This window comes from Archocentrus centrarchus, chromosome 16, assembly GCF_007364275.1.
Source record: "Archocentrus centrarchus isolate MPI-CPG fArcCen1 chromosome 16, fArcCen1, whole genome shotgun sequence".
Classification (NCBI taxonomy): domain Eukaryota; kingdom Metazoa; phylum Chordata; class Actinopteri; order Cichliformes; family Cichlidae; genus Archocentrus; species Archocentrus centrarchus.
The window spans coordinates 671,439-742,739 of record NC_044361.1 but is presented as its reverse complement, the minus strand read 5'-3'; the positions used below and the strand labels follow the sequence as shown (position 1 = coordinate 742,739).

General features: G+C 44.5%; 4 protein-coding genes across 4 annotated transcripts; 2 read left to right on the top strand and 2 right to left on the bottom strand.

Moving 5' to 3' along the window:
* Positions 1–26,503: 26,503 nt before the first annotated feature.
* On the bottom strand, positions 26,504–30,559 carry LOC115794472 (CD209 antigen-like). The gene is made up of 7 exons (XM_030750002.1): positions 30,422–30,559; positions 30,159–30,239; positions 29,985–30,077; positions 29,717–29,911; positions 29,056–29,216; positions 27,147–27,268; positions 26,504–26,864 (listed from the first exon to the last, which is right to left on the bottom strand). The coding sequence occupies exons 1-7, from the start codon at positions 30,480–30,482 to the stop codon at positions 26,717–26,719; spliced, it is 861 nt and encodes a 286-aa protein (XP_030605862.1). The 5' UTR covers positions 30,483–30,559; the 3' UTR covers positions 26,504–26,716.
* Positions 30,560–31,556: 997 nt separating this feature from the next.
* tspan13a (tetraspanin 13a) lies at positions 31,557–36,303 on the top strand. Its single transcript, XM_030750003.1, has 6 exons — positions 31,557–31,759; positions 34,157–34,324; positions 34,425–34,505; positions 35,392–35,505; positions 35,589–35,702; positions 35,829–36,303. Exons 1-6 carry the CDS (start codon positions 31,697–31,699, stop codon positions 35,901–35,903), a joined length of 615 nt encoding a protein of 204 aa, XP_030605863.1. The 5' UTR covers positions 31,557–31,696; the 3' UTR covers positions 35,904–36,303.
* A 3,238-nt stretch (positions 36,304–39,541) lies between these two features.
* bag6 (BCL2 associated athanogene 6) lies at positions 39,542–64,223 on the bottom strand. Its single transcript, XM_030749415.1, has 25 exons — positions 64,075–64,223; positions 61,710–61,797; positions 61,490–61,607; positions 59,939–60,153; positions 58,629–58,700; positions 57,761–57,883; positions 57,477–57,676; positions 48,932–49,064; positions 47,763–47,963; positions 47,459–47,681; positions 47,175–47,225; positions 46,663–47,009; positions 46,516–46,588; positions 46,065–46,402; positions 45,149–45,413; positions 44,883–45,052; positions 44,674–44,727; positions 43,872–43,980; positions 43,622–43,746; positions 42,999–43,133; positions 42,191–42,247; positions 41,872–42,096; positions 41,195–41,302; positions 40,962–41,108; positions 39,542–40,008 (listed from the first exon to the last, which is right to left on the bottom strand). The coding sequence occupies exons 2-25, from the start codon at positions 61,788–61,790 to the stop codon at positions 39,913–39,915; spliced, it is 3,666 nt and encodes a 1,221-aa protein (XP_030605275.1). The 5' UTR covers positions 61,791–61,797; positions 64,075–64,223; the 3' UTR covers positions 39,542–39,912.
* LOC115794117 (glutaredoxin 3-like) lies at positions 64,033–65,812 on the top strand. The gene has a single exon (XM_030749416.1). It carries the CDS (start codon positions 64,256–64,258, stop codon positions 65,231–65,233), a length of 978 nt encoding a protein of 325 aa, XP_030605276.1. The 5' UTR covers positions 64,033–64,255; the 3' UTR covers positions 65,234–65,812.
* The last annotated feature ends 5,489 nt before the right edge of the window (positions 65,813–71,301 follow it).

The window sequence follows — 71,301 nt, the reverse complement described above, 5'->3', positions numbered from 1 at the left end:
ACGCCGGCCTGATGGGAGCAGGGAGAAGAGAGAGTGTCCGGGGTGGCTGGGCTGTTTTAGGATCTTCATGGCCCTCAGCCTGCACTGCTTGGTGTAAATGTCCTGCAGGTTGGGGAGGGTGGTTCTGATGGTCCGTTCAGCTGAACGAACCACCCTTTTAGGGCCATGAAGTCCTGCTTGGTGCAGTTTCCCATCCAGGTGGTGATGCTCCCACGCATGATGCTCTCGATGGTGCAGGTGTAAAAGTTCCTGAGCACCTTGAGTGGGAGCTTGAAGTCTCTCAGCCGCCTGAGGAGGTAGAGACGCTGTCTGGCCTTCTTCACAGTGATGTTTATGTGATGAGTCCAGGACAGGTCCTGTGAGATGGTCACTCCCAGGTATTTGAAAGTGTCCACTCTTTCCACCTCAGCACCACTGATGACAAGTGGATGGTAGTCCCTCTGCTGCTTCCTGCTGAAGTCCACGATCAGTTCCTTTGTTTTGCTGACGTTGAGCAGGAGGTGGTTCTCCTGGCACCAGTTCTCCAGGCGGGAGACCTCTCTCCTGTAGGCTGTCTCCTCATTGTGAGAGATTAGTCCCACAACAGCAGTGTCGTCAGCAAACTTGATGATGACGTTGGACTCTGACGTGGCCTCGCAGTCATGGGTGTACAGTGAGTACAGCAGAGGGATGAGCACACAGCCTTGGGGGGATCCAGTGTTGAGGGTGAGGGAGGATGAGGTGAGGTGACCCACTCGTACCACCTGTGGTCTGCTGGTCAGGAAGCTGTGAACCCACCTGCACAGGGATGGGCCCAGGCCCAGGTCCAGCAGCTTAGAGACCAGCCTGGAGGGAACTATGGTGTTGAATGCTGAGCTGTAATCTACAAACAGCACTCTCACATAGTTCCCCTTACCAGTGGCTATGTGTGAAAGGGTCTTGTGGAGGAGGAAGGATATGGCGTCATCTGTGGATCTGTCTGGCCGGTATGCAAACTGTAGTGGGTCGAGGGTGGTGGGCAGTGAGGAGGTGATGAATGTCTTGATGAGTCTCTCAAAACACTTCATCACCACAGAGGTGAGTGCTATGGGCCTGAAGTCATTGGGGCTGCTGGGGTGTGGTTTCTTTGGGACAGGGACTATGATGGACTTTTTAAAGCAGGTGGGAATCACACACAGTTTCAGTGAGAGGTTGAATATCAGTGTAAACACAGGTGCCAGCTGGTCAGCGCAGGTCTTAAGGACACATCCGCTAATACCGTCTGGTCCAGCCGCTTTCCTGGTGTTTACACGTCTAAACGCCCTCCTCACGTCGCGCTCCGTCACAGTGAGTGTCTCCGCCCCTCCGGCCGGGAGCGCAGCGGGCTGTCGGCTTCCCGACTCAAAGCGCGCAAAGAAGATGTTGAGTTCATCAGCCAGAGAAGCGTCGGCACTCACCGGGTGTGTGTGTGGTGCTTTGTAGTCCGTGATGGTGCGTAGTCCCTGCCACAGTCCCCTGGAGTCAGACTGTTGTAGTTGCTGTTCCAGTCTGCGGCCGTAGCGATGTTTTGCCTCTTTCACCGCTCTGCAGACGTTGTATGATGCACCCTTGTAGTCCTCCATGTTCCCAGAGGCGAGGCCGGAGTTGTAGGCAACGGTGCTGGACCTCAGGGCGTCGCGGACAGATTTATCCACCCACGGCTTCTGGTTGGGAAAAGTCCTGATGGTCCTCCTAAGTGAAGTGTCTTCAACAACTTTCCCAATAAATCCCACAACAGTTTCCGTAAACTCCTCGATGTCTCCGCCCGCGCTGCTGCGAAACATGTCCCAGTCGGTTGAATCCAACGCACACTGCAGAGCGGCCTCTGTTTGATCAGACCACCGTGTCACTTCTCTCACAGCAGGGGGTTCCTGCCTGAGCCGTTGTTTGTATTTCGGCATGAGAAGGACAGCGGTGTGGTCAGACTTCCCAAAAGGCGGAAGAGGCTTTGCTTTGTAGCCATCTTTGAATGGAGAATAGCAGTGGTCTAGGGTCCTCTCTCCTCTGGTGGGGCAGTCGATGTGTTGAATCAATTCCGGTATCACCTTTTTCAAGTTTGCACTGTTAAAGTCCCCGGCTACGATGAGAGCCGCATCACGCTGGTTAGCCTGATAGGTGGAAATCGCCTCATGTAGCTCGGATAGTGCAGTGTTTGTGTCCGCCTGAGGTGGAATATAGACGGCGCTGAAGATGACCGAAGTGAACTCGCGGGGCAGGTAGTGGGGACGGCATTTCAGGGTTAGGAGCTCCAGGTTAGGTGAACATGATTGTTTCAGGGGGACAACATTCCTACTGTCACACCAGTTGTTATTAATCATTAGGCACACACCTCCTCCTCTTGATTTTCCAGACTCACTCGTTCTGTCCGTGCGATGAACACTGAAGAACTCCGACGGCTGTACGGCGTGGTCCGGTATGAGGGGGGTCAGCCATGTCTCCGTGAGACAGATGATGTTGCAGTCCCTTATGTCCCTCTGAAACTGTATCCTGGCCCTGAGTTCGTCCAGCTTGTTATCCAGTGACTGGACATTAGCCAACAGGATGCTCGGCAGTGGCGTTTGGTGCGCTCTGCACCTCAGCCTCTCTCTTACGCCGGCTCTTTTCCCTCGGGGCCTTGTCCGTGACCTGGTCCGTCCTTTGTTTGAGCTGGCCCACTGGAAACGCAGTATCTCCCGAGGCCAAGTCGGGTCGGGAGAAAAAGGTGTCAGAATACAGCCAGAGTGCTGTATTCTGATATTAAAAAGAGTCTGTCTGTCATACGTGATATGACACAGAGCAGGCGGGATTATAAAGTCCAGAATTAGAGCTAAACCTAATATATACAAACAAAGCGTAGGAGCAGGTACGACGGCTGCTGACCTCACCGGCGCCATCTTGATAAGTCCATCTTGATAAGATGACAGAGTTCCATGTTTCTTTTTAGAGGGATTTTGTTAGTTTATGGTTCCTTAAAAAAGAAAAATAAATAACAAAGTGGGTTCTAAAGTAATGGATTTATAGAGAGATGTTTTTCTAAACCCCACATTCTGAGAGGTAACCAAGCATGAATGGTTTGGGTGTGTGAGGTGCTTGGCAGTGCTATGTGGAGGACGGATATTATTGTATGTATGTGTGTGATTTTATATGTTAATACCTGAACTAATCCTTGCCTTTCTTCTTTGCCCTGCATGAGAGACATTTTATATAGAACATCTGCTTGATTTCAATTCTCTGACAATTTGGCAGCAGATTGGACACATGTATGGGGTTTACACTTTGTTGATGTTAGTAATTGTGTGTCTTGTGGTGCATATTGAGCTCTATTCTGGTTTGGACATTATTGGTGTTATTAAATAGTGATTGATTGCTGGTTTGACAAATTTGGCGCGGAATTTGGATGAATTTGAGTGATTTCGTTATAGTGGGGTGAATAGTTTTTGCGTCAGCAGGTTTGTATCTCTTCTGGTGTTGGTAATTCAGCATTGATTGATTGATTGATTGATTGATTGATATTGGCCGAGTGACTAATAAATAATTGGTTTAAGATTGGGAGGAAAATATATATCAATTACTGCTAATGATAAACAAATAAACAGATAAATAAAATTGTCTGATTACAATAAAATTGATTAATAGAAAATAAAACAAGTTCATTGAAAATTAGTTCATTCATTGAAAAATAAATAAATAAATAAATAAAAAAGGGGAAATTTGAGAGGTTATTAAAATGTCTGACAAAGATACCAAAGTTTTGAAAGCAATTACCCCAGTAGAGGTAGTTCAACGGAGTAATTCATTAATTAAATCACTCATTGCAAAGACATCAGAAAAATGGCATAAACAATGGCCACATATTGATCAACCCTGGCCTAAAGATGGAACTTTAAATCCAGATGTAATTCAAACCATAAGGGTGCTTGTGTCTACATACAAAGCGGAACAAAAGAAGGGGAAGAAAGGAGAACGACGAAAACACAAAAGACAAATGGAACTTGATGTCCTTCAGCTCTTTGAAAAAGAAGGGCAGAAATTGGTGCAAGCAACTAAGGACAAGAAGAATAAAAGCCTGGAAGATATTGAGAAGAATATAAAATTAACGCAGAAACTGATGGCTGAAACTAGTGTGCCTTTTTCACATCTCAATTCAGTGGACAAGCCCCCCCCCTCTTACAAAAAGGAGTTCAAGTTTGAAAAAGTATACCCTCAGCTTCCAGTGGTTAACCAGGATGGCAACTACCACATTAAGGATGATAATGACAGAGTAATTGAAGTGGGACAAGCGGAGACAATTATAAAATTGACTCCTTCTTCTAAAAGCAAGAAGAAAACGTCAAGATTGAAAAGTAAAGGTGACAGAAGGAACAGAAGGTTGGAAGAAGAAGAAGAGGAGGATGAAGACGGAAGTGACTTGGAAAGAATTGTTGGAGGATGTGATCCCCAAATTAGGAGGATGTTGATGAAAGCAGAGAAGAAAGGAACAAGGATCAAGAAGGATGAAGATTTGGAAGATGACAGTTTGGATGAGAGCGAAAGTGGAGACAGCAGTGAAGAATTGGAAGCTAGAAGTTCTTTTTCAAGAAGGTTCCTCCCAACTGTATCCAGTACTAAAATACAGGAGGACAGACAAAGAACTTTAAGAGAGATTGAAAGAAGTATAGATGAATGTTTGTCAGATCTAGATAAAGCGACAACCTCAGTAGGTCAGCTTGCTTTGGAGAACCAACTAAAGGAACTGAAGGCACAGAAAAAAGAGCTCCAGAAGGAAGAATTGCAGAGATCAGCAATGACATTGCGTCTAAGGAAGAGGAAAACACCTGAGAAGATGTGTCCAGTAATTATAAGGGGACAGACAATGGAGTACAAGCCCTGGCAGAATACGGACATGTCAGATATACTTGAGAAGCTCCCTACCCTACAAGATGGTGCTCATCCATGGATTTCAAAGCTGGAAGAGATAATGGTGGGAACATAACCAGAAATGGGTGATGTTAAGAGACTGTTAGCAAGTCTTCTCTGAATTCCTGCTATGGAGGAGCTTTTGCAGAAAGCAGGACTTAATAGATATATGGGGACAGCTCTGAATGATCCAGAAATTTTTTTTTTTTTAAAGCCTGTCATGTCTGGTAGATCTTGCAAGCAGAACTGTGATCTGAATGCGTTGTTGTGCCAAACATATTTGCTATTTCAAGATGAGCTCTATAGGTTCTCAATAGGCTCTTCTTGTTGATGTTTTAACCCTTTATTTTATTTATCTGAGTTATTTTTCCACATACTATGTAACAGCCAGAGCTGACAGGCTGAAGAAGAGGAAAATAAAGAGAAGAAAAAGGGAGAGAGAAAGGAAGCAAAAAAAAAAAAGGGGAAAGAGCACAAGTCTATTAATCAGATACTTAATCACTTTAACATATAAAAAAATACTATCAATACTTGCAAAAATAAATTTGTGTGTGAAAAACAAAACTAACAAAGCATGTTACGTACACCAACAATTTTGTTGAGTTGTGATTGAGTGGGCGTTTGTGTCTGTGTCATGTTTGTGTCTGTGTCATGGAACGTACTTACCAATGAGGGCAAAACGCTGCAGCTCCACCCATCAGAAGCCAGAGGCAGGTACGGAAAGCCCCCGGAACCCCAGGCCACCAGCAGCCCACCAAGAGCCAGGAAGACCCCCGGCCACTCAGTCCAAAGACAACCGCACACCTACCCCAGCAGACGGGAGAGGGTGGTCTCAGACGGAGCCCCCCCAGTCGAGGAGCAAGGGCTCCAGGGAACCCAAGGTGATGAGAAGCCAGCCCCCCCCCAGCGGCCAGCCCCCTGCACTGGCCGGCGGCAGGGCCCCCGGGCCCACGGCACCCATGGACCGCCCGACCCTCCCCAGCCCCCCCCCCCCACGCCGAAGAAGCCAACGCAGCCCCGCACCGCACCCCCAAGGGGGGCAGGCCAGCACCCACGCCAGAACATCCAGCCCCACCCAGGAACCCCGAGGCACCCCCATCCCAGGGGGGTAGGGGGGAGGAGGCAACCAGCAAGGAGCGGCCAGGAGGCAAGGCACAAGGCCCAGACCCAGGTCCAGCCATACAAACAAACACACCCAGACACCCGTGTACACATTTATACACAGATACTCATACATGCCCATACATACTTACCCACACACAGATATGCCATACATACACATTCACTCACCCACCCATACTCACGGAGACGGTGACAAATACACAAAGACATACATTCATCCATAGCTACCCACCCTCTGAAGACGGGGCAAGTGGAAACCGCCCCAGGGCCAACAGCGACCCCAGGACGCCACCAGCCCGGTCCCCAAGGAACCACCCGACCCCTACCCCGGGCGAGACGCAAGAAATCGGGGTGTAAGATGACCCATCCACCCCTCCTCCTCCCCAACTTGTAGGTCTGTGTGTTAATGTTTGTGAGTGAATGAGGTGTATAGGGTGCAGTTAAAATTGAGGGGACAGTTATGCCACAAGCGCCAACTGTTGGTCGTCAGTGCTTGCCCACACTGCCCCCCCAAAACCCTCCATGTCTAAAGTGCAAATAAAATTTGGGGACAGACAGTGACGAGGATCCGAGTGGGGCCACCTCAGCGGCCCACCTCATCAACCTCTGAGTAACATGCCTGCCCCAAAGGTCCTATGTGTATCAGGTTGTAAGTGTGTATGTGTTGTGAGTTATAATGACTAAAGTGCAATTAAAACGGAGAGGCAAGTGGTGGTGCAGCTCTCCACGTGGCCTCTCCATCCTACATCTGTGAGTGATGTGTATTCTGTGTGTGTGTGTGTGTGTGTGTGTTTGTGTATGGGGAGGGGGAGGGGGAGTGGGGGGGCATATGACCAGGAAGAATCCTGGAAGAAGAGAGCCAGCTGTCCGCTGGCTCAATAGGCACCCCGACCTCCCACACCCCAGCACAGGGCAGGGGGAGGTGAGCCCGGGGCCGCGGTGACAGCATCCCGGAGCACTGCAGCACCCGAGGTTGGCGCCCTCGCCCCCACTGCAGAGGGCGGCCCGCTCCCCCTAGATGCCCATTCACTCAACAATAGACACAAACAGGCGACAGGACATACTGGCCTGGGCATGGAAATGCAGTGCCCAGTCCCCCCCAACCACCCCACCGCGGCCCCATCCCCCACCCCACCCCCCTGCAATGCAGGCACCCCAGGGCCCCAAAAGCGTAGACCGGACATCCCGACGTCAGGCCAACCCACCCCACCGGGGGGCGCGGCCGGGACAGCAGCGGCCCCCCCCGCCCCTGGGGGGGCCCACCGGGAGCCGGCGCGGCCCCAGTGCCGGGGCCCCAGACCCCAGCCCCCAAGCCATACAGGGAAGACCAGCCAACCGACCGAGGGCCGGCACCACCCCCCCAAGCACCCCGCCCACACCCCAGGACCGAAGGCAGCACCATCCAAGCCCCCACCACCATCAACCAGGACAGGCACACAGACATCACCAGAAGGTCGCCCCAGGACTCCAGTCTCAGGAGGCTACCAGCTACCTAGGCCTCCGGAGTCCTCACCCACCCCCCCACAAAGCACATCAGGAGCAGAGCCCGCAGCCCACCACCCCCACTAAGTAATGGAGCTGAGCAGTGGGAACCAAAGAGAGTCAAATTCCTCCAATTTGTTTTTAGAAGAAGCAGACATTCTCTCTAAACTAACATGATCTACTAATAAATTTCTGTACTGAGTAATACATAGTTTATTTTTTGTCTTCCAGTTCATGAGGATCATCTTCTTAGCGATGCACAAGGCAGTAAGAACTATGTGTGATATATTTAACTCCATAATTAATTCACTGACATCACCTAAGATGCATAGTCTGGGGGAAGTTGGGATATGACAGCTAAACCATGTGGATAGATCTTCACAAATCCTCTGCCAAAATCTCTGAACTGGTACACAAGACCACAGAGCGTGTAGATGATTATCCTCTGAATTGCTTGTACAGTGGGTGCATATGTTTGAGTGTGTAAGGCCCATTTGGAACATCCTTTGTCCAGTGTAGTATGTTCTATGGAGAATCTTATATTGTACAAGTTGTATTTGGGGTCTTTTAGTCATTTTGAAGATATTTAAACATATTTCTGTCCATAAATTTTGATCCAGGTTGACAGAAAGATCACGCTCCCATTTTGCAATTGGGAGGGAAACTGAATCATCAGTTTTTATTAATAATTTATATAATTTTGATAACAATTTTGGGGTACAGAGGTTAAGAAATTCTGTTACCCAAGTAGGCATTTCTAGATTCAATTGATTAAGGTTAAATCTTCCCTGTAGGACGGACTTAACTTGTTGATATTCCAGAAATCTACCGTTGCCAATTCTATATTTTGATATAAGTTCTTGGAACGTGATAAAATTTCCATCTTGGATAATATGTTCTAAGTTATTTATACCCTTATCACGCCATAACGGAAAATTCAGCATTTTCTTTTTCTGACAAATATCTGGATTGTTCCAAATGGGTGTTAGTTTACAGGGGATGAGTGAAGACTTAGTTATTTTTAAAAATTCCCACCAGGCTGTCAGAGAAGTATTTATACTAAGGCTTTTATAGCAGTTATGATGTTTAATACTGGAACTAATGAAAGGTAAATCTGAGATTTTTATTTTTCCACAAAACGCCTGTTCTAGATCCAGCCATGGGTTGTCTAATGAATTGGATTTGATCCACTTTGAAATATACTGCAATCTACTGCTTAAGAAATAGTAATAAAAGTTTGGTAATTCTAGACCTCCACTGTGTTTTGGCTTTTGTAAAGTTTTTAAGCTTATTCTTGACGGTTTGTTTTTCCATAAAAATTTTGAGATGTTTGAATCTAGTGACTTAAACCAAGGAAGAGTAGGTTTATTAGGGATCAATGAAAATAGATAATTAATTTTTGGTAAAACCATCATTTTAATGGCAGCAACTCTCCCCATGAGTGATATAGGTAAACTGTTCCAACGTTTGAGATCATCCTCTATTGTTTTTAATAAGGGGATATGATTTAATCGTACCAAGTCTGAGAGCCTGGCGGAAAAATTTATGCCTAAATATCTAATATTTCCTGACTTTAGTGGGGTCCTAGAGGTTCTCTGGAAATTACAATTCAGAGGCAAAACTGTTGATTTACTCCAATTGATAGAGTAATCAGATATAGATGAGAACTTATCTATCAGTGTGATAGTCTTCAAAAGAGAGCCTTGTGAATTCCCAAGGAAAAGTAATACATCATCAGCATAAAGGCTAAGTTTATGGTTCATATTTTCAGTTTGAATCCCTTTAATATTTACATTTTGACGGATTGCTGCTGCTAGCGGCTCAATGAAAATTACAAAAAGAGAGGGAGAGAGTGGGCAGCCCTGCCTAGTGCCCCTCTGCAGACTGAAACTTTGTGAAATGAGATCATTTGTCCTAACACGCGCATTCGGAGAGCTGTGTAGTGTTCTGATCCAGTTTATAAAGGATGAACCGAATCCAAATTTTTGCAGAACTGCTAGTAAGAATTTCCAATTTACCCGATCAAATGCCTTCTCTGCATCTAAAGACACGATTGTCGTCTCTAATTTGTTAATAGAACAATAGTCTATTATATTTATCAGTCGACGTGTATTATTGGCTGAGTGCCGACCCTTGATAAAGCCTGTTTGATCTGGATGTACAATAAATGGAGTAATACTTTCTAATCTTTTGGCAAGGGCTTTGCAAATTATTTTAAGATCTACATTAATGAGAGAGATTGGCCTGTAGCTGGATGGGAGTGTGGGGTCTTTGCCTGGTTTAAGAAGCAGGCTAATGTTAGCAGAGTTTAAGGTTGGAGATAAGATGTGGTCATTCTGAATCTGAGTTACCATTCTGAAAAAAATGGGAGCTAGCTCAGACCAAAATTCTTTATAAAACTCGGCTGGAAAACCATCTGGGCCTGGGGCTTTATTATTTGGGAGATGCTGTAGGGCTTCACTAAGTTCAGACAATGAAAGAGGTAAATCCAGAGCTGCAGCCTGGCTGTCATTTAGTTTTGGTAGATTTATATTATTAAGAAATTCTTCAATTTCAGTATCAGATGGGTTAATCTGTGGTGAATATAAGGCTTCATAGAAGTCTTTGAAAGAGTTATTTATTTGTTGTGGGTCATGAGTAATAATACCAGTCGAGTCTTTGATAGAAAAAATAGCTGTTTTTTCTTTATTCAGTTTTAATTGCTTGGCCAGGAATTTTCCAGATTTATTTCCATGCTCAAAGTTTTCCAAACGCAGCCTCTGCAACATAAATTGTGTCCTTTTATCAATTATTTCATTTAGCTCCAGTTTCAGTTTCCTCAGGCTGATAATTGTATGTTCTTGTGGTGAAGCGGCATAGGCAGTTTCTAAAGATTTAATTTTTTGTTCTAATTCTAACACAAGTGCTTTTTCTTTATTTTTCCTATGCGAGCAGTAAGATATTATTTTGCCCCGCATTACTGCCTTTCCTGCTTCCCAAAGAACACATGGTGATATTCCTGGAATATCATTATATTCTAAGTATGCTGACCATTCCTTTTTGAAATAATTAATAAAATCTTCTTCTTTAAGTAATGATGTATTAAATCTCCAGTTCCTGATTGGTGGTGTGACTCTTTTCTGTGTCAGAGACATAGACACCGGTGCATGATCACTGATAGTGATAGGGTGAATCTGAGTGTCTGTGATATCCATCATTATGGAGCTGCTAACTAAAAAGTAATCTAAGCGGGAATGAGATTTGTGTACTGGTGAGAAAAAACTATAATCTCTCAAAGTGGGGTGATGTGAACGCCAAGCATCGCAAAGACCAAAATCCTTCATGTACTGTTTAAGAATGTCTGCAGACTGCCAGTTCCTCTGACTCACTGCTGTACTGAGCCTGTCAATATCTGCATTAAGTACCAGGTTGAAGTCTCCTCCTATTACAAGTGTGGTGTCAGAGTGATCTGAGAGTGAAGTGAACAAAGCATGAAAGAAGGAGGGGTCATCAACATTTGGTCCATATATACTAGCAATACATAAATCTGTATTCTGTATAGATAAATTAAGTATTATAAATCTACCTTCAGGGTCTATTGTACTGTTGCTAATGTTAAAGTTTATCTTCTTGTTAATCAATATAGCTACACCTCTTTGTTTGGAGTTATAGCAGGCTGAGTACGTGTGAGGGAACTGTGGAGAGGAAAGAGTGAGCACAGATGTTTTGGACACATGTGTCTCCTGTAGAAAAACAACATCTGCTTTTAAGTCTTTTAACCGATTAAAAATTTTTAGTCTCTTTTCCCTCGAACCAGCCCCGTGCACATTCCATGAGACAAATCTGAGTGTGCTCATATTTAAACTAACTGATGGACTGTTGTGTGCTCACTAAGGATGTGTGTGTGTGTGTACATATGTTCTGTATGTTGGCGTGTGCCCTTTATATTGATGTGTGCGTGTGTATGTGCGCTGTATGTTGGTGTGTGTGCATCTGCGCTGTATGTTAGTGTAGTAAACTGTAGCATTGTAAGTGACGTAAACATATTGCTGAGTGCAGAAAGAAAAAAGACGTGTAAAAAGTGACCTAAGTGACATAAGAATGAAATTAGATGAGGGGAAAACAAAACAGAACAAACAAACAAACAAACGATCACGGTACTATGCTGACTCGTTGGCGTTAATGGTACTACTTAGACAGATTTAGACTACAAGCTCATCAGGAAAGCCAGCTCTGTCCTAGGATGTCCTCTCGACTCAGTGCAGGTGGTGGGAGACAGAAGGACTCTGACCAAAATAACATCACTGATGGACAAGGTCTCCCATCCCATGCATGAAACTGTTGCTGAGCTGGAGAGCTCCTTCAGTGACAGACTGCTGCATCCTAAATGCACAAAGGAGCGTTACCGCAGATCCTTCCTCCCAGCAGCTGTAAGACTTTATAACCATCACTGCTCCCAACAAAAACCACAATAACCTACACAATGTAGGATAATATATAATATACTGTAAATAGTCCGGCCTGTTAAGGTTCAACACACAGGCACATCATGTACATTGTATATAGTGTTATTATTAGTAGTATTAAGGTTAATATTGTTTGTTGATTTTATATATATTCTTTTCTTAATAGTGTGAATTATTATATCTTTATTTATATTTATAATAACTGCGGCTGCTGTTACACCCAAATTTCCCCTCTGTGGGACAATAAAGGCTGTTTCTTCTTCTTCTTCTTCTTATTTAATGGTACTGTTTAGATGGATGAAAAAAAAACTCAGAAAAGAACGTTAATATGGACACAGATCACCTGATCGATCAGCAGAGCCATGGCGTGGTGTTTTTGTCTCGGTAAAGCTGTCCGTTCACATACAGTTTGTCCACGGCGATGACAGCCCGGGAGCCTCCCTGCATGAGCTTCTTCCGGATGGGGAATAGGGCCTTGCGTCGCTCCAGAATCTCCTTTGGAAACTGGTCATTGACGCTGAAGTCCGTCCCTCTCAGCTCCCGGCCGCGGCTCTTCACCAGCTCTTTTTCTTTGAAGTGTTCGAATTTGGCCACGATCGGTCTGGGTCTGCGTGCTCCGGGTCGCTTCCCTCCCAGGCGGTGGACTCTATGGAAGGCGATGGTCTTCACGGCGTCCTCCGGGAGCTTCAGGTGAGTTTGGATAAATTCCTTCACTGTAGCCTCCGGGTCCTCCTCTGCCTTCTCCGGGATACCTGAAAACACAAGATTTTCTCTCATGCTGCGGGCCTGAAGCTCGATAATCGATTCTTTAATTTTCTTATTTTCTTCTGAGAGCCGGGTCGTTTCCTCGGTGAGGGAATTCACCGACTCTCTGAGGACAGCGTTTTCAGCAGCCAGTGTTTCCACCTGATGCTGGCTGAACTCGACTGACTCCCGCAGGGCCTGAAACTCCTTGTGGAGGATTTCAACCAGGGCCAAGCGGGCGTCAAAGCTGGACAATTTGTTATTAATGGACTCCAGAATGTCCACAATATTGGTGGTGGGTGGCGAAGTTGCCTCTGGGGAATCTTCTGGGCGGCTTCTTTTTGTGGACGGCGTTCCTTTGCTGGTGGAGGGAGTCGGCGTCTTGTCTGTTTTCCCCATGACGACTCGCTCAAAACACCCGTCGATGTACCGCAGCAAACTATCCAGGTCCTCTTCACCGTCCTCCAGATTGTTGAAAATAATTTAAGTTAGGCTAAGAAACTACCTATATTTTTAAGTTTTAAGCCTGTCTAGTTATAAATTGGCGAAAAAAAAAAAGGCTAATCACGCAAATGTTTGTTGATAGAGTCACGCCGCCATTAACGATACTGCCGAGATTCACAAAGTCTCGCGTGACAACAGCATAGTCTCCTGACTACTCCACCTCTCCTGACTCCAGAAATTTTTGCTGCAAGCAGAGGATGAATGTGGCGAGAATTGAGGGATACATTCCCAACTAATGTGCATCCTGACAATATTTTTATTGAGCCACTGGGACAGGATGAAAAGGATGAGAGCTTATGTGTCTAGAGCACTTCAGACCTGGAAAAATGTCACCAGAAATGATCTCGATTTAAATCAAATGGAACAATCAATTTTGCGAGCTAAAATACAGAAGGGACTACCTTTGCCAGTAAGAAGCAGATTGGCAGAGGTAGTTGGCCTTGGAAGCATGGAAAAGGGTGTGTATACAGACCACATTGCCCATCAGGTGGAGCTGTACCGGAAATGCAACCAGAATGCAACCAGAAAGAACAGGACCAGGAGATACTCAGAAAGCTCAACCAGATACAACTGGGAGAGAATAAGAAAAAAGAAAAGAAGCAAGCTGTGGTCATGCAGAGCCAGCCTCCATCAGATCAACCAGAATCACAGCTACAGCCAAAACAGGTTCAGCCAGAACTGTTTCAGCCAACACCGGTGGTTCCAGTGGCCTCTTACCCTCAGTCAGTGTATAATCCAGTGCAACCCTGGAGGGAAAGAGGACGAGGAAATTTTGGAAGAGGAAGAGGAGGTAGTTTTAATTTCAATTTGCAACAGTTTTTAGAGGGGTGTTATAACTGTGGACAATTTGGCCATTTTGCTCATGATTGCAACAGATTCAGAGGAGCTAGAGGTCAACCAAGCGAACCCAGAGGCCCGGCAAACCCTTTCAGGGGGCCGGAACTAGGATTTTAGGGATGCCCAGAGAATCAGAGCGGGAGGTGTCAGCTGGTAGCATCAGGACCAGAGAAAGATCCAACTGTAAAGGTGGAAGTGAATAACCACCCACTGGAGATGATGGCAGATAGCGGAGCAGCTTTACCTGTGTGAGACCTGAGGATGCTACACACCTCCCCATGTCTGGACAATATGTAAGGACAATCGGATTTGAGGGAGTAAAACAGCTGATTCCTCTAACTAAACCAATTGAGCTCTGCTATAAAAACCGAAAGACTACGCTACCTATATTGGTATCAGAGCACACACCCATTGCTCTTCTTGGTAGAGATGCTCTGTGTAAATTAAACTGCATAATAAAGTGTACACCGGACGGCTGTCTAGTGGAAATGTCAAAGGATACTGCACATCAATTTTGGATGACGACAGAAACTGAAGGATCAATAGTATTTTGGATTGGAAATTTGAGCGCAGGCTTCATGGAGCCAGTCAAGTCATGGGAAAAATTCATTGTGGCAAATATGCCAAAAGCAAAACTTCCTGAATTCCCCTGTTGCATTGCACACTTAAGTACTTTAAAGGTGCTACAGAATCAAACTTAGAAGAATGGTTGAGTTGTCAACCAGAACAGGTTCAACTCTCTTCAAACTGCATAATTTTGGGACCACAAGGAGCAGCTATGAAGGTAGAGGAAAGTGAATTTTTGCAGAAGGAATTCAACATTGAGAAAAGTGTGCCACATGTAACTCTGCTGGTGTCCGAGTATTATGAGCAGAAGGACCTAGGAGAAATGATGAAAGAAGCAGGAGGAGCTATTTTTGCTCCACTCAAAGAGAATCATGCCATCTGGTTGATTGAGGATCGACAATTTATCAAAATGATTTCTACTCAAGGATTTAAGCACAGCCCTCATATCTTCAATAAAGTGTTGAAAGACCCCCCTGGAAGGATGAATATTCAAAAGAAGAGGCAATCTAAGGAATCAAGGAATCAAGACACAAATTGAAGGACTCTTGGAAGCAGAGAATTGCTGGTTATTCATCAGCATGGATTGAAGATTATGCCAGTTTAACAGGACCTTTAAGAGCCATGATCAAAGATATGGGAAATGCTCAACTTCATTGTAATCTTTCTTGGACGCAAGATGGCATTTTGGCCTTTGAAACAATTAAACAGAGGCTACAAGAAGCCCCAGCATTGGCGCTTCCAAATTATTCTAAGAATTTTTTGTTGTATGTGTCTGCCTCTACTAGTGGTAAGTATGCATGTGGAGTTCTTTGTCAGCCAACTGGAACAGGAACAAATCCCCAGCCTATTTCTTACTATTCCACCGCCTATTCAGAAGTGGAAATGGGACTACCACTATGCTACAGAGCTTTAGTGGGAGTCTCTCTAATGTATGATAAAGCATCATTGGTCACGATGGGGTATCCAGTGACAATTCTTACTCATCATAGTCTTAGAAACTTGCTGAATTATGGCAAATTTACATTGACTATGTCTAGACTTAGAGACTATCATAGGCTCTTGGAGCAAGAAGATGTCACCCTAGTGAGGTGCGTCGCAGCTAATCTAGCAAAAAATTTGCCAAAACCAAAAGACTGTGAACCACATGATTGTATGTGAGAGGCTGAGAGACTCCAGACTTAGGTCAGATTTGTATGCTCTGCCATTGCATGAGGCAGATCGGGAGTATTGGTCCGATAGATCCTGTAATCGAGTGAATGACAAATTGAGCGTTGGCTATGCATTGATAAAAGTGCAATTTCTTGCTAAATTTCTGTCCAGAGAAGTGATAAGCAGATGGGAATTTTAAGATTGGATGTTTTCAGACAATGGAAAAGAGTTTGTGGATAAGACTGTGAGACTGATCTTGGGAAAAAAAACTGGGAATTAAATAGCGCCTTGGTGATGTTTATCATCTACAGAGCCAAGGAATTGTGAAAAAATGAATGGGGTTTTGAAAAATTGTGTAGTTAAGATTTGTCAGCATGCAGACAACTGACTTGGATGTTGATAATGATGTGGTGATGGAAGGAGTGGTGGACCAAAACTCACCTTGATGTGTAATCCTATTAGATCTTTTATCCATCCATCCATCCATTTTCTTCCGCCTATCTGGGGCCGGGTCGCGGGGGCAGGAGCCTAAGCAGAGAAGCCCAGGCTTCCCTCTCCCCAGCCACCTCCTCCAGCTCATCCGGAGGGACCCCAAGGCGTTCCCAGGCCAGCCGAGATACATAATCTCTCCAGCGTGTCCTGGGTCTGCCACGGGGCCTCTTCCCGGTGGGACATGCCCGGAACACCTCACCCAGGAGGCGGCCAGGAGGCATCCTAATCAGATGCCCGAGCCACCTCAACTGGCTCCTTTCGATGTGGAGGAGCAGCGGCTCTACTCTGAGCCCCTCCTGGATGGCCGCACTCCTCACCTTATCTCTAAGGGAGAGGCCAGCCACCCTTCGAAGGAAACTCATTTCTGCCGCTTGTATTCGCGATCTTATTCTTTCGGTCACTACCCAAAGCTCGTGACCATAGGTGAGGGTAGGAACGTAGATCGACCGGTAAATCGAGAGCTTCGCTTTTACGCTAAGCTCCCTCTTCACCACGACGGACCGGTGCAGCGTCCGCATCACTGCAGAAGCAGCCCCGATCCGCCTGTCGATCTCCCGTTCCCTTCTCCCATCACTCGTGAACAAGACCCCGAGATACTTGAACTCCTCCACTTGAGGCAAGAACTCGTTCCTGAGCCGGAGATGGCACTCCACCCTTTTCCGGCTGAGGACCATGGCCTCAGACTTAGAGGTGCTGATTCTCATGCCAGCCGCTTCACACTCGGCTGCGAACCGTTCCACTGCGAGCTGGAGGCCCCCCCCGATGAAGCCAACAGAACCGCATCATCTGCAAAAAGCAGAGATGAGACTCTGAGGCCACCAAGGAAGAAGCCTTCCGCCACCTGGCTGCGCCTAGAAATTCTGTCCATAAAAATTATGAACAGAATCGGTGACAAAGGGCAGCCCTGACGGAGTCCAACACCCACAGGAAACGAATCCGACTTATTACCGGCTATACGGACCAAGCTCTCACTGTGGTTGTACAAGGACTGAATGGCCCGCAACAATGGGCCAGACACCCCATACTCCCGCAGAACCTCCCAAAGGACACCCCAAGGGACACGGTCGAATGCCTTCTCCAAGTCCACAAAGCACATGTAGACTGGTTGGGCAAACTCCCACGCACACTCGAATATCCTTGAGAGGATAAAGAGCTGGTCCAGCGTTCCACGACCAGGACGAAAACCGCATTGTTCCTCCTGAATCCGAGGTTCGACTAACGGACGCACCCTCCTTTCCAGCACCCTGGCATAGACCTTACCGGGGAGGCTGAGGAGTGTGATCCCCCGAAAGTTGGAGCACACCCTCCGGTCTCCCTTCTTAAAGATGGGGACCACCACCCCGGTCTGCCAATCCAATGGCACTGCCCCAGATCTCCACGCGATGTTGCAGAGGCGTGTCAACCAAGACAGCCCTACAACATCCAGAGCCTTCAGGAACTCAGGCGAATCTCGTCCACCCCAGGGGCTCTGCCACCAAGGAGTTGTTTAACTACCTCAGTGACCTCACCCCCAGTGATGGTCAAGTCATCCCCCTCATCCCCAGACTCTGCTTCCACTACAGAAGGCGTGTCAGTGGCATTCAGAAGGTCCTCGAAGTATTCCTTCCACCGTCCGACTATACCCTCAGTTGAAGTCAGCAGCACCCCCCCCCCCCCCGCACTATAAACAGTGGGAGTGAAGCACTGCTTTCCCCTCCTGAGTCGCCTGACGGTTTGCCAGAATCGCTTCGATGCCGTCCGAAAGTCTTTTTCCATAGCCTCACCGAACTCCTCCCACCACCGAGTTTTTGCTTTGGCCACTACCCGAGCTGCAGTCCGCTTGGCCTGTCGATACCTGTCAGCTGCCTCCGGAGTCCCACAAGCTAACCAAGCCCGATAGGACTCTTTCTTCAGCTTGATGGCTCCCTTCACCTCCGGTGACCACCATCTGGTTCGGGGGTTACCACCACGACAGGCACCAACCACCTTGCAGCCACAGCTCTGAGCAGCAGCCTCAACAATGGAGGTGCGGAACATGGTCCATTCGGACTCAATGTCCTCAGCCTCCCTCGGAATGCTGTCGAAGTTCTGCCGGAGGTGGGAGTTGAAGATCTCCCGGACTGGGGCTTCTGCCAGGCGTTCCCAGCGCACCCTCACAATACGTTTAGGTGTGCCAGGTCTGTCCAGCATCTTCCCCCGCCACCTGATCCAACTCACCACCAGGTGGTGATCAGTTGACAGCTCAGCTCCTCTCTTCACCCGAGTGTCCAAAACATACGGCCGCAGATCTGATGATACGATTACAAAATCGATCATCGACCTGCGACCTAGGGTGTCCTGGTGCCATGTGCACTTATGGACATCCTTGTGCTCGAACACGGTGTTTGTTATGGACAAACTGTGGTTTGCACAGAAGTCCAATAACAAAACACCATTCGGGTTCAGATCGGGCAGGCCGTTCCTCCCAATCACGCCCCTCCAGGTCTCACTGTCATTGCCCACGTGAGCGTTGAAGTCTCCCAGCAAGACTATGGAGTCACCAGATGGAGCACTCTCCAGCACCCCGCCCAGCAACTCCAAAAAGGGTGGGTACCCTGAACTGTCATTCGGCGCATAAGCGCAAACAACAGTCAGGACCCGTTCCCCAGCCCGAAGGCGCAGGGAAACTACCCTCTCGTCCACCGGTGAAAACTCCGACGTACAGGCAGCAAGTCGGGGGGATACAAGAATACCCACCCCAGCTCGCCGCCTCTCACCGAGGGCAACTCCAGACTGGAACAGAGTCCAGCCCTTCTCCAGGAGACTGGTTCCAGAGCCCAGGCCATGCGTTGAGGTGAGCCCAACTATATCTAGCTGGTATCTCTCAACCTCACGCACTAGCTCAGGCTCCTTCCCCACCAGAGAGGTGACATTCCATGTCCCAATAGCCAGTTTCGATAGCCGGGGATCGGTCCGCCAGGGCCTCCGCCCTCGGCCACCGCCCGACACACGATGCACCCGACCCCTACGACACCTCCTGCGGGTGGTGGGCCTGCAGGAGGGCGGGCCCATGTAACCTCTTCGGGCTGCGCCCGGCCAAGCACCACGGGCTAATGCCTGGCCACCAGACGCTCTCCCTCGAGCTCCCTCCCCAGGCCTGGCTCCAGGGTGGGGCCCCGGTAACCCTATCCCGGGCAGGGTAAACTGTTCCCTTGTTTTTTCACTCATAAGGGTCTTCTGAACTGCTCTTTGTCTGGACCCTCACCCAGGACCAGTTTGCCATGGGAGACCCTACCAGGGGAACAAGCCCCAAGACAACATAGCTCCTGGGATCACTGGGACACACAAACCCCTCCACCACGATAAGGTGGCGATTCACGGAGGAGTAGATCCGTGAATCGTAGATCTTCATTGTAGATCTTTTATATTTAGTCTTATTATAATTTTCACATCTGTTTTTATTATTAGTTTTCTCTTAATTAACCCTTACTAACCATTATTAATTTTTCTTTGTTTGTTTATGTCTTATATACAAGTGGTGATTTCCCAAGGGGGGAATAGAATGGGAAAAAGTAATTGGAAAATTATAAAATAGGATATTGGAAATTTACATTTATTTAGAAGATGATAATCAATATTTGATGTTTTATATTGCATGCATTATTGTTACAAAAGATACTGTTCAGTGTTTCTTCTCGTTTTAGAAAGAGACTCAGGAGAATTTTGAGCTCAGGAGATTATACAATAAGAATGGACTGAAGGACTCTGAATGGGGATGCTGTGATGAAAGGATGAGATTCAACATGGCATCACAGCAAGAGTCAATGCTGCTGAAGAGTTGCAGTGTCATTCTTATGTTTGAAACAATAATAAAGACTGATTCATTATTTTGAAATGTATGAATTATAGTTTAGAGATGTTCATTGTAGAAGTAATATTTGAATGTATAACACTTTTAATTAGCCATTCTGAAGAATGATGTTTCTGTCATTTGATAAGTACACTGGGACCTCAGATGTTTTTTTCTTTTGCTCGATTGTAGGGAAAGAAAGGGATGATAGTTAGGGATATGTCCATAGAGAGGTCCGATGGGTCGACCAGCTGATCTAATGGACACTTTTTTGATTTTATTTACTGAGGCTTTCTTGTGTATTTGCTAAATGGTCACATGACAATCATTATTACTCCCTTTTTTCTTTTTGAGTTCCTCTGGGGTGCCAAAGGTGATCGCTGTGGGCAGCAGGGTCGTGGGAGAATTTTTCCAGTCTTGATTGTGTTAAGATGGTCATTGAAGAAAGAAAGCTGCCAGGCCGGGTTTTTTTGCTCCCACACCTCACAGGAAGTCAGAAAAAGCCTTTGTTAAAATTAAGTTATGAGTGAAACTGTTGTTTGATGTAATCGTAAACATTCCTGTGTTCTTTGTCTTTCAAGACTTAGTTTGAAGTCTCGAAGGGGGGAATATGTAGTGTCTGAAATGCCTATGTGAAACTGCATTTATGTTGTCACCTAAAGGTGTAGGAAAATTCCAGCAAGGGGCCTCTCAGTTTGGGAGCTCATCTGCATTGCTTATCTTTACCAAAAATGGAAAGGTATTTATTGGGGGTCTTTGAGTCCCACCAAAAACTGGTAGAAACCAGTCTAGATGTGACAACATGTTTATCAGATGTTAAAGCCTATATAAGGCTGTAAGTTTCTTTGTTCAGTGTGTAGAAGATCATTGGCTTTCTTCTTACCCAGATGTCTCGAGCGTCTGTTTGACATTGTCTTTTTTGTAATAAACCTTATGTTATTCTATAAAGACTGTGTTGACCAAGAATTTCTTCAAACACAACATCATGGCATCAAGATCAAGAAACCACACTATAAAATCATGCAGTGGCTGTAAACATGCCTGTTTCTGTGTTTGCATGAATCTCAATATGTTATTTTGCCATTTAATACAGCACTGTTAAACTTCACTGTTATTGATGCTCTTACTCAAAAACATGCTCCAATACTGACACCTACTGTTGTGTTTTTATTTTGCTGCTTCTGGTGTACACATATGTGGCGTCATTAGGTCAGGACGTACGTTGAAAATGACGGCGCTCTGAGTGAAATTGATCGTACCCTCGTTGAAGTTTGCAATAAACATGCCAGAAAGGCTGAAGAGACTCAGCGACAGTGATGTCAGTAACGCGCTACTTAGTAACGCATTACTCTAATCTGACTACTTTTTCTCTGTAACGAGTAATCTAAGGCGTTACTATTTGCAGTCCAGTAATCAGATTAAAGTTACTTATCCAAGTAACTGTGCGTTACTATTGTTGTCATTTTCCTCAGTACAAAGATATATTGTTGCTTTCTTCTTGCATCTCGGGGAGTGACATCTGGCAGATGCGACAGTTAAATCCCGTTTTCAGCATGAGGACAATAACAGCACAGCGACACAAACGTAAACAATGGAGGGAGGAGAGAGATGCGCGTTTTCCAGCTGAAATACAGACACTATAGTGAGTCTGTGTCAGCTAAAGATGACAACATCAAGGTTAGCTGTGCACTTTGTGCTGGCGACAAAGTGCTATCTAGCTTCAAAAACACTACGTCAGACATGAAGTAACATCTGGAGTCGCGGCGCAGTCAAACTTACAGAGCGAGTCGCAACAGTGGCGAAGCAGAGCTGCGGCTAATGCAGGAGCCCCCCAGCACCCAAGTGGGGGAGAGCTGAAGAAGTTGAAAAGCCCTCTACTATAGTATGTAGTAGAGACTGGTATTGTGCCAAAAAGTGATCGTCTGCCAAACAGCAATTTTCGGTATTTGCCAAAAAAAATAAATAAATAAAAATCATTGCCTGTATTTAAATGGCTGTAAATGACTTGTTGACCTATAATCTGTGAAGTATATATCAAACACATCTCTCATGAATGATATCAGGTGATTCATGACCACTCAAACTGAGTGGTAGATGCTCCACTCAGTTTTTGGCAAAGTGATTTCTATATATTCGTTTTTTTTTTTTTCCAAGGTAAAAACTGTCTGACATTAAAAATGTCTTTTTAAACAGAAATCTGGCTCAGAGGCTGCAGAAATCACAACAAATATAACATCACAGTTATATAAAGATATTTGAAGTGGCCAAGCCACTCATAAATCATTTTGACTGCACTCAGTTTAGCAATATAAGCAAAGACATTACACATAAAAGCACACAGAAACATCTGAATCACTTTATGACAGACGATCACTTTTGGCACAAGACCGGCAGCTGTTGAAAGTAACTAATAAAGTAACTAGTAATCTAACTTAGTTACTTCTAAAATTAAGTAATCAGTAAAGTAACTAAGTTACTTTTTAAAGGAGTAATCAGTAATCAGTAGTCGGACTACTTTTTCAAGGTAACTATACCATCACTGCTCAGCGACTCACTTATTTCTGTCTCTCTGCAACGCCGACGCCTCTGCTGCATTTAACAAATACCACTCATAATTCTATATTAATATCACAGCAAAACAAAAGAGCCAAACTGCTTTAGTGTGTGCAAACCTGCATGCTCAAAAAAATACATCTGAAAATAAATCAGAGCCAAGTGATTATTTCAGTGTTTTTCAACCTTTTTTGAGCCAAGGTACATTTTTTCCATTGAAAAAATCACGAGGCACAACACCAGCCAAAAATGTTAAAAAATGATACTCTGATACTATATTAACAATATAGTCATTCTTATCAAAGTGTCTTAAATGGGAATCAAATAAACACAAAAAATATATATCTTCTTTCAAATAAAAAGTGCACTTAACATGTCCACTTCAAAAACACAGCTTGAACATAACAAATACCACAACAATATGGTCTGATAGTAGAAAACTTCAGTGTTTTGCAAACTCTAATTCTGTCCCAAATCATTCTATTACCAGGAATAACACAACACAACAATACATGAGATAGAGACAAGCTCACAGCTAATGCCAGTTTAATATCATCATCATGCATAAGTCCCCGTACAATGTTTTAATGGATGAAGGTTATCATTGTTAACTTTATAATAAGTATGCTGTGTGTGTGTTTCAGATGGCTCTCATGTTGCAGAACTACCGCTGAGAACTGTCGGTCTGGGCATTCAACCGGTGCTTTTCGTGCCTCCAGTTTCTTGCTGTGGGGTTTTAATGATTCTGGTGAAGGAGTCGCTCTCATGCCTCCGCTAGTGACCACACTCCCTGGCCAATCAGTGGCACGCTGTACTCGGCGTAACATTTTTGTATCGCCTCGGATCGCTTAGAACCTCGGGTGAGTGAGTACGGAAAAAGGACCGGCAAAGTGTTCCTGATTCTAATGGAGATGCCGTCAAATCGCGGCGAGTCGTTCCGTATGGAAACACAGCTCAATTCTCTCGTCTCTATGTACAATGCAATTCGCTACCTGCTGCTATCGAGTATTACATGATTATGCTCCCAGTCACTACTAGGGATGCGCCGATCCGATATTCAGTATCGGTATCGGTCCGATACTGGCCTAAATTACTGGATCGGATATCGGAAAGAAATAAAAAAATGTAATCCGATACATTAAACAACGTTTCGCTCACATTAGCTGCATTACAGGGCTCAGTCGTCTTCTTGTTCTTGTGGGTTTACGGTTGACCAAACCAGCTTAGAGCTGCATTACTACCACCTACTGGAATGGAGTGGGGAATCAGGAGTTAGAAAACAATTCAATTCAATTCAATTCAATTCAATTTTATTTATATAGCGCCAAATCACAACAAACTGTCGCCTCAAGGCGCTTTGTATTGTGGGTAAAGACCCTACAATAATACAGAGAAAACCCAACAGTCAAAACGACCCCCTATGAGCAGCACTTGGTGACAGTGGAAAGGAAAAACTCCCTTTTAACAGGAAGAAACCTCCAGCAGAGCCAGGCTCAGGGAGGGGGGGGGGGGGGGGGTCATCTGCCGCGACCGGTTGGGCTGAGGGGAGAGAAAGACATGCTGTGGAAGAGAGCCAGAGATTAATATCAATTAATGATTAAATGCAGAGTGGAGTATAAACAAAGTAAATAACGTGAATGAGAAGAAACAGTGCATTATGGGTCAGCATACCGGGACGAGGTGCAGCGGCTGTCAAGGTGGTGCAGTGAGAATAACTTGATCCTGAACACCACTAAGACAAAGGAGATGGTAGTAGACTTTAGGAGGACAACACATGTCATTCAACCTCTGTTCATCGAGGGGGATGAAGTAGAGCTGGTTTCAGATTTTAGGTTCCTGGGAGTACATCTGCAGGATGATTTGACCTGGAGTATCAATACGACCAGCATTTACAGGAAGGCCCAACAGAGACTGCATTTCCTGAGGGTTCTTAGGAGCAACTATCTGACCCAGAATCTGCTGGTGTCCTTCTACCGTTGCTGTGTAGAGAGCATTCTGACCTACTGTCTGTGCGTGTGGTTCAACAGCTGCACAGCAGCAGACAGGAAAACACTCCAGCGAATCATCAACACGGCTCAAAAGATCATAGGCTGTCCCCTGCCCTCCCTCCAGGAACTGTTCAATGCCCGCTGCCAGAGGAGGGCACAGAACATCCTCCAGGACCCCTCACACCCTGGACACTCCTTGTTTCAGCTACTGCCATCAGGCAGACGTTTCAGGACAATGAAGGCCAGAACAAACAGACTGAGGAACAGCTTTTATGCCAGGGCTATCATTGAACTGAACTCTGTGTGGTTTGGACAGTGATGTGGGGTGGTAGTGCTGACTGTGTGCGTGCGTTGGTGTGTGTATTGGGGCTAGATTCGTCTGTTAATTTACTATTGTGCACTGTATTTTAGTAATCATTTTTATCACTCATATTTTTATTATTTTATTATTTATTGTCTGAGGCACCTAAAAGGAATGCATTTTAAATTTCGTTGTGCAACTTCTGTGTACAATGACAATAAAGATTCTGATTATCTGATTATCTGATTCTGATTATCTGATTATTATGGGAACCCCCCAGCAGCCTAGGCCTATAGCAGCATAACTAAGGGAGGGTTCAGGGTCACATAGTACAACCCCCTCAGATCCTCCGTCGCTGCGACGGATTCCCTTTGACACTGAGCGATCATCGCTGACATGTTTTTCCGCCTCCACCGCTCTCTGTGTGTTTGTATGTTGTGCTCGCTGTGCTGAGAATCAGCTGTTATTTTTTTCTCTACTTCAGCTCCCGGACATACTGCTAGCGAGTGCAGCTATTAGCACTGGTGACCGTCTGGTACCGGAAGGACCCCTTCCCCGTCAAAATATTTTTGATACTTTAATCCCTGATTTGTGACTAAATATAGACCTGTAGTAGAAACGTATTTAGGAGAATGCTTGTAAATATAAAGCATTACAAGATTGCGCTCACGCAGCCCCTAGTTTTTCGCTTGAACACTGATGACGCAACAGCAGCAGTCAGCTGATTTACGTGCAGTCTGTCTGCACAAGCGGAAAGAGGCGGAGCCGGCGCGCTCAGATGGAGCAGAAGGAAATGTTTTTCTAGTGTCCAAAAGAAGCCTTTTCGTCCCTGTAACCTCCATTAAACCTTTACTGGGAAACAGCTGGAGGTCCTTCATCAACCACCTGATCAGTAAGTGAAGAAAAGAGAACTTTGTAGCTGCTCCATCCACCCTGTTTGTTTCACACAGGGAAAAACTGCAGTACGGAAGTTAAAATATGCAGATGAACTGTTAATATGAAAAAAAGTATTTCTTATCCAGTTACTTGGGTAATCAATATAAATAGAATACACAATTGCTAAAATAATCGATAGTTGTAGCCCTACTGAAATTTGCAACATGCCATAAGCATCACCTTCTCACATAGAAGAAACAGGATTCAGGTGATAGTTATTGTTGTAAGTAAAGTTTATTTATATAGCATTTTTCACAGACAGAAAAGCCCTGTACAATAATTAAAACACAATATCACCCCCCCACACCCCAGAAAACACTATGTTAAAAACATAACATTACCATATAAAAGAAAAAGAATAAAAATAAAGTCAGAAACCAGAAAGCCTGGTTAAACAGAAAAGTTTTCAACTATTTTTTAAATGATGCCACAGAGTCAGCTAAATGGAGTTGGAGTGGTAAACAGTTCCAGAGCTTTGGTGCCACTGCCTAAAAAGCTCTGCCCGCCCTGGTCCTTACTCTTGTATGTGAGACAACTAAAAGACTTTGATTTTGTTGTGTGAGAGACTGTTGACTTCTTTTAAAAAAATTTTTTTTTAATGTTTTTAAATGCCTGGATCAATTTTAAATATCGGATTTATATCGGTATCGGCCGATATCCAAATGTAAAATATCGGTATCCGTATCGGACATAAAAAAGTGGTATCGTGCCATCCCTAGTCACTACTACAGCACAGACACTCGTGGCATATTAGGTGAAACTGGATAATTTCCCACGGCACACTAGTGTGCCACGGTACACTGGTTGAAAAACACTGGATTATTTATTTGACACAGAAAGATGCCCCCTGTCCTTATTGCAAAGACAGAAAACAACAAATAGTTACTGTCATTAAATAACTTCATTGTTCTGGCTCCTAATCTGCTTTGATTAATGCTCTTCTCTCACAGATCCAGCGGTTATTCATGGTACAGCTCACTTTGCTCCAGCTGGCCAGAGGGGGCACCGTTGGTACACTTAAAGCACATGATGTTCCATAGCCAGCCCCGTGTGTTGTCCAGTACCTGAGGGACACACACACACACACACACACACACACACACACACACACACTTAAACAAACCAATGGCAGAAAGTGAAATAATAAAAAGCAGAAACAAAAATTACTTTTTTCTAAATAACCTTTAACCTAAATAACATCTTTGCAAACACAACCATGATCTGAATGTTGTGCCAAACAGGATGAGTGTGTGTGTGTGTGTGTGTGTGTGTGTGTGTGTGTGTGTGTGTGTGTGTGTGTGTGTGTGTGTGTGTGTGTGTGTGTGTGTGTGTGTGTGTGTGCTTACGTCACAGTGGTGTTACTCCCATCCACCCACGTCCATGCGTCCTTCGGGCTCCTCTTGCTGAAGCCAATCCAGTATCCGTGTTTATCATCATTATATGTCTCGGTGTGGTTATTGATAAATTCCTGTGTTTGTACACGTGTTAGATAAATAAATAACAATATTAATCTTTGAGCCTGCTTGAGATAAAACAGGATGATATAGAAACATCTATATAAAATATGTATAATAGGCTTCAAGTATGACTAGTGTGTAAGATGTTTAAATAATAACTTAAAGGATCTGAGACACAAAAACAAGTTTTACGTTGTGGATTTCATTTTAAATGGGTGAATTGTCCTCCCCCTTCATCGGTTACAGGAGTATCCAGACTCGTACTTCAGTACTTTGCACTTTGGCCCCTTTGGCTGCAGTCACAGCTGCAGACCGGCTGAGACCCTCCAGGCTCGGTGCGCCTCGATCCTCCTAATCTCTGTCAGGTTGTCTCAGAAGTGTCGTTGAATTCGTTTCTGCAGATCTGTCCACAGATGTTCTCTGAGCCACTCACAAACAGTCAGAGACCTGAAAAGCCCTGAACCCCCCCAGCATTGTTTTAGGGCTGTCATTTGGTCGCGATCCTGCTGACAGGTGGATCTTCTCCCCGTTCCTCAGGCTGATCAGTTTCCATGTTGCTGCTGCAGCTTTGCAGACCAACACCATGATGCTACCACTACCATGCTTCACAGCAGCTAATGAGGACTTCCGGGTCTGTGCAGCCACGCAGCCCTTTTTGGGCTTTAAAGTAACTTTTCACCCTTGAAGCTGAAATAATTTTTTCAAAATGAAATCGAATCTTTTCCTCGGGACACCTTCTGTGCAAAGGGCTGAATGATGAAGAGCAGGGTGTCACCCTCTTTGATGGGATCTTCACTGACCAAAGAGCGCCTCGGTACTAAATGTGGAAGTGAAGGCCACTTAAGCCCCTTTTCCACCGCCGGGGTTCTGGTGCCGGTGCAGGTGCTGTTCCCAAAAGAACTGGCGAAAAGCTTAAAAATGGGCCCACGTTCCCACCGCGTTTCTGTGAACTGCTCCTTTACGTATGAGTGTGGGCGGGTCCTCGTCTGGACACGAAGCCGAAGCGCACAAACGTGGGAGAACACGCTCCCCTTTCTGTGCTGCAAATACGTTTTAGGGTCCAAACCAAACTACTGCAGCATCTGTGTGCAGCACAGAGGGAAACACAGACAGCGATTAGAGCAAGACGACAAATACGCACTTTGTGTCCTTTTATCTGTGATATGAACTGATACAAAGCAGCAAGTTCAGCCTTAGAGCCCAACCTAATTCACAGCCGTGAATGTCGCTTCTTTTCTCCTGTAATACACATGTAATATGGTAGAAAACTTGATGTTGAGACGGCAGAGTCACGCCCTTCTGCCGCTTTTGTCACGCGTTCGTGGTTCCAGACCAGCTAGTTTGCAGGGCCGGAATTGAACCCATGTTTCGGCCGAGCACCGAGTGCTTCGGCGGTGGAAAAACTGCTGAACGGTTCAAATACTGGCACCGGCACCAGAACCCCGTCAGTGGAAAAGCAGCTAAAGACTCCTGCTGCGTCTTCCATTTTAAAGAGACCACAGTGAACAAGTGGGGACACTCAAATACTTTGAAATACTCTGAATGCTTTTAAAATGATACACATTATATTTTTAACTACTGATTGATGAAGAAATACATTTTGTTAAAATCCAGTTACATGTGGCCAAAGACTGAAGTGGAACGTCATTTTTAGCTGCATATTTGTTCCTGTTTTACACACACTTTTAATTATAGTAGTACTAATTATAGTAACTTCCTTGAGTCTAAATTACTCACACTTTGTCACATTGATTTCCTCTGAACATTAAATAAAACATACAGGATAAATGTGCCTTACCTGTTCTTCCAGACTTCCAATCACTACCAGATCTGCCTGATGACGTTTGCACTCCTCACGACTGTCGTTCCAGCCCCTCCAGGACTTCCCGTATTGACCTTGGAAAAACAGGTAACAGCTGGACTGAAACAGCACCCAGGCGTCCAGGCAAGGCCTGCACACTGTTCAGGAAAGGAGCGGGACAGCAAAACCAAAATCATTGTAGAGATACAGCGGTATGCAAACGTTTGGGCACCCCTGATAATTTTCATGATTTTCCTTTATAAATCATTGGTTGTTCGGATCAGCAGTTTCAGTTAAATCTATCATACAGCAGATGAACACAGGGATATTTGAGAAGTGAAATGAAGTTTATAGGATTTACAGAAAGTGTGCAACAGTTATTAAACAAAATTAGGCAGGTGCATAAGTTTGGGCACCCCAACAGAAAAATGACATCAAAAGTAACTCAGATATCACTCTGTTCGTCTGCTATATGATAGATTTAACTGAAATTTCTGATCCAAACAACCAATGATTTATAAAGGAAAATCCTGAAAATTACCAGGGGTGCCCAAACTGTTGCATACCGCTGTATAACTGTACAGTTTCTGATAAAGAAAGTGATGCTAGTTTCTGTGGAATTTTAAATGTTTTTGTGCTTATTATGGGAATAAAACACCTTTCTGTGGGCAGAATTTGTTCACTGGGAAGTTCTCATATTCCAGGATGACTCCGACCGTCCAGCGGAGTCGGTCTCTCTCTCTGGTCAGCTCCTCCGTCCTCCTCTCTGAGGCCGCTCTCTCGGTCATGAGCTGCAGGTTCTGCGTCGTGACATTGACCGTTTCTCTTCCGTGCTCGCTCACGGCTGCGTTTACTGCAGTCAGAGATCAAACTGTGACTGCTGAGAATGTGTGATCGCACACGGATACACAGACGGGCGGACTTACAGCTGAGGGCGATGATGACCGACACCAAGATGAGACAAACACCAACCAAAGCTGCGACAACCAAAGAAAGTCGAGTACGAGGTGGAGCTTTCGCTGCAATAACAGTAACAACCATCAGTTTGTTTCAACAATTGATTAAAAATGTATATATTTGTTTGAAAAACCCCAAATAACCTGTTATGACAGGATGTGCTTCCCATGTCTTGTCCTCAGTCTTCACCTGCTCATAGATTACTTCTGTGCTTTCTGGCTTCTCTGCAAACAGTAAACGAGGTTAAAGAAGCTGAAACTCAGCTGTGATGTGCTCTGTGTGGCGGGCAGGCACACTGATGATTTAAACTTACTCTTTGCATCAGTGTTAGAAGTTACATGCTGAGTAGCACAACATTACAAAATGAAGCAGCTGCTATGGAGCAAAAAGGAAATCTGTGACTCACCGTATGCTGAATTTGCTTTAGTCTGAAATATGACCGCCACATAATTCTCTCGTTCCTCCATGATTTAGGTAACTTATTTATTATCAGCAGTATTTACTGTGTTGATCTCAAACCACCACAAACCTGCTGCCAGTTAGTGTAAGTGAAGCTTGGTGGCAGAGAGGCTCTTACAACATCTGCACTTCCTGTTTTTGGCAGAATGTCATCAGAAGGCAAATAGATTCTTTTTTTAAAAATGTCATAAGATGGTTTCACAAGAGGTGCAGAAATATTCCACAGTTTGTCTGCAGATGGCTGCTCAATGTGTGATCAGCGCTTCAGTTAATGTGCGTCACAGAATTAATATCAGGTGTAACTATGCAGGTAGAGTTTTACCACCATACTAAACTTATGTAACTATATAACAGCATATTCTATTACATCATTTTCCCATTACAACTTTATAAGTTTAATATTCTCAAAAAATTTTATGTGTATAAATAACGATAAACAAGCCGAACGCACAGAAGAATAAACAGATGTAAAGTTGTACACTGACCTGATTATTTGCAGGTCAAACATCTCTGACCTTCTGCTTCCCAGAAAAATGCAATGATAACATGACCTATGACCTCTGAGGCTGCTGTCCTTTCAACAGAAAGGGGTGCTGCTGATATTGTCATTTGTAATGAAGCTCTTTGCTTTTGGACTCCTCTGTACAAATGAAAGAACATTTTATTGCACTTTTAAAAAAATGAACTAATCTCTGAAAAATTAATGCAAATATGCAGATTCACTGAATCCGAGAGCAAAAGATCAAATTCAGCCCCTTTGAGCGGTTTTAGACCAAAATAAAATGACTTGACAAACTCGATCTGCGCTGTCTGTGTGTATCCACTAGAGGGAACTATAGAGTAACAGGTGATCGCTGTGCTGAAATCGTCTCATTACCAGGTGAAAAGATCTCATTCTGCGAAAGGATTATTTTAACTTCTGCATTATCAGACTGAAGTCATTAAAATCAATATTTTTTAGTAATCGTTAACCAAAGTAAACCTATGACACGTTCCCGTGAATTCACCAGGAAATGACTGCAATTATCTGTTTGCAGAACAATAAGCGAGTCACGTGTGAGGGAGGCAGCTGACCAATCAGAGCGCAGGATATCTCCCAGGAAGCACCTGCCGGGTCTCCACCTGCAGATCAGCAGGAGCGACCGGCCGCAGAGAGTCAAGAGAGCCGCGGAGAGAGCCGAGGAAGAGGAGAGCTTTAATACGTTCCGTCCTGAGAGCAGCGATGGTTTGCGGCGGGTTCGTTTGCACCAAGAACGCACTCAGCGCGCTCAACATCCTGTATGTGGTGAGTAATAATAAGCTGTGTTCACTGGGAGGTCAGATGTCTCCTTTAAGGCCGCTTGAGTCAGAAATCTCTCACATCCGTTAATTTACAGCTAAAAACGAGGGAAAGGCGCGTTTGCCATGGAAACGCCGCACAGGTGGCTAAATGACGTAAATGATTACAGGTAAGAGCGGCTGTGCTTTCGCTGGTGTTGTTGAACCATCTTTGGCACCTTCTCTCAGATATTCATTTTTAAAAGATTATTATTATTGTGCTACGTCAGTTTTCATTACCAAAAACCTGAAATGCGTAACGTGGCGTTTTGACGCACAGAGTTCAGAAAGGTCGCTTTTCAAATAGAAAAAATAATCTAACTGTGTGATCGGAGCACTGCCGCCTGACCGGGTTTGGCCGAAGAGAGGTCCGGACCACGACAAAGTGCACGAGCACAAAACACGGCGACAGCGGAGTTTTCAGGTTTCCAATTTTTTTAAATGTATTATCTTTGACTGACTTAGACTTTGGTGCACAGGATTTATGAAGGGCTTATATATGAAATATATATATTTATTATTATTGTATCTACATTATAATCACTCCAGTCCTTTTTGGCTACTCTTTATAGAACTGTAATGTTAGAGTTGTTTCAGTTTCTGCAGCCCTCTTGGCAGATCTCTCGGGAAAAAGGACAATTTTAATGTCAATGATAGTTTTTACCCTTATTAATAAAGAATATATGAAAGCCACTTTGCCAAAAACTGACTGCAGCTTCTACCATGTGACAGAAATGTTCTTTATGACTCAAAATGAATTGATATCATTCATAAGAGATGATGTTTGAGATATTCTTGACTATATTATAGGTCCACAAGTCATTTACAACAATATAAATACCAGCAATAATTTTTTTGGGCAAATACCAGAAACCACTGCTACTGTGTACAGTGTGGCAGTGTGTACTTTTTGCTTACATGCAGTGCAGTACACATTCACATTAAAATTCAAATCAGTTTATTGCACCCTATAAATTCTAATATATAGGTATATCTGTTCATTACAGGGTGTACCCTGCATCTCCTATGACAGCTGGGATTGGCTCCAGCCCTCCTGCTATCCTGAAACGAATAAGCAGAAGAGAATGGATGGATTTTTATTATTGCAACAATACAATGTTTTAATAGATAGGAAAAAGTATATTTGATACCAAGATCTACTGAATTTTTCAACACCAGGATGTGTTTTTAAGAACACCGCAAGATTTCCGCGGAAGCCCACACCCTAAAATTAAAACGTTTTGTGAGATCTCACAAAAGTCCATCTTTTTTTTTTTTTCTCCCATGTCCCTTGTGGGCTTCTGTATTTTTAATACTTACTATTACATTAAAATACCAAAGAACCAGGTGATATTAAATGTGAAAGATCAACATCCAAAGAGTACGCTTTGGAAAATGTTGATAATTGTGACTGACCCCTTACATCATTTTGTAGAACTGTAAAGTAGTATCACACAGAATTACTTAATAAATGAGTGGACACTGAAGTATGAAGCTAGTTTTATATGAACTTGTATAAGAAAGCATTTTTATATGAAACATTTTAAGTGATAAAAACAGAAACTTGAAGAGCTATTTTGCTAAATGACTTTATAAGCGTGATCATAAATGTCACCATAAAGATTTTATAAATAAATATTTAAGTATGTAAATGCGTTCTTCATTTCGGAGTGCTGTCTGTGACAGAGGTACAGCTTCTTAAAATCAACCACCTGATGTTTGTGATCTGTAGTGAGAGCAGGAGGAGGTATGACAGTCAGAAGAAGCAGGACAGGATCCATGTGAGAGGGAGACAGGTGGAGAGGTGAAGCTGGAAGGAGCAGAGGGAGGGCAGGTGGATGAGCTTAAGTACCTGGGCTCAACCATCCAGTGAAGCAGAGAGTGGAGGAGCTTCATGGATGCAGTGACGGAGGATCTGCAGAGGGTTGGTGTGACAGGGGAGGATGCTGGGATAGGCTGAGATGGAGGCAGATGATCTGCTGTAGCGCCCCCTAAAGGGAGCAGCTGGAAGAAGCAAAAGAAGACTGTAAATGCAGAAGGACTTCTTTTTGATTTGTATTTATTTGATGTACCTTTTAGATGATGTGTTTCTGGTAAAGATTAAATTATGTTTTAGCAAAAACATAATTTAAGCCCACTTATTAGCCTCCACTAATAAGTGGGCTTGTTTGCAGCCTGGGGTCTGAGATGTTTTAACTGTGGCCAGAAATATGATTTGTGGAGAAATGAAGGGAAAGCATGTTCAGATTTATCTGGCTCAGTGAGCTTAGTTCATGCTGCAGTTCCTGCTCCTCCCCCACAAACACTTCCCGGTTCCTTAGAAAGGAGATTTTTGCTTTGTCTCTAAGATGCTTTCTTCCTGCAGCTGGTGAGTCTGCTGCTGATCGGGGTGGCAGCCTGGGGCAAATGGTTTGGCCTGGTCTCCAGCTTCCAGGTGGTGGCAGGGGTCATCGGCGTGGGCATCTTCCTGTTCCTCGTTGCCTTCGTGGGTCTGTGTGGCGCCCTGAAGCACCACCAGGTCCTGCTCTTCTTTGTATCCTTTGTGCAAACCAAGGATTTTATGTTGGATATGTTTTGATTATGGTTTCTGAGCATAGCAGCAACTCCGTTTAAGCTTCCTCAGCTCGCTCCAGTACATGATCATCCTCTTCACAGTGTTTGTGCTGCAGTTTTCGGTGTCCTGCGCGTGTCTGGCTCTCAACAAAGACCAGCAGGTAAGTGTGTTTGAATATGTCACAGGTTATTACAGCTCATAGGCAGTGCTGCATTCTTGTATTTTGTATTTGTATTCAAATATTTTAAGGACTGTACTCAGTACTACTTAAACTTCTATTTGATTATTTCTGTAATGTGTCTTCTACATTTTGGGAGTCAGTCATGCACATTGTCCTCAGTCACAGCATGTTTCTTGTAGTTATTCAGATGAATCATTCAGAATATAACCAACAAATAAATAATGATTTTTTTGTAAGTTTAAAAAATGGGACTTTGTTTAATCACAGGAGCAACCGTAGCAGCTACAGACCTTCAGTAACTATGTGACTGTGAAAAGCACAGGGTGGTGATATCAGCAGGAATCTTTTTTAATGTCTTTTTTTTTAGTTCTGTACCAAGTTCATCCTAAAGCAGGGAACACAGAACCTCACATTTGCTGAAATTTGCCAGTCAGCTGTGGCAGCACCGACTCCTCTGTTAGACTCACTCATTTTAAAAACTCCTCTTTTCTCGAGGAGTACACGAAGTACGATGCTGAGCCTGTGAGCTTTAAAATTATTTTATCGTTCTGCTGTACGGCACTTTGGCCCCTGCGGGTGATTTAAAGTGCTTCATAAATAAAGTTGGATTGGATTTCCTTCCTGCATTCAGTCTGCGTGTCTCACAGCACTTTTGCGGGCGTGCTGACCACTCAAAGAAATCTACACCACATTCTCACATTACCTTTCTATCCTGGGTTTCCTGGCTCTGTGGGGCATTCTGATTGTGGAGGTGTTGGTTCAAGGTGTAACTCAATGAGAAACACACAGTGGAAGTAAGTGAAAGTATTCCTGGGGTTTTCCTGGAGTACATGAGTATCCATCAGGCTGTGGTTTCCATCTGCAGAACCTGCTGCTGGAGGCTGGATGGAACAAATCTGAGGGCACTCAGACGGACGTGGAGAGGACTCTCAACTGCTGCGGCTTCTCTCAAGTGAACGTGAACGGGACGTGTCCTGCTGTGAGTAAAACATTTAGGACATCCCTCAGTTTTCCTCTAAGCAACTTGATCAAGATTGATTTTTGCTCTCTTCTCACTCCCAGAGCTGCTTTAACAAGCCTTCATCTTGTGTGACCTGCTCAAACATCCTCCAGAGTTACGCCGGGCAGGTGCTGCAGTTTGTGGGCGGCATTGGTCTCTTCTTCAGTTTCACAGAGGTCAGGAAAACGTCCCTGCAGGGAAGCTGATGGCTTTGAAAGATGTGTAGTCTGGTGTGAACGAGTGCTGATGTGTTTACGGCGCACTGAGGAGACTGACAGCTGCTTCCTTGTTGTTCCTTTCAGATCCTTGGAGTGTGGCTCACCCACAGATACAGAAACCTCAAAGATCCTCGAGCTAATGCCGGAGCCTTTCTGTAACCACGCACACTAAAATGGTGTTTCTCCTTTGTGCTGCAAACCAAAGTTTTCTCTGTTTGTGAGTTTCAGAGGGAGACTGCAACTTCTGATGGAGGATTAAATGATGTGTTTAAGGACACCAACCCTGAAACTTTGCTCATGTTCAAAACGAGTCCAGCCTTTTAAAAGTGTTTGTATATGACAGGAAATAATGAAAACATGATGGATCTCTTTAATCAGATCAGTGGAGGAAGAAAACCCACAGACGTGCCTGTCTTTGGTTCCAGGACCTTCATACTGTGAGGCAGCAGCATGACCATCATCATCACAGTGATTCAGTGTGGTGTAACAGCTGTGTGTGTTAGAATAGAATAGAATACAATGCCTTTATTGTCATTATACAGGATGTACAATGAGATTGGAGAAAAAATGCAGAGACAAATGCACCAAAACTAACAAATATGAAATACAAAAAGTACAAAAAAGAGCACCAAAAGGAAGAGCGGTGAGCCGCTGCGTCTGTGCGCGCCGCCATCTTGAACAGTGTCACAGGATAAATGATGCAGACTTTACTGCATCGTTCAACATTAGAAAAAGATCACAATCAAGATTTTATTAATTTTATTGGCCGTTTATTTGACTCTCCATAAACTGATGTTATTGTCACAAAGGGCTCAAAAGTTTCAGTCTCTCTTTATCTGCCGCTCACTTTTTGAAGCAGCATGTTTTTTTTCTACTGTGACCTTTGAACTCTTCAGCTTCTTTCATTTCAAAGGTGGATGAAAAGTTTGATGCGACTCGTGTGGGTGGAACGTGTTGGAAGGAGTGTCAGTCATACTTGTTTTACTTGGCTGTTCCTCACATAACTCACTGATATTTATATGAAGGGAAGTCACAGCAGCAGTCACCACACTGATCCTCGAGTCGCTGGGACCACGTAGACTTAGTTTAGGTTAAAGTCTGTCTGCATTTAACCAAATGTAATAACTCTGGTGTATAAACGCTGGTGTATAAACTCTGATGTACCAACTCTGAGGTAATAACTGGTGTATAAACTGTTCCTATGCAGTCCAAACAAACCCAAAGCTCTCCTGGTGCCTCTGCCTGTAAAGAGGATAAAGCAGAGTTTGAATAATGAGCACTTTTGAATACTGAGGCCTGAGGAGGTCACAGGACCTGCTGATCACATGACACCCCCCCACCCTTCCCCTGCGCGCTGTTCCGAGCTGAAATAAATGACGTGTGCTAACAGACGTCTGTCATGGCCGTGTGACTTATTGAGAAGGAAGTGACAGGTGTATAAGCTTCCCCGTTTCCCGTCTTTAAGCTAAGTTAACCGGTCACTAACGGACTCCTCCTTTAACCCTTGATGATTATCTGGAGCTGTGTGTGCTGAACTAACAGCACACCTTCTGTAAATAAGGCCGAGTGAGGACACGCCCCTTCCTGAGACGGCTGACCCTGTAAATTTGGCTGTTTTACCAGAATGAGATGAGGATCAGATTACAGTAAAGTTTCCTGTGTTTAAAGCTGCTGAAGCTCCGTCAGTCATGTTTGTGCTGTTGCCGGGGTGACGGAGGCCACGTGGTCTCATGCCCCACCCTGAACAGGATGCCGATCAGGAACTGCGGGCCTGAGGCGGTCGAGCCTGTTCAGCCGCGTGTCTGTGACCTCCGGCAGGTTAAACTAAATGCTGTGTGTACACAATAATAAAGGTGTTCCATATTTAGATGCACCTAAAAACATGGTAATAATAAATCTCTGCCTGAGAGGGAGGGGGCGTTTCACACTATTAAATATCAGCTGTTTGTTTCCTAAACTTCCTGTTGGCTCACATAAAGTTGGGACTTTGAAGGTTTTTTTTGTTTTGTTTTGGGGGGGGGGGGGGTATGTCTATGGGTGGGGGGGGGGGGGGGGGGGGGGGCAACTTTTCTGGGCAGGAACAGTTTAGAAATGCTTCCAGGGGCAAAATTCATTTGATGAGGAAGCCGGGAGGACCACATGGTGAGTGTGTCCTTCATGATTATGATTGTTCGTAAATGATATTGAGGTCAGTGAGAAATGATCTCTGAAGTCAGACTCGTGGATTTGCAGGAGTTACTTTTCATTTGATCCGAGAGGAATAAAAATCAGATGGTTGTTCTCCTCCAGACCTGCTGTCAGGGTGGATTCAGACTAACACCAGGACAGCCCTCCAAGCCCACAGAGATGTGGGCTCACCCTCAGGGTGATTTAAGGTCTGCATTTAAAAGCAGATCAGTCAGATCCTGATTTTATATTTAAAAATGGATTAAAATAAACAAGTGTCCCCTATCAGCAATTACTCCCTTTAGTTAATATCACTGTATATTTTTTAATAATTTATCCAGGTAAAGACCTGAACATGTGATTTACCAGAGCCAGTGTAATCTTTCCAATGTGCTAATTTCTCTACCAGTCAAAAAGATCAAGTCCTCAAAATAATTGATTTTATTCTTTTTAACATGTAAAAAACATTACTACAGATACTACTCTATTAAAGAAAGCTAAGGACTGTGTCATATCTCTAATATTAGCAAGTTTTAGATGACTAATGAATGAATTGATTTAATTACAGCAGTGTCCATCATGTACTGGAGTAAACACTTTTCTACCAGAACAGCAATAATAACTTATTTAAAAGGTAGAAACTGAACCTTGCAGTGGTTTAGTTTTTAACTGATGAACTAAATGTCATGAAACATGGTGGTTATCACTGCTGCCTCACACATAGAAGGTCCTGGGTTCGATTCTGGGGCCTTTCTGTGTGTGGCTTTCCTCCCAAAGACATGCAGTTAGTGGATGAGGATGAATGGATCTAAACAATATTTTAATAAGAGTTAAAATTAATTACATTTGGTTAATAAATGACTATACCTACTAAGCACATCGTTTAGCACCTGGAACACAAACTTCAGCGCTCCCTGGTGGACAAACTACAGAATAAATCCTGATTATTCTCAGGTGAGCACACAGGGGCAGGAATTTACCTGAGAATCACCTTTTTAGGATTTCTTCATTATGTAAGTACATCAGTGCTATTTATCATTACCTGACATGGTACAAACCATAAACAACTGGCTTACTTCTGTTATTAACACATAAATATCTGGGGTAAACTCAACATTTATATGAGATCTGGAGCCGTGGTGACGGCTGGTAACATGGTAACATTTCCTCAGTATTCTCATTTGTAACATCTTCAGCACTGAATCTACTGCAGTTCTTATCACAGATACTTTCCAGTCGTTTACAAAGAGAACTTCTAAGGATACTCTGAAACTAAACTGAAAATTATATTTTGTTAAATTTTAGCATAAAATATTTTAATGGTACTCACATGGACACATTTTCTATTCATGTAAAAACTGGATATTTTTCAATAATTTATTACATTTCTCAATTTTTCTTACTAATGTCTCCTTTTAAAATTATGAATATCTCAAAAATGTTGCATCCTGCAAAGTTCAGTTAAAAGCTTAATTGGTAACATTACTGTAACTTAGTAACATGCTCATATACCCTGGAAGAGGGGCCACTAAACTCTAGATATTCCTGAATGTATTAAACATATTTAGTAACTTCCACTCTTAAAATACAAATTAAAAAAGAGTCCACGCTTGTAATTATCAAGACTTTTATTAAGCTTACTGTACATTCATGTAGCAAACGGCATCACATGAAAGTCTTCTCTTGTGCTCAAGAGTACTGAGAGGAAGGCCGAAGTCTGATAATTAATGATTCAGGCTCCACATGAACAAAGCGGGGGGGTGGGGGGCAAACAAGACTAAAGAGACTTGATTTAGTCCAACTTAAATCTGGCACCTTTTTCAGTGAGGGACATTCTCTCAGCAAAAGTCGCACTAAAATAACCACAGAGCAATAAATAGGCACTAGGGAAGCAGTCACATCAGCGCTGGGCCGTTGGGGGTGAAGCTGCACCGACTCGTAGTCTAATCGAAGTCCCAAAGTAAAGCGCGGGAGGGGGGGGGGTGTCTGCTTCAGTGTGAGATTATGAGTCTGGGGAGAAAGCTCTGTGTGAGTTGGGGAACTGCTGAGAGTTGAAATCCGGGTCTTCCCTCACTCGTTTCTTGATGTCGGTTTTAACCTGTGAAAAAGATTTGATTGGCATTAACAGTCACATGACCACAGCCACCTTCCCCAAAGGTTACAGTGATAGTTTAAAGGTCACTCAGGCCTAAGTGAACCACCAGCTGCAGGGAAGCGAGGACACTGACTGCAACTTCCAACTACTCAGCAAGAGCGGTTTCAAAGGAGGTGCAGCGCCTCTGTGTGACCTTTCCCCGGTGACCTGTGTGACAGCAGAGACTAAGCAGTCTTTATTTTAAACACTCAAGTAGTTTTCCACTACAGGAAGTAGTGCGCCACCTTAGGGCCACTTGCACCTTTGTGTGTCCTGCAGGACCAGCAGAGACACCCAGCAGCTGCTGTTTGCATACATGAGCTGAATAATCAAACCTTAAACACTAATAACATCTTTGTCCATCCAGCTGGTTTTATTGTCATACTGTAGTAACGAGTGATCCTCTAAAGCAGGGTGGCCAATTAATTTCCCGCAGAGGTCACATGACAAACTGGGACTGTTGTGGAGGGACGCTGACGAGCTTCTAAAAAGATCAAATTCATTATTGATGCCGCCCTCCACGCCGGTCCCAACTTCTCATTTGGCCCCCTGGGAACATTAATATCCCAGCCCTGCTCTCAGCTTAAACTCATCATGTTATTGTGTGTTTTTCATTTCTCAGCATCACTCTGGACTCCTTTCAGACATCTCTCCTTTAACACCCTCCTCCTCATTTTCTAATCAGGGGCTCCTTTAATTAATAAGCTGCTTTCTGAAGATATGTTTAACCTTTACCAGGATTTAGCTCTGAATATGAGCCCAGATCACGTTCAGCTTGTGCTCTGAGTAGAAACGCTTTCTACTAAATGCTGGTTCCAACTCAGTAAAATAGACCCTGGTCAGATCTGAGTGTAAATGCTGTGCAGTGTGCCCCTGACTTCTTTTTTTTTGTGGCAGCACATGCAAGCTGTAGGTACCTGCTCTGAATAAGCTTCCTTCACCTCCTGGGTCTCCAGGTCTTCCTGTAAGCACTCAGCAGAGGTGACGGGCTTCACTCCTGCCGTCCTGGCTGCCTGACTCACTGCATCAGAGAGGGAGAGGAGGGCTGCACTGCTCTGTCCCGTCTGAAATCACACACACAAACATGCAGCTTAAAGAGGAGGAAAGGGGGCGACCTTATGTGATGAACAGTCACCGCTGATCTCATTACCTTCCTGCGTTTTGCTGGCATGCCGTGCAAATATGCATCAGACAGCGGAGGCTGAGCCTTCATCTTCCTCTGAGTCATTATATCACACCTGATGATGGGAACCCATTCCTACAACACAGACAACAGGGCTGTCTTTGAGAGGACAGGTTCACAGAGCGCACATTTAAGTCAATGTCTGTGTGTTACCATCCCGGCACTGCACTTATAGAACGCCGTTACACCTGTTACCTGCCGGTACACCTGTTACCTGCCGTGAGCAGCTGGTTAAGACTGAGCGTGTCACCGCTGAGGCGGCGGATCGAAGGAACTTTGAATTACCGTAATTACGCGACCGTTTGTCCTATTGGAAAAATTCAAACAGTTTCTGAAAGCTGAGAAACTGCACTTCACACCCCAAAAGGGTTATTACAGTAATTGTTGGTGGAAGCTCGGTGGGATATTTAAAATATGTTCTGTTGCCAGGTTCAGTGTTAAAGGGTTAAAATCCTCTGAAAAAGCAGCTGTTAAACATTAATTTGTGGAGCTATTAGGTTTAAATATGAAATAAGCATCTGTTTATCTTTCCAAACAGTTAAAAAATCTGACATATTAACGCTGTAAACCTAAAGCAGGGAAACGAAGGGTTAATCACTTTCCCAAATGAAGGAAAAAAAGATAACACCACACGGAGCTCTTACAGGAGGAACAGCAGCAGCCCAGGCCTCTGACTCTCCAGCAGACTCCTCCCTCCCTCCCTCAGCTCCCACTGCTGCCATGTCGCCACCTAACGGTGCGGCTCCTCCCGACGCTCCCAGGTCCCCGGGCAACACCCGCGGGTCCCGTGATGAGGCCCTGGCCTCCTGTGACACCGACATGGCCTCCTCTGCTGTGGTGGCTGCAGCCGGCGAGAGGGTGTCCCCGACCTTTAGAGGCGGAGAACAAAAACATGAGGAAACTAAAAGGGAAACAGGCCCAGAACCGTCAACCGAAGGTCCTCTGAACTCACGCCATGCTTACCGTTGCACTTTGTGCCCGTTCAGGCTCTTGGCTGCTATCTGTAGAAGACTGATGGCTCTGTGAAAGAGTAGCATGTAATATTTATTAGCCATTTCAGACGTGCAGTCCTGAGTAACGTGATACGAAGCAGCCATCAGATGAGAGGGACTGCGTTCTCTGCAGGTTATATATGTGCTGTGTTCTGCAGGACTCAGAACAGTAGAACCAGAGTTCTATCACAGCTGAATCATAGATGGAGCATTTGGGTCAGGGCCCCCCGGCTGTGGGACGACCTGAATGACCTCCTCTCAGGATCTTCTTTGAAAGATTTTATTCAGATCAGAGGGCTTCCTCATGCATGCTCAACATTATTTGAACTACTGAGCCACACTGTTTTCTATGCAGTACTAGAGTCCAGATAATGGACCCTGGTTATAATTTAAACTGATACATCAGCTGTTTGTGTGATTCATCAGTTTGTTTTTGTAATGCTGGCTGAGAAATAAACACAAATAAACTGTGTGTGTGTCTCTGTGTGTGTGTGTAATCAGATCTGAATACTACACAGAGGTGAACTGCATCATCAGACTGGATATAAAAACTCGGGTGTAGCTTCTGGGTCTCAATAAACCTGCAGCTTTTCTCATGGCCAGCAGGGGGCAGTCTGATTGTACAGCCATCTATGAGCTCAGTAAATACTTCAGCTTCAACTCTTACTGAATACAGCATGATGATTATTTTGTAAATCATGGTTCAAATTAAAGAGGAGGATCTTCAGGTGATTATCCAACAGTACAGTATGAACATGTGTGTGTCTCTGCTGTGTTACCTGTGTGTGAACGACGTAGCTCTGGATCTGCTCCTGTGTGACAGGGATATGCTCCAGAATCACCTGCAGCCTCATTGTCATCATGCTGGTCATCCAGTTAACCAGACTGGGGCTGATGTCACTCGACATCCTCCGCTGGAGCAAAACAAAATCCACGTTTTATCTCTCAGCTGCATTTTAGGTCCCATCCTGTCTCTGAAGTACTGAAGTGTGCCACGTTTCTTAGGCGAGATCTCTTCTGACTATTTCACACGTCTATTATACCATCACTATCACACATGTCAGTGACAGCAGCACGCTGCTATTTTTAAATCACATTAAATACAAGTTTCAGATCTAACATGTCTGAACTGATAAAATGACCTTTTTTATCCACAGCACGTCTGAGGTGTGTTTAAAGGGGACTTTACACTTACAACAGTGGATGTCCATGTTAAACTATTTCTAATAACGTGATTGAGATCATCTCTTTGGGCTCGTCTGTATTCTTCGATCTCCCTCCAGAAGCACTCGTGAGAGCCTCTGTGTGGCACTGATTCTACAAACGCACTGAAATAAACTTGAGTTTGTCCAAAGCACCAAATTCACGTGTTTGTTCCTGCTGAGTAGGAACGTGTACGTACTATCCGGTGGTTGATGACGGCAGTTAGAGCTCTCTGGTCTCCTCTCAGGCAGTGCAGGTTGAGAGCAAGACACTCGAACAACGCCTGGTTACACATCTGCAGCAGCTGGGGCCCAAATGTTTCATCTGGGGGGAAAAAGAAAAATTATAGCCTACCAAGAAAAATGAATTTATTTACAAATATAACCTTTCCTACAAACATGATCTTCAGCACAAAAAGAGGCAACCGTGGGCAAAGAAACTCAGTTTACCGGCGCAGCGCAGGATGTGTGTGGCGATGCGAATCAGCTGCTGCCTGAAGAAAGTCATGTTGGTCTGGGTGATATCAACGCCCTCCAACACACTCACTGCAGACTCTCTCTGGGGGGGAAAATGTCCTCAAAATGAGTTCAACCAAAAGCAGATGGCCCCTTAACACGACTGCCTATTACTCTTTAATGCTGTGTGGGGGGGATGGGGGGCTCCCAGCTCCCCATCACTGAGGGCAGTAAAGTATATTTGAACAGTCTGTCCTGTCAGACCGACACACGGCGAAGGTCTGAAATGTCAGATTGAATGAGCGACAGCAGCGACGTGCTCGGCACTGACGAGTCTGGGAGTGATTCCAGTTTAATATTGTTCCTATTATCACACAGACGACCCTCATCGACTGCCATACAAAACAACCCATTAATGAGAGGTGAGATCGAGCACAGGTGGATGTTAATCGTGATATTTTGCCTCAACATTTCATTTCATTTGTTAGTCAGTTTGAATATTCAGTTTCTTTCTAACAGTTTCAGACAGCATCACACCCGAAACTTTGGATCCAACCGGGGAGGGCTGGAGCTGGAGCCTATCCCATCCATCATGGGGCGAGAGGCGGGGTACACCTGTACAGGTCGCAGGGCTAACAGGATAAACATGCTGTGATTTTTTTCAGCTGCTCTTTTCTGTAACTGCCCTTTGGTCCTGCATCAGAATCATATCTCTGCAGTCCATCCATGAAACTACATGATGTGTTTGATCAAATCCTGACGTGTGTTTGTTCTATGAGAAGAGGCCAGGACTTACAAAGCTCTCAGTGATGTATTCCTCCAGTTCTCCAACAAGACTGTCAGCAGCAGCCTGTGAAGAGAAACACCAAAATACAGACAAACCAACAAAAATGAGGGATAATTAAAAACAGCTGCATCTACTTTTAAACAGCTTAAATCTTGAAGTCCTTCTAAAACTGCCCACAGGATTTAATGAAAACACAGACTGTTCTAAGAGGTACTCACAGCAATGTTCTGATCGGTGGGTTCTCTGCCACTGAGGTAGTTCTGGGTGAAGAACTGAGCCAGCTGAGGCTGGATGCGGCCCAGAGGCTCGTGCTGGCCATGAAGCAGCATCACCACGTCAGACATGGTGAACGTCTGACACACCAACATCAGCAGCTTCCCAAAGAACCCTGGAACCACACACACACAAAATATATATATACACACACTCAGAGGGGGCTAACATGACTATCTGACATGCCTAGCAGCTGACGTTCATTACTTACCCGTAGGTTCCTCAGGACTGATGAAAATGTTGGTTGACTGCGACAGCCTCTGCATAAACTGGGCGATGCTCTCGGTGTCGCTCTGGCCTTGGCCCAGAGAACCCATCATGGTGCTCAGGACACCACGGACGATGCCTGTGAACAGCTCCGGATCGAGGGCTTCGGCCGCCGCCGCGCCAGGGTTAGACATCGGGTTAGGCCTTGCACTGGGAGCTGGAGTAGTACCAGAGGAAGGTGGGGGTGGAGAAAAGATGGGCTGGGAGGCCTAGAAATAAAGGAAGAAGGCGCCTGGGTTTATCATCGTTTTAAATGCAGGTGAAATGAAGAGAAGTGCACATGAATAACAGAGATAACTAAATGACACTTGTCTTATTGTCTATTTAAAAAACTGCAGGGCGCCAGTTTAGCTCAGTGGGTGAGCAGCAGCCCATATTCTCTATGGATAAATGCACCGACCCGGGTTTGAGTCCGATCTGCTGCTTCTCTCCTACCGTCGAGTAAAAAGCCCCCAAAATTTAAAAAACTGTGGGAATGAGTCCAAAATCATCTGACCTGCTCCTGATTTCCAGAAACTGTGACCCAGTTACTCTGGAGGAAGTATCTTTCTTCTACCAACCCCCCCCCCCATCACCAGCTCTGCAGAGCACCATGGAAAAACGAATGGTGCCTCCATCTTTGGATTGGTGGATGGAGATGGAAGGAAGAAAGTAGTTCCTGATGACTCCTTTCAATGACTGTGTTTTTGTGACTTTGCTCTTTAGAGTTTTATTTATGTTCATAGTAATATTACCAGATACTGAATATATACTGAATATATTCAGTTTCCAATGATCCAATTTTGGACATATTCTAATGAGGCAATCAATTCATCTACATATTACTTTATTACACAATTAGGTACTGTGTGAACCCTTACCTGCTGCATGAATTCAGCCACTCCCTGGATGAAGGCGGGGACGCCTGAAGTGCTGACAGTTATTGAAGGGGACCCGGCTGCACCGCTAACAGTACCACTGGCTACCCCCAGGAGAGAACCCAGCAGCTGGCTGAGGTCTGGAGGCATCTGCTGCGGCTCGCTGCTGTTGGTCTCGTTTTGGTTCGGGGGGGCGTTTGCAGCAGTAGGTGGTGTTGGACCCGAGGTGGAAAAGGAAAAGGAGGAGGAAGATGAAGATGTAGAGGTGTGAGAAGAGGAGGAAAAGGAAGAAGAGGTGGACGTGGATGTAGAAGAAGAGGAGGATGTGACTGTTTGACCAGCTGTTTTAAAAAAAAAAAAAATTGTTGAGAATCTTTTTAACATGAGCTTTGACCATTAGAACAGTACATTTATTATTAAGCCTAACACGTCCTCTTTAATGAGTAGATCTTACCTGCTTGTCCTGGGAGCAGCAGCTGTCCAACCAGTCCACTAATCATTTGGTTCAGAGCAGCAGGGTTGAAAGCCTGTGAGGAACACGTTATTATTCACTGCTAACACTCAAATATCCAAAGAAACCATCAGACAGCATTATTCCCACCTGTCCTGACTGCTGGCCTGGCATGGCCGTCCTCACGTTGATGGTGGTTCCCCGGGAACCAAAGGCGGGAGGGGGTATGTTGGGTGCAAAGGGGGGCCGGGTAAAGACAACCCTGGCCTGGGGTTGAGGACCAGCACTGGGAGGGGGAGGGGGAGCTGTAGGAGTGGTGCTGGGGGTATTAGGGCATGTGGTTGTAGCTGAGGAACTGGCTGTTGAGCTGGGAGGAGTGGGCTGGGGCGGGGCCGGTTGGCCAGTGGCGGTGGCGGTGGCGGCGCTGGTGGCTACGGCAGCGGCATACTGGCTGATCTGTTGCATGAGGTTCCTCATAAAATCAGGGGGGAGGGCGCCTAAAGGGTGAAACAAAGACCCGTGGATTAGCAGCACATGATTTACTTTCATTAAGTGGATCAGGACGATTTTCAGGAGTTACAAAAAAAACAGCGACAGTATCGACAGAACGACGTTTTACATCACGTGGCTAACTGGGATGTAGTATGTCAAACATGCTTTACCTGCTTGTCCAGGCATTTGCTGTCCAGAAGTTGCAGGGTTTGCACCTGGGCCTGCACATAAATAAAAACAAGGACACTCAGTTACTGCTCCATGGATGCACATCGTGTAACAGACACTAGAAAGAACATCTTGCTTGTAAATCTTGAGTTAAAAGTCCCATTGTGCATGTCTGTGCTTGTGCCAGCAGTACAGACATGGAAGCCTTTAACTCAGTGCAGTGACAGACACACACAGCTTGGACATAGAGGAGCATTCAATCAGTGGCGGGTAGGGGACAACACACCGTCCGTGTTCATCTGCATCATGACCACCGGGACTGCCTGGTGGCTGATCCTGATGACCCGGTGGCCACCCTGTCCCTGTCCAGCCTGCTGATTGGACGGGGTAGTCTGTGTGGGGGAGGTCTGTCCCTGACCTGCCTGGTCCGCCTGGCTGGTCGGCTGAGGGGGCGGGGCTTGTCCCTCAGCGCTGTTACCCGCAACAGTCACTGTGGCACCCAGGTTCATCTGTTGGTGAAGACGCAAGCCGTCAGTCTGGTTTCTTGAGAGGTTTTCACTTTAATGACGACAGTTGCTTCCATCACTTACTTGCACTGGGATGTGCGGGTGCATAGCTCCAGGAAGGGAGACCGGGTTGGTGTAGTGAGAAAATGGCCGGACCACATGCAGGTGACGGGGGACAGGACTCATAAGGTTCAATCGCAGGTCGCTGAGGGCCACCAGAGTGTTACCGAGGAGACGGAGACACTCCCACGTCAGGACGAGCGTTCGCTGGTCCTCCTCTCGCTCCTGTGGCAGAAAAGAAACGTTATCAATATTTCAGCCAGATACTTTATCACAGTATAGTTTAGGATCTAGGCTCTGACCTTAAATATGATCCACGTAGAAAGCCCGCCTCTTCAGTTTTTGATTAGGACACTGTTTACTCATCACATTAATCTTTTATTTACTTACTTCACTCTGCAGGTTACTGTAGTTTTATTCCATTTTATCATTTGGCTTTTTAAATCTTTACATTATTTTACTCACCAATCAGAGCTGACTGACTGTTGTACATGTTATTCTAACTATTATGTTTCATCTTCTTAACGTACTTTATCCAATATTTTTTATTTTATTTTTATTTAAATATAATTTATTTCTATGATGTGTCAGTTTTATCATTGTTTTTTTTTAGTTGTTATTTGTCTCTTCATTTTACAGCCCATCACAGAGGCACTTTTAATCACCGTAGCCTTCATGAAAAGTGTTATATTAGTATCATTATTAGTAGTAGTGGCATCATAGTAAAGTGATGGAGGGGTTGCAGCAGCGACAGCGGTGTTTCAGAGGGAGAGAAGGAAAGTTTTGGGGATTAAGTGGAGACCACACTGGGAGGGAGTGTTTGGTATATGATGTGAGCAGAGCGAGGCACGTGACTGATCGGCTCCAGCTGACTGCCTGAAGTAGCTCACAGGCTTCACTCCATTCAGTCTATGTTAAATACTGAAGTCATACTATTAGCAGTGTTTTCCAGATGGGCCATTCATACTCACTCTGCACTTGAATGAGCCACCCGGGTATGTTTAGTACAGTTTTTCACTTAATTGCAAACTGGTCAAGTGAGTCGACATGACTAACAGCTTCAATCATGTGTTTTCAAAGTAGGTCCCTACTTATTAACCAGAAGGATTAATAAGCATCTCAGCATCCTTTAGACAAAGCATTTATTAACAGTGTACACAAAGATTGCAGTGAATTATTTGTTTGAATCCTACTGTATTGTTGTTGTATTCTGCAGTGGTGGCCGTCTCGAGGATGGTGTGAGCTCTCTGGATGAATGGCTGCAGTCTCTCCTCAACCCTCCGCAGCTCAGACAGCATCTCTGCCAGTTCAGCCGGGCTGGGATGACTGGAGGAGGAAAGAAGGGCAGGACTAATTACAAACATCACGATAGTGCCAGAGATGCAGCATCACCCTGTACAGAGACAAACACACAACTCATAGCTGTGTAAGAGCATACATTTAAAGGGGACGCACCATAAATATATACACACTGTTACAAAAACAGATGCTCACATTAAACATAACCAACATTTAAAATAGAACTACCACATGTGCAAGTAAGCCCTCTGAGACAAACTCTCAGGCTTTGGACTGCTGTCAGCATGCAGTTTTAGACTCACAAGTATACACAGATTAGTGTGTAACTACTAGGGGTGGGACTCGATTAAAAAAATTAATCTAATTAATTAGAAGCTTTGTAATTAATCGAAATTAATCACATTTAAATATTTAACATGATAAATACTAATTTAAGTTTGGTTGATGAATGAATCAATATACATAAGCTTACACTTCAAAATGTTGTTTATTTTCCCACCAGTCTACTACACAGACCAACGAAGGGTGGAAGTGCTCCTGTGATAATTAAACTCCTGAAATTAAAGTTAAGCATCATAACTGGATAGTTTTATTCAACATTAATGTCTCACTTAATATAGTTGGAAATTAATCATTCTCTCAGCTGTATTCCTTGATGTTGAAATGTGTCATCTTGTTTTAACAGCTTATTTTGAATAAAATAATTAAAATTAAACCACAAAAAGGAGCAAAAGTTCGTTCTCCGTTTAACCAGCTGCTTTTACACAGCTGGGCTTCGCACTCACGGTTGCTAGGCGACATGAGCTACGCAGAGGTGAGGGCAGGTGACGCTGATATGAAGGCTAGCCGCTCACTTCCAGCCTTTGCAGTCTTTGTGGGCTGCAAAGGACGTGGGCCGGGTCCTTCGAACGATGCGGCCCCTGAATTTGGACATTGTGCGTCGATATAATCTGTATGCCTGGAACTCGTGCACCGAGAAACGTTCCACGGTGCAAAGTGCGATTAAAATGCGTTAAATTTTTAATTCGTTAATTTCCCCGTAATTAATTAATCGAAATTAACACGTTAAAGTCCCAGCCCTAGTAACTACATCTTACAACAAACTCTCAGAAACCTATAATTAATCCATTAAACATACATAGGAGCAGGTTTGTGGAAGGCGCCACATGCCCCCATCATATTTGAATACAGTGGCTGGTGAGGACATGTCCCTTCTGACTAATTGTGTTTTACATATGTGGCTAGAGACCGGCCACATATGTAGTACGCTAAAGGTGGAGGAGAAGAGAAGCCGTAAGGGTTCATGTGCCGACTCAGACTCAGGATATAAAGGATCATACCTAAGGTGAAGAGACAAGACGACACCACCAGCATCTCAACCCTCCCGTCTCTGGACAGTTGATGAGCAGGCTAAACAACAACACGTGGATATAAACCATACCTGTCAAATGTCCCGTTTTGGCCGGGAAATTCCCGTATTTTACCCCTCTGTCCCGGCGTATTTTTATTTTCGCGTATTTTCAGTTTTTTTTTTTTTTAAAGCATTCCTGTGCCGCTCCAAACTGAATTGTCACTATCACTAGGTTAGTGCCGACAGTGGGAACAACCCCTTAAAAACAACTAGACCTCAGTGCGCCCTTTTCACAGAGTTCGGTGACGTGTTTCCGGTTTAGTTTAGTAGAGTAAACAAATCCGCAGTAGGGCTCAGTGTTGCCAACTTAGCGTTTTGGGTTTTTTTTGCCTCATAAAGCGATATAGCGACAGCGAAATCCTCCGCTGTCACCAAGTTCTGTGTACATAAAGCCTTCTTACTGTGTCCCTTCGTACGCTTTGGCATCGCTCAGAAATCCCTTTGTCTCCACCCTCCAACCTCACTTAAACACCGAGCGTGCCCACCCGCTCCCTCCGCTCTCATCCCCGGTCCTCGCTTCGGCCTTTATCAAGCTTTGAGACAGGCGACAGCGAGTTTTCTTACACAAGTTGGCAACAGTGGTCCAGATAAAGTTGGAGGGTTGAATGTAGCTAGGGGTCTCACCCCAGTGTTTTCGTTACATTTCGTTACAAAACTGATCTATGTAATGTGGGTCTAGGCAAAGCATTAAAGTTAAGTTATTTCATAAAGTTTATTTGTAGTTCTAAACATAGTTATGGTTAGGGCTGCAACGATTCATCGATTAACTCGATTAAATCGATTCTAAAAATTTATCGACACAAATTTACTGTGTCGATGCTTCGTTTAAACTCTGCAGCGCTCAGCTGTCTCGGTGTAAGCGGCGCTCCTCACTAGCATTAGCAGCATTAGTGCTGACGTTTTTTTGTGGGTTTATTGGGGGCTGGCAAACCAACATAGAACTGCATTACCGCCACCTACTGGACCGGAGTGTGAATCACTCACGTATACACAAGCACACATTCTAAAAAGCTCTCCGTCGCTGCGATGGATTTCCTTTCACACAGAGTGGATCATCTAGAGTTCCCACCTGTCTCGTAAAATACAGAACCCCGTATGTTACGGGACTCCGTGGAATACGGCTCCGTAACATGCCGTGTTCCGTACTTTACGGGACGGGTGGCAACTGTCGCTGACGTGCATTTCCACGCCTCCACTGCTCTCTGTGTGTCTGTGTGTGTTGTGCTCGCTGAGAATTTCAGCTGCTATTTTTGTCTTTACTTCAGCTGTAGCTACCAGAACTGGTTTGCTAGCGAGCGCGGGCCATTAGCACTAGCGATGGTTCGGTACCGGAAGGCCCGCCCCCCAGGACCGAGGGGCTCCTTCAAAATATTTTTTATACTTTAATCCCTTATTAGTGACTAAATATAGACCTGCAGTAGAAACGTATTTTCGAGAATGCTTGTGAATACAAAGCATTACACCATTACTCACACATGCGCCATGGCTCCCGCAGCCACTAGTTTTTCAAAACACTCATAGCAGGCAGCGGTTTTAACTGCGCAAGCGCAAAGAGGCGAAGCTGTGACGGTGAGCTCAAGTAGTGAAAAAGGAAACGTTTTTCCAGCGTCCAAAACAGCAGCTTTTTCTTTTAGTAACCACCATTAAATCTGTGAAACAGCTGGAGGTCCTTCATCAAGCACCTGATCAGCAAGTGTTAAGGTGAAGAAAAGAGAACTTTGTAGCTGCTCCATTCACCGCTGTTTGTTCACATGGCGAGAAACTGCATTACGGAAGTTAAAATATGCAGATAAACTGTTAATAAAAAAAGTATTTCTTATCCGATTACTCGATTAATCGCTGGAATAATCGATAGAATACTCGATTACTAAAATAATCGTTTTATGCAGCCCTAGTTATGGTGTTTTTTTTCTTCATTTTTTGTCTCTCCAAAGATGTTTTCTGCTCCTGTAGCCTCGATTGCAACTACAGTACATCCAAATTAACAATTATGCAAATTAGGTGATGACGCCATACAGTGACCTCTATTTTCAGCAGCAGAAAATTTCCCGTATTTTTAAATACAAAACTTGAGAGGTATTTATAAGCTAACATTTTTCCAGCTAACATCAGGCTTGAGTGTCCTAAAAATCAGTTTGATTACATTCTCACATGGTATGAGAGATTATTCACTAAGTCCAACAAAGTTACGTCCACTTCAAAAAAAGTTTCACTAACACCTGCTAATAGCAACAAACGGTGGCTAGCAGTAGCTAATAGCAGCAAAAACAGCAGCGCTGTATCACAGTCATCGATCAGAAGTGAACTTCACTGACTCGGACACCTTTCACGAGGTTTTCCAGCCTGTTCCAGAGTAAATAAAGACGACTCGCCCGACTCTGACAGCTCAGGTAAACAGTGGACTGACAGTAGGGAACCTACAAGACCTACAAGATGACCTACAAGACCTACAAGACCTACAAGACCTACAACCTACAAGATGGCGCCGCAAATGGATGCCCTGGTACTTCGGTGCGCTCTGTTTTGTTTGTTTTTGTGCGTTATTTCTGTGTCTGGACACTCTTCTGGGTATTCTTACACCAGAGAAGAGCTTTTCAACATTAGGTCCACAACACCTTCGGATTTATTTCCTGTTTTTGTCGCATCTGCGGCGGATTTATTACACACTCTGGCCCAGAAAGTGAGACGCCGAAAGAGAGGGAAGCGCGCTGGCGTGCTTGTGAGGCTAAGGAGACGTGGATTACGCACAGCCTTACCTGGGATTTTCCTCTCCAACGTGCGTTCACTTAGGAACAAAATGGACGAACTGATACTGATGAGGAGCATGAATAGAGACTTTTCCAAATCCTGTGTGTTATGCTTCACGGAGTCATGGCTGTGTGAGGAGATACCGGACTGCGCGCTCCAGTTGGAGGGATTTCATCTCCTCCGCGCAGACCGGCAAGCTGCGCTTTCCGGCAAGGCTACAGGTGGAGGAGTCTGCTTCTACATAAACAGTGGCTGGTGTACGGATGTGACAGTGATTGCTAAGCACTGCTCTCCCTCACTGGAATATCTTTTCATTCACTGTAAACCGTTTTACTCTCCGCGGGAGTTCGCTTCATTCATACTGGCTGCTGTTTACATCCCGCCGGACGCGGACGTGCACGAGGCCCAGTGCGCGCTCACAGAGCAGATTCTGTGCATGGAGCGGACATACCCGGACTCTCTTATCATCGTACTTGGGGACTTTAATAAAGCCAGCCTGAGACAGGAACTTCCCAAATATAAACAATATATCACATGTCCGACCAGAGAGGAGAAGACACTAGACCACTGCTACAGCACGATAAGCGGGGCTTATCACGCAGTGCCCCGCGCTGCACTCGGCCTCTCTGACCACGACATGATCCACCTGATCCCCGCGTACAGACAGAGGCTGAAGCTCTCAAAACCTGTGGTGAGGACAACAAAGCAGTGGACCCGTGAGGCTGTGGAGGAGCTCCGCACATGCTTCGAAACTACAGACTGGGACTCAATGAGGGCTGCCTGTGACAGTCTGGATGACTACACGGACACTGTAACCTCGTATATCCACTTCTGCGAGGACAGCATTGTGCCATCACGCACCAGGGTGTGTTATAACAGTGACAAACCCTGGTTTACTCCCAAACTGAAGCGGCTATGGATAGAGAAGAGGGAGGCTTTTAAAAGTGGGGACAAAGACTGCTACAAAGAGGCCAAGTACAGGTTTAGCAAGGAAGTGGCCACTGCTAGATCACATCACTCTGAGAATATACAGCAGCAGATCTCAGAGAACGACGCGGCCTCTGTATGGAAAGGTTTTAGGCAGATTACCAACTACAAGCCTAAAACCCCCCACTCCACAGACGACCTACAAACTGCAAATAGACTGAACGAGTTCTATTGTCGTTTTGATGGTCAGTTCAGCAGCCTTCACACCTCCACCAGTCCCAACTACAATACAGCCAACACAAATATTCACCCCCCAACCTCCCCCACTCCCCACACCTCAGAGAAGCCCACATCATCAAGGACTCCCACCCCAGAGTCCCCCTCCTCCCCCACCCCCACAGTCTTTTGTATTCAGGAGGACCAGGTGCTAAAGCAGTTCAGGAGTGTCAAAGCTCCAGGTCCAGATGGTGTCTCACCTGCCACACTGAGACACTGTGCTAACGAGCTTGCCCCATTGTTCACGAACATCTTCAACTCCTCACTGGAGGCTTGCCACGTGCCTGTCTGCTTTAAAACCGCTACCATTGTTCCTGTCCCCAAGAAGCCAAGGATCACTGGACTAAGGTGCCGTTTACACGAGACCGTTTTCATTTTGAAACGGTGTCGTTTTGATGCGTTTCGGCCTTGCGTTTACACGACAACGGTGTCGTTTTGATGCGTTTCGCCCTTCTGTTTACACGACAACAGAGTGAAAACGATGTGTTTCAGAAACGGGGTCCAGAGTGGAGCGTTTCAGAAACGCACCGGCTTGCGTTTTCGTGTAAACACTTGAAACCGGGGTGATTTGAAAACGCTCGACTCGCACATGCGCACTATGGTTGCGACGGCCAGTTTTTCGCGCACGCGCAAACTGATAAACAGTACTCGCGGATTCACGAGTGCTTCTTATGCTTTTCCTGTGTTTTTACCGTTTTGTAATTCAGCGTTGTGTGCAGCAGCGATCCAACCTCATCATCGGTCCACACAAAACCTCTCACATTGGCCGTTTTGTAAGTAATGAACAATTTGCCGCACTACCTACTGTGTCACTCCACGCATGCGCGTCTTGCGTAAACAAACTGCAAAGAGAAAACCAACGCCAACTTGTGGCCTGGCATGGGAACTACATCGTTTTCATCGTTTCACATGTCCTCGTGTAAACGCGGATCGTTTCTGAAACGCCATCGTGTAAACGAAAGGCTGAAACGCATCAAAACGACACCGTTTCCAGTGAAAACGGCTTCGTGTAAACGGCACCTAAATGACTACAGACCTGTGGCACTGACTTCTGTGGTCATGAAGTCATTTGAGCGTCTGGTGCTGTCCCACCTCAAGTCCCTCACAGCCCCCCTTCTGGACCCCCTGCAGTTTGCCTACAGAGCCAACAGGTCTGTGGACGACGCCATCAACCTGACTCTGCACTTCATCCTACAGCATCTGGACTCCCAGGGAACCTACGCCAGGATCCTGTTTGTGGACTTCAGCTCTGCCTTCAACACCATCATCCCTGATCTCCTCCAAGAAAAGCTGTCCCAGATGAACGTGCCTGATCCCATCTGCAGGTGGATCACTGACTTCCTGACGAACAGGAAGCAGCACGTGAGGCTGGGGAAGAATGTCTCGGACTCCCGGACCATCAGCACTGGCACTCCTCAGGGCTGTGTCCTCTCTCCTCTGCTCTTCTCCCTGTATACCAACTGCTGCACCTCTGACCACCAGTCTGTCAAGCTTATTAAGTTTGCAGACGACATGACTCTCATCGGACTCATCTCAGACGGGGACGAGTCGGCCTACAGGATGGAGGTCAAACGTCTGGCGTCCTGGTGCAGCCACAATAACCTGGTACTGAACGCCCAGAAGACAGTGGAGATTGTAGTGGACTTTAGGAAACACACAGCCCCTCTACCCTCCATCATCCTGACTGACACCCCCATCACCACAGTGGACTCTTCTCGCTTCCTGGGAACTACCATCACCCAGGACCTCAAGTGGGAGCCCACCATCACCTCTGTCGTCAAAAAGGCCCAGCAGAGGATGTACTTCCTGCGGCAGTTGAAGAAATTCAACTTGCCAGCAAGGACCATGGTGCAGTTCTATACTGCCATCATTGAGTCCATCCTCACCTCCTCCATCACTGTGTGGTACGCTGGAGCCACCACTAGGGACAAACAGAGACTACAGCGCGTTGTGCACTCTGCTGAGAAGGTGATTGGCTGTAACCTCCCATCTCTCCAGGACCTGTACACCTCCAGGACACTGAGGCGTGCAGGTCGGATCACAGCCGACCACTCTCACCCTGGGCACAGACTTTTTGACCCTCTCCCCTCAGGCAGGAGGCTACGGTCCATACGGACCAGAACCTCCCGCCATAAGAACAGTTTCTTCCCCTCTGCTGTTGGACTCATGAACAATTACCCTAAGACTGTTACCACCACCCTCCACAAACGCTGATGACCCTATGTCTATGCACCTGTCTGACTGCACTGATGTACATATTAGTGGAATATAGTCTACATTCTTCTATCTTTTAATTAGTCTCTGCACTGTATATTTTGTAATTTTGTAATATTGTGCTATAGTTATAGCTCTAATATCTCTGTATATTTGCAATTTGTATACTTGTATATTGTCTTATAGTTTTTATACTTATTTGTTTCTTTCTGTAAGCACGAAGTACCGCAGCAATTTCCTAATGCTGTGAACCTGTTCACCCATATGGCAATAAAAACCTTCTGATTCTGATTCTGATTCTGAAAATCTCCAGTGTGGAGCCGGTCCAAACAGTAGTAGATGCACGCTGACCAGCCGCGGCCGTTATGGCGTACAGTCCAGATTTTTGATCTCGCTTGGCTGACAAAAACACGTTTGTCCTACAACAGCCACTGTAGCTAGGATTATACACTTGAATTAAAAGAGGTAAGAAAACAGAACTCAGTTGCCTGAAATCTACTGACATCTAGCAGTGAAAATTTTACACACTAACTTTAAGGACAATGAGGACAGAAGCTCCACCCACCTGCTATTCAAACAGGGGCAGCCAATCAGCTGACTTAAAGGGACAGGAACTAAAGCTGCTTCTGTCAGAACTGAGGGTTCCAGTTTAAATACTGATTATTCTGAATGGTGAACAATGCTAAGCCACTCTAGAAGACCAAGAATTGCAAGTATGACTTTCAGAGCAGACAATTTACTCCTCTGTGATCTGCTTTAGGTTGGAAAAGTTCAGAATTATCTTCAGACTCCTTGCTAAATAATTTTATGCTATTTTCACAATTGATGAAAAATATGAGTTAGCGAGCAAGATTTTGTCTCACTTGGGTCCAGGCTGTGGTGTCGGTCCCTCAGACTGAGCTGAAGAGGAGGGTGGAGGTGGAGGGGTTGCTGGAGGTGGGGAGGTGTCCATTGGCTGAGCAGAAGGAGAAGGAGTGGAGGTGGTGGAGGAAGACGATGGAGGAGGAGGGGCAGCAGCAGCATCAGCTGTCTCCGTCTGAGAGGACGAGTCACTCGTTCGGCCCTGAAAGCAGCAAACCTGTTACTGATAAAGGAGGAATTTCTCTGGAGCTTCTCTGCTGGGGTCATCTGAAGGCTGAGCGCTCACCTCCATTCGGTGGATGACGTCATTGATGTCCCTCAGCAGGTTCTCAGCTAGCACCAGCCTCAGCCTCGGCTCACTCTGCACTGGCTGGTCCATATCAATGTGCACATTCACAGACCCATTACTCTGTCAAGGTGATGACAAACAATCCAATGCCATGTGTGGCTGTGTACAATCAGCAGGAAGGGTATCTTTATAATATGGTATAACAGGATATTTAGAAATACTGATGGCATTAATGGCTCACAATCTAAAGGACGAAGCTAAAACAGTGTACTGAATATTGTACCTATGGATTAATAACGGGATGTTACTCAAGTTCCTGTGTGTGTGAAGACAGATGAGTGAATCCTTTTGGTGCACCTCTCAGACTCTGCAGGCCTCAGTTACAGTACATTTAGAAAAAGACTGAACAGGCAGAACCTGTTTGAAGGGGCTGCAGGAGAAAGCCTCTTCTCTCTACAACCGTCTCTCTGCACGTCTCAGACAAACCCCACACGTTCATACGCATGTGAAGGCAGACATGTTTGAGACATGTGGCTGCCAAATTTTAAATGAGCTCATATTTTATTTTATAAAAGGTACATTTTCTCAGTTTAAACATTTGAAATGTTTATTTGTTCTACTTTAAAGAAAATATGTGTTTATGAGATTTCATTATGTTTTTATTTGAATTTACAGTGTGCCAACTTTATTGGAATAAAAAGTTGGCGTGTTTCACATTCATGACCAATTTATAATCACCAATCAACCTCACATGCATGAGGCTTGTGGCAGGAAGGAGGCACACCTGTAAAAAGCCACACAGGCACAGGGAGAACATGCAAACTCCACACAGAAACACTAACTAGCCCGAGGGACAGCGTCTCACCCCAGTGCTGGTTGTGACTCTGGCATTCCTGGCATTCTCTCCCATGCTGGACACCATCTGCTGGACTGACATCTAAATGAAAAGATTCAGGGACAGAAGCACTGAAACATTATCAGGAGCAGCGGGAATATTAAACCTAGACACTGAAAACAAACCAGAGGATGTGCTTCCACTTCACCGCTACATGTTGTGATAATCAGTAATGGAATGAGTTGCTGTTCATCACCCTTTGGTTATATATGCCTACATCAGAAATGAGGGGGACATCATGGGGGCAATGACACCGTAGCAGCTTTGCTGCATACTGGAATTTGTATAATAAATAAATAGGCTGTTGTAAATAAAGTGTGCTGCAGTGCTATATAATAATTGTTACAAATAATAGAGGTTATTCTTATTTCATGCATTCTTCTTCCTTGTCAAAATCTTGAGCCTCTATTACCCACAATGCAACACAGCTACCAACAATCTCTTTAGAAGTCGGGTCTCCCCAAACTACACGGCAGCAGCTTTGGAGAACCTTTCAGACGCTGTATAGAGGATCTGTATATGGCCAATTATCTGGACACTTCCTGTCCCTCGGATTTTCTAATTTTACTTGAGTATGTGTGTCGCATCCACAAGTACTTTTTCAGGACCTATAAAGTGTTTTTTACTAAAATGCTCTATTTGCTGTTATTTGCTAAAAAGACCATCAGTAGGGTGGACATTATTCATAAAGTTAATAACTAAAAACAAATGAAGCACATCATTCCAGCTTCAGTAGACCTGAACTGGCATTCAGGATCTTAAAGAATACATAAAGCCTTAAATGTTTTTTTTACATTTCTGCCGGTCTGTCACTTTATGCCCCATTAACACATTTAGATCCTTCACAGCTTTCAGACGTCCAACACTGCTCACAGGGGAAACTAGGGGGTGCAGCTTTCTGCTCCTTATGCCCCAAACTCAGTAACAACTGCCCTCAAAATATTTTAGAGGCAATATAGGTATAATTTCAAGAAACTCTTAAAGACACACTTCTTTAATCATACATTAAATTATAATTTTTACTTAATAATAAATTAATCTAATTCGGGAAAGCCACGATGCTTTTCACAGAATCACTGTACAGGTGTACAGGTGGTGGTTGGTTCAGCCACAGTAATCAGGCAGACAGAGCGAAGATGCACTTTCTTTAAACTTGTTTTTTTGTTTATTTTTGAATATTTGTGCCTTTTGCTAGTTTTTTTCTCCTGATTTAAATGTTTTATGCCTGTGAAGCCACCTGAAACTTTGCATGTGATACTGGACCATAAAAGCACACCTACCTGTATTTGCTGGGGATCCATGATGTTGACAGGCAGGTTGAACGTGCCGAGCATTACGTAGCTGTTAGCGTTGCGATCATGTGGAGGCACTTGTGATGTTCCCTGGGAGGAAGAGGACGGCCCGCTGTCGGCTGAAGAGCCTCCTGACCCTGAGGCGGGCTGTGAGGGCGGAGGGGGTGCTCGCTCCACCAGGTGGATCACCTTTCCACCCACATCTGGCAGAGACAGTCAAATGCAGTTACATAACTCCATTCATGCTTTGAGAAAATAAAGAGATTCGAGCTTCAGTCTGAAATGCTGAGACAATTACTTTTGCCCACAAAATGTTGTTGGGAGTCTTTTTGAACCATCACCAGCAAATGGGAGGAGAAGTGCAACTGATAACTGTAATTAAGCTGCAGTAACATATTTCAGAACATATCAAGAAGTGCTGTGATTAGCTTACTTTTCTCCAAGCTGCCTTCCTTTTTTTGTTCTCTCTCTCAATAAACATGAAGTTCTAGTACAGACACGATGAGCTTGTTCTCCATTTCTAACTGCTGGTGGTGTCATTAAGAAACACATTCAGTGGGTGTGAATGTGTGAGTGTTTGCCTCCATCAGCCGGCACGGATTAGTCTCATTTCACATCTTTATGGAGCCTTTGTATGCAACTGCGCCACATAAATTTGCATCATGTTAGGTCTGAAGACCCCATAACAGTGATATGTAATAAGGCTGCAACTGACATATTATTCACTGATGAGAAATTCAGTTACGATAATGGAAATTTGGTAAAGGGCCAAAATATTTATATGAGTGGAGCTGAGTACCCAAATGTTTAATTAAATGTCTTAAAAACTTGAGTTTCCATCACACAGACTCTGCTTGGGTGGGGTGCTCGGGTATTATAGGAGACACCCAGGAGGCGTCCTGGTCAGATGCCCAAACCACCTCGACTGGCTCCTTTCGATGCCGAGGAGTCGCGCTCCTATTCCAATCCCTTCTGAGTGATTAAGCTGTTCAACCCATTTCTAAAGGAGAGTCTAGACACTTTTTGGAGGAAGCACAATTCAGACATTTATATCCACAATGTCATTCTTTCAGACACTGCCCACAGCTCGCACCCATAGTTGAGGATAGGACCAACCACTGAACTGGTCAGCTTTGCTTTCATGCTCAGCTCTCTTCACCACAACAGACTATTACTGACCAACTGGCACATAAAATCTAATTCTACAACACTGCAACTGATCAGAATAACAGACTCGTTTGTTTGCCTGACTGATTAATGGATGAATTACAGCAACTCTTCCAGTTAATTATGCACAGTTGTTGCTTTCACCCAGAGGAGTGGGCCACCACATGAGCAAAAAGCTTTAGAAAGAAGAAGCAGCAACTCTGGAAAGACCACGGTTAATTCCTGTTAATCTGTAACTACATGCAGCCCGAATGTTAAGAATTAATTCTCCATGTAATACCAAATACCTACAAAACAAATTTCATACTTTTTAAGAAGAAGTGCAAAGACCAGCAAGTTAAAATCAAGTTCTGCTTTTTCTAATTTACTTACTGTAGTCGGCCAGAGTCCTTTCATCCTGCAGCACTCTGCCCTGGTAGATCAGCCTCTGTTTATCCACTGGGATACCCACTGAAGGGGCGATGTGCTCTTTGAACTCTTTCACTGTAAGCTACAGCAAAGATCAAACAGACATGAGTGATGCCACAATAAAGATGGACTAAGAGAGAGAATTTGCTCCACGGTTCTCAGTAGGAGCCGTGCATGTATTTACCTGAGCGCCGACAGTGTAGGTTCTGCTCTGGGAGTCTAACGTTTTCACCGTCACCTCTATGTCAGCAGTTTGTTCTTCCATTGTGTTCCTGTAACAGAAAAGTGTCCCAGTATTTAAAGCTCAGCTGAAACCGGATTCTCAAGGTCAACATTATAATGTTATTCCAAAGTTTAAACACTCTGATATCCGCTCATATTTAATGCTTAGCATAAACATCTACTTTTAATAAGAAGTCTGTTTTAAAGAACTGCAATGAAAACTAATTGGGACGATTTACAGCATAAAACACAGTTAAATTATCTCAAACATATCTTCTGTTAGTTGACACATATTGACTGCTATCAATACAAAAGGTGGGTAAAAACTTGACGAGCAGGTCAGAGATTACTAACTGATATCGCTTCTACAGTTACAGCTAATGATTATGTTGACTCTCAATTAATGTCCATTTTATCATTGATAATTACTCACTGGGTCTATAACATGTAGAAAAGATATACAAAATATCATGGAGGTGTATTTAATATGTATGTTTTGTCCACAATAGTTATCCATCCATCCATCCATCCTGTTCTGCTTATCCTGTTCAGGGTCGTGGGGGTGGGGTGGCTGGAGCCTATAGGGCGAGAGGCAGGGTACACCCTGTACAGGTCGCCAGCCTGTCACAGGGCCAACACAGAGAGACAGACAACATCCACACTCACATTCACACCTATGGGCAATTCAGAGTGACCAATTATAACCTAACCCCAGTAACTGCATGTCTCTGGACTGTGGGAGGAAACCCACACAGACAGAAACGTTCAGGCCAAGGTGGATTCGAACCCAGACCTTCTAGCTGTGAGGCGCAGTGCTAACCACCATGCCACCGTGCTGCCCATAGTTAAAAATGAAATAAATTTTAAAAATACTTTAAAAAAAACCAAAAAACCAAAATATTTAGAAATACACAGCATATAAAGTGACAAAACACTGTGTGGACCTATAATAAAACTAAATAAACAAAACCAAAAAATGGTAACCACAATCCTTTCTTTAAGTGCATCCCCTGGTAATAATAATTAAAAGTACACTCCATGAACTGACAAGTGTTAACACTAAATCATTCATTATTTCTGGTCAATCAACGAGGAAATCCTCCACACATTAACTGGCTGTCAGTCTGGGAAATGTTAAAAGGCCATTTCCAAACACTTTACACATCATTATACAATGAGAAACTTTATTCACAAGTGGATAACATCCAAGACAACTGCCAATCTTCCCAGTAGAAATCTCAGCAAAGTCAGAGCATGCAATGCTCAGAGAAAAAACCCAGGAGCTGCATCCCAGAATCTACAGGCCTCAGTTAAGGCATGTTAAAGTTCATGACAGCACAATTAGAAAAGGCTGAACAAGTATGTTTGTAAGAGCTACCAGGAGAAAGCCTCTTCTGTCTGAAAAAAACATCTGAACAAACCACAAAACGTCTTTGGCCAGATGAGACCAAAGTGGAGATGTTTGACCATCAAGCACAGCACCACATTTGGAGGTAACCAAACACTGCAAATCAGCACAAAAACCTCAGACCAACTGTCAGCACGGTGGTGAAGGGCTGATGATTTGGGCTCGTTTTGCAGCCACAAGATGTGGGCACATTGCAGTCACTGAGTCAATTATAAACTACTCTGTATACCAAATTATTATTGAGTCAAATATGAGGCCATCTGTTCAACGGCTAAAGCTTGACTGCAACTGCATCATAAAACAGACACTGATCCCAGGACAGCAACAAATCTAAATTTCTTTTCTTTTCCCTTCCATTTAATTGGAAAAATCAGGTCCTTGGGTCCTTGTTTACCTCTAGGATTTTTAACTATTCTCTTGTATCTTAGAGCCTCAACTAGGCAGCATGTGAGTTTTTTAAAAAATGCCGTCTGGGGCTACAGAAAACCTTTATTAACAAATTATTATTACGAAGTTGCTTCTTCCTCAAACCCAGCAGTAACAATACATGCAGCAGTGTTTTCAGCCAAAGCACTGATGTAAATCTGAAGGAAACAGCTGAGTCTGACCGCTTACGTCGCTTAAGTTTGCCTGCTGGGTAACATCGTACTGTGCTGGGCCAGACACCGGCACAGACTGTGTTTGTTTTCGTACTTTGCATTAATTTAGCACTCCGAGCGGTGACACTTGACGCTAACACAAATTACATAGCGCTAGCGTACTTAGCGATTACTGGCTTGCTAGCATGAGTTAGCTTTGCTTAAGTGGCAACCGTTGAGAACAAAGCTAACTTTGAGGTAACTAGGCTACACGAAACGTTAAAATCAGCTGGACGGTGTGACATTTCGTGTTCATCAAGGCTGTGTCTTTAAACGTTTACCTTAAAAGTCACTATCCTCTCGACTCATTCAGTGTATGCAGTTTTTTCTTATCATCAGCTAGCATGCAAACCACTTCCCTGTAGCTGCTCTGGTACTTGCCAGAAACTGCTAAGCTACGTGGATGTGACGTCAAGGCGGCACCGGAACCACTGCGCGTGCAGAGGGTGAAAGGAAAGAAAAATGGCGAATCTCGTGGAAGCGACTACCCAACAGCAGTTTGAAGATTTCTTAGCCAAAGCTGGAAAATGCCTCACTGTGGTGCATTTCCAAGCAGCGTGGGCTCCTCAGTGCGGCCAGATGAACGAGGTGATGGCCGAACTGGCCAAAGAAAACGCGCACACTACGTTCGTGAAGCTGGAGGCGGAAGCTGTGCCGGAGTTGTCAGACAAGTATGAAATTTCCTCCGTCCCTACTTTCCTTTTCTTCAAGGAGGGAGAGAAAGTGGATCGCCTGGACGGGGCTCACGCTCCGGAGCTGACCAAGATGGTGCAGCGCCTCGCGGTGAACAAGAGTCCCGCTGGAGCTGCTGAGGGAAGCGGCGCAGATCTGAACCAGCGGCTGAAGAAGCTGATCAACGCCGCCCCCTGCATGCTTTTCATGAAAGGATCTCCCCAGGAGCCCCGCTGCGGATTCAGCCGGCAGATAGTGGCGCTGCTGAAGGAGCACAACATCCAGTTCAGCAGCTTCGACATCCTCTCTGATGAGGAGGTCCGACAGGGGCTGAAAACCTACTCCAACTGGCCCACCTACCCCCAGCTGTATGTGAACGGGGAGCTGGTGGGAGGACTGGACATAGTGAAGGAGCTGGCTGAGTCTGGAGAGCTCGAGAACACCTGCCCGAAGGCTGTCACCTTAGAGCACCGACTGAAGACCATCATCAACCAGGGCCCGGTCATGCTGTTCATGAAGGGCAACAAAGAGGCAGCCAGATGTGGCTTCAGCAGGCAGATCCTGGAGATTTTGAACGGTACCGGGGTGGGTTATGACACCTTTGATATCCTGCAGGATGAAGAGGTGCGTCAGGGGCTCAAGACTTACTCTAACTGGCCGACCTACCCTCAGCTCTACGTGAAAGGAGAACTTATCGGTGGTTTGGACATCGTGAAGGAGCTGAAGGAGAGTGGAGAGCTGGTATCGGTCCTGAAGGGGGAGTCATAGGTGGATCTGCACTGGCCATTCGGGGGAGGGCTGCACATGCCCAGATCAGCCCATGTAACCCTGCATGGGGTCAAAATTTTCTCTAATAACTAAAGCATGGTAGCAGGTGGAGAGTCACTCAAATTACAGTCAGAAACAAAACTGCAGTCAACAGTGAGAATTTGCTAATGGTTTTCTTTCTGGAAATGGTTGTTCCTGGAAAGTTGTACTACTAGAAATTCTTGAGAATACATCTGAAGAATTGTTTAAAGTGAAGGTTTCGGGTTAAAATACTTCTCCTTGCTGTCTGATTCTGTGAAAAATGATGACCTTAGTTCCCAATACTGTGTTTCTTGGGTTTAGATCTTTCCTTGTGGTATTCACAGCTTCACCCTTCAGATGTATTAAGTCAACTTTTATTTGGCTACTCAGTCCAGCGGCTCACTGTTCACGCCGTCCTGTCTGCACATTCTTCACCTTGAAAGTCAGAAAAGCTGTTTTTAACTGTGCAAGGACCACTGGTAACAAGCTACATGTGTTCGACAGTAAGATTATGATTAAAAAGTAACAAACAGCCTGAGGTGTTGTTCTTTTACTGTTGATTAAGAAGCCCACAGAACACTAAGAATTGTGTTGAAATTGCATTAATTTCATTATAGGTTGATAAAAGCTCATCCAGTGCTCCAGCAATGAAATCAAAGTTTGTGAACACCAACAGCTTCTCTTTATATACCCGTTCTGTTTCCAATAAATCATTTAAAAGCTATATTCAATTAAAAGCACATCTTATATTTTAAAAATATGCTATTTGGAATCCAGCAGCATTTGAAATAAGAGGGACAAGAGCATGTTTGTCACTGTCTTCTTTTAACATCTCTGTGATTACTGGGAAACTGAAGACTGCTGCTGTAGTTTCTTATTTATTCACATATTCATTTTCATGACAGCAGAGCAGACAGGAAAGGAGGGCACAGATAACGTAGCACCCCCGTAACAACCGAGCAGCTGCACTGGAGCACACGATTTAATGGTTAGGTGAGCTCACGGTCTGGTTAAATATGTTCATTCTGCTGAGTGGTGGGAGAAAATTACCACTGTTACAGAAATCCTTTGTTTACAGTTTGCAGAGTTAAGGACGGATGAGCAGTGGACCAAACCACTGTGAGGTACATGGGGGGGGGGGGTCCATCTTTCTAAATGTATGAACTTATTGTTTTACATCTATGACAAACCAATAGCTTTCATTGTGTGTAATATTATTTAACATTTCAGTGATGGAAAAAAAAAAAAACTATCTTAATTTCTGCCCAAGGTTACATTGACATTACATTGACATTACATGTCAATGTAATGTCAATGTAACGTCAGCTTAGAGACCAACCGGTCTTTGACAGTTTATTGGATTGGATGATTGGCAATTAAAAAATGTGTTCACTTAAAAACAGGGGTCTCAGCAGCATGTGGAATAACCATAAACAGCCTCAGCAGCCTGGCACCCCCTCACCAGCTTGGTCACACATGGCTGTGGGACAGCATCCCATCCTCCAACAGCAATCATCCCACCCAATAAATGACACCAAACAGAGTCTGTAGCAGAATAAACTGTTTGGCATTGGCAGAGAACATTTGGCAACTTTTTTATGGGCAAAACTCACAAATTCATTTCTGCTGCTCAACCCACATGTTCCTCACATCCATCCATCCATCCATCCATTCTCTTCTGCTTATTCTGTTCAGGGTCATGGGGGGCTGGAGCCTATCCGAGCTGCCATAGGGTCAGACACCCTGTACAGGTCACTAGCCTGTTACAGGGCCAACACAGAGAGACAGACAAACATCACACTCACATTCACACCTATGGGCAATTTAGAATCACCAATTAACCTAACTCCAGTACCTGCATGTCTTTGGACTGTGGGAGGAAACCCACTCAGACACGGGGAGAAAATGCAGACTCCACACAGAAAGGCCCGGGCCGAGGTGGACTCGAACCCAGGACCTAGGATGTTCCTCACAGGCGTGTATTCATTTAAGGGGAATAAACAGGCTTTCCAACAGTATCAGATTTATAACCAGGAAGCATCGTTACAAAGAAAGAATCAACCAAACACACATTTCCTGACTTTCTGTGCTAGGTTGATTTACAGTGCAGTTGAGTAATCGTACATGAAGGAACAGGTTATAATTAAGCTAATATGATGTGAATTATGATGCAGGAATGAATATTTACCCTCATTCATTTTCAGGTGTGAGTCATGTGGTTATTCAGGTGAACGACTCCACCTTGTGGAAGCAGGTGTAGAGCACGACTCTAACCAAAATAACAGTAAAGTCTCCACGTACGTGTGACAGGAACAGGATCAGCTAATCAAATATCTGGATGATCATTCATAAAGTCTTTTTAAAGCAGGTCATTCACTGTGAATATTTGCTTTGTTTTCTTGTTTCTTTATCATAGTTTTATTAATGATATTAAACTAAATATTCTTTGGTTCTCGACAAGATTTTTTTCTTGACTTTTTTAAATCAAAGGTTTCCTGATTAACTGAGGAAGCTGTGTGTGCTCTTAATGACATAGTAAATGAGTTCTCTCAAAGCTAGTGTGTGATGATGTAAGCTTCAAACATGAAGTTAATGATTTCCAGTGTGTGTATGTTGTGTACACTGATGGAAGGTGTGGATCAACACAGGCAAATTAGTAATGCTGGAACTCAGGCTGTTGTTTGCTAACTTACTGAGACTTTCCCTAAATGAACTGGAATTTGGTCGTGACAGTTGAAAAGTAGCCACAAACACCTACAGGTGATGATGACTCAGTGACGGCGATTTTTAAGCAGATTTATTCCTTTCAGAAGATCTTGGATGAGTAAGGTTGTGTGTGAGAAGTCATGATTCAGTTTACTATAAATGTATTTATCCTAAAGCTGAGGTTTTACATTAAGGCATGTAAATCGCCCATTTACAACCTTCTATTTACCTTTAAAATCCAGGGATAATGCAGCTGCACAGGTTAATAATTTACCTGTACCCACACTGATAAAGGGGAACACTGCAAACATTCAGTCCTGACAGACTGCAGGCATTTTGATCAGGTTTATTACAAAGTGCTGACTCAGACTGCAGTCATGTTAAAAGAAGTCTTGTCTTCTTTTCTGTCTTTGTACACTTTGTTGTATCATACCATCGTTCCCTGCTTGGAGCCCGAGATGCTGTCTGTGAGCGCTATCGACCGGCAGAAGGTGAGACAAAATCAAATGCAGATGTTAAAGTTTATGGAAATACCAAAGGCTCTCACACCATAGGTAGTTTTACCATAACTTTGGCATGATAGGAATTACCGTTGACCTTTATTGCATAATGTTGTGGTTAAATATAGCTTATCTGTGTCAGTCTAGTATTTCACACTTACTACAATTGCAGAGAGATTCACCAAGATAAATATTAAGCACAACCACAAAGATGTACTTTCTACTCCCCCAGTTCTTTCCATAAGTGGTCTTCTGACGTGGCCCATTTTAAACCACTGCCATTTTCATATAGTTGCTGCTGCCCCGTACTGTCACGTCACATGCTCTGTGTGTGTCTGTTACAGTATCTAGGAACATGGTATTTTAAAGCAGCAGTCAGTCAGAGAGAGGCCGACATCCAGAAGTTCAGAGCACTGGACAACATCTGGTTCACCATGGAGGAGCTAGCAAACAACACACTGCTGCTAACAGGACACATGCGCATGTGAGGCAGCAAGTGCTCACACACACACACACATGAACAAGTATAACTATATAAGGAGAAAGCCTCTTCTCTCTAAAAAGCCATGAAATCGAGTCTTTGGTTAACCCTTTCTCTGCATGTTTGTCTCTGCACTTCTCAAATGTCCTTTGGACAGATGAGACCACTCAGATAGCGTAGAAAAGCACTATATAAGAATTAATGCATTTACCATTTACCAAAGTGGAGATGTTCAGCCACAAGGCCCAGCACCACATTTGGAGGAAACCAAACACAGCATATCAGCACAAACATACCATACCATCTTTATTTATAAAGCACTTTAAAACAACCACAGCTGACACAAAGTGCTATACATTAAAAAAAAATGACCTTAAAAAAATTAAATAACTCTTTCAGGTTAAAAAACCAAACAAACAGTTTAAAACGATATCCCACTGGAGTTAAAAGCCAAGGAAAAAAGGTGGGTTTTAAGACGAACTTTAAAAGTGGACAGTGAAGGGGCCGCTCTAACCTGCAAAGGCAAGTCATTCCATAGCTTAGGACACCAGAGAAAGCCCTGTCCCCTCTGAGCTTCCTTCTTGATCTTGGTACCTTGAAGAGCAGCTGGTCTGCTGACCTGAGAGACTGACAAGGTATGTAGGGGTGAAGAAGCTCAGAGAGATAAGGTGGGGCAAGATTGTGCAAAGATTTAAAAACAAACATAAGAATTTTAAAATGAATCCTAAAATATTCAGGCAACCAGTGAAGTGAGGCCAGGACAGAGGTCATGTGCTCTCTCTTTTGAGTACCCATCAAAAGTCGTGCAGCAGCATTTGAACCAGCTTCAGACGTGAGAGCAATGACTGACTGACTCCAAAATAAAGTGAATTACAGTAATCCAGTCAAGATGAAATAAAAGCATGGATCACTGTTTCAAAGTGCTGCCTAGATAGAAATGCTTTTACTGATGCCATTCGCTTCAAATGATAAAAAATGGACTTAACCACAGCTCTGATTTGGCTGTCCAATTTAAAATTGCTGTCCACCTTAAAACCCAGATCAGTAACAATGGTTTTAAAATATACCTCCAAGGGTCCCAGGTCAACAGATGAGGACTCACAGGAGCCACTGGGTCCAAACACCATCACCTCTGTTTTCTTTTCATTAAAATTTAAAAAGTTCAAGGCCAACCAAGCTTTAATATCACCTAGACATGCCAGGAGATGTTTTATGGAATGGACAGTATTCTGGTTCAAAGGCAAATAAATTTGGCAGTCATCAGCATAACAATGAAATGAGATTCCATGTTTTCTGAGGATAGAACCCAGAGGCAGTAAATACAGTGAGAAAAGCAGTGGGCCCAGATTTGAGCCCTGTGGGACGCCACATCAAGAATGTTCACAGAAAAAGTTCTCTGCCAGGTAAGAACTGAACCATTTAAGAACAGTGCCACCAATGCCTGCTAAGTGGTGTAAACGACATATTAAAATGTTGTGGTCTACTGTATCAAAGGCAGCAGTTAGGTCAAGTAAAACCAGAACAACATGGTTCCCAGAATCACATGCAAGAAGGATGTCATTAAAAACTCTTAATAAAGCAGATTCTGTGCCATGAAAGGTTTTAAAACCTGACTGAAAAAACCACCAGGGTGATATTCTCATCTAAAAACTGTTTCAGCTGACAGTACACAATTTTTTCTAAAACCTTAGAAAGAAAAGGCAGCTTGGAAATAGGCCGATAATTAGCCAGCACAGCAGGATCAAGACCAGGTTTCTTAAGCAGTGGCTGCACTACTGCATGTTTAAAAGTAGCAGGGACCACACCTGAAGACAGATTGCTATTTATAATGGCAAGAACAGGCTGCCCTATACTAGATAAAATTTCTTTAAAACGTCATCTCAGCAATGAAATATGCTGAATGGGCAGCACCTGTTGTGCCAATTCTGAAGCCTATAGGGACAGTAAGGTTGTGTGGAGACTACAAGCTTACTGTAAACACAGTAGCTTCTCTGGAACAGTATCTGATACCCAGAGTGGAGGACCTGTTTGCAGCACTTTCTGGAGGAAAGCAGTTCTCAAAATTGGGTATGAGCCATGCTTACCAGCAAATACTCCTGGATGAGTCCAAAAAGTATGTGACAGTGAACACACACCAAGGGCTGTTCACATATAACAGACTGCCTTTTGGAGTGGTGTCTGCTCCATCCATTTTCCAGAGGACCATGGAAGGCCTTTTGATGCCTCTGGTGGCTGTGTATTTAGATGATATTTTGGTAAGCGGAGTGAACGAGGCAGATCATCTAAAGGATGTGGACGAGGTGTTGGTCAGGTTGGAAGAGGCCAGGCTTACAATTGAAAAGAAGTAAGTGTGTCTTCAT

Coding starts and splice junctions, on each gene's coding strand:
- LOC115794472 (XM_030750002.1), bottom strand. CDS start 30,482: ATGGAGGAACGAGAGAATTATGTGGCGGTCATATTTCAGACTAAAGCA. Junction 30,240..30,421: donor TAAAGCAAATTCAGCATACG/GTGAGTCACAGA, acceptor TACTGTTTGCAG/AGAAGCCAGAAAGCACAGAA. Junction 30,078..30,158: donor AGCACATCCTGTCATAACAG/GTTATTTGGGGT, acceptor CTGTTATTGCAG/CGAAAGCTCCACCTCGTACT.
- tspan13a (XM_030750003.1), top strand. CDS start 31,697: ATGGTTTGCGGCGGGTTCGTTTGCACCAAGAACGCACTCAGCGCGCTC. Junction 31,760..34,156: donor CGCTCAACATCCTGTATGTG/GTGAGTAATAAT, acceptor TTCTTCCTGCAG/CTGGTGAGTCTGCTGCTGAT. Junction 35,703..35,828: donor TCTTCTTCAGTTTCACAGAG/GTCAGGAAAACG, acceptor TGTTCCTTTCAG/ATCCTTGGAGTGTGGCTCAC.
- bag6 (XM_030749415.1), bottom strand. CDS start 61,790: ATGGAAGAACAAACTGCTGACATAGAGGTGACGGTGAAAACGTTAGAC. Junction 47,682..47,762: donor ACCCGCACATCCCAGTGCAA/GTAAGTGATGGA, acceptor CTTCACCAACAG/ATGAACCTGGGTGCCACAGT. Junction 43,981..44,673: donor AATACATCACTGAGAGCTTT/GTAAGTCCTGGC, acceptor TTTCCCCCCCAG/AGAGAGTCTGCAGTGAGTGT.
- LOC115794117 (XM_030749416.1), top strand. CDS start 64,256: ATGGCGAATCTCGTGGAAGCGACTACCCAACAGCAGTTTGAAGATTTC.